At 32.5% G+C, this 60,948-nt stretch overlaps 4 protein-coding genes and 1 long non-coding RNA gene across 8 annotated transcripts; 2 read left to right on the plus strand and 3 right to left on the minus strand.

The window, feature by feature from the left end:
• Nucleotides 1-12,014: 12,014 nt before the first annotated feature.
• Nucleotides 12,015-13,897, plus strand: LOC101219554 (probable xyloglucan endotransglucosylase/hydrolase protein 7). Its single transcript, XM_011656796.2, has 4 exons — nt 12,015-12,291; nt 12,736-12,836; nt 12,921-13,117; nt 13,206-13,897. Exons 1-4 carry the CDS (start codon nt 12,105-12,107, stop codon nt 13,594-13,596), a joined length of 876 nt encoding a protein of 291 aa, XP_011655098.1. The 5' UTR covers nt 12,015-12,104; the 3' UTR covers nt 13,597-13,897.
• Nucleotides 13,898-16,542: 2,645 nt separating this feature from the next.
• LOC116403552 (ABC transporter G family member 33-like) lies at nt 16,543-20,121 on the minus strand. Of its 2 annotated transcripts, none has more exons than XM_031884844.1 (5): nt 19,782-20,121; nt 19,214-19,394; nt 18,672-18,709; nt 17,570-17,652; nt 16,543-16,798 (listed from the first exon to the last, which is right to left on the minus strand). In XM_031884844.1, the coding sequence occupies exons 2-5, from the start codon at nt 19,384-19,386 to the stop codon at nt 16,667-16,669; spliced, it is 426 nt and encodes a 141-aa protein (XP_031740704.1). In that variant the 5' UTR covers nt 19,387-19,394; nt 19,782-20,121; the 3' UTR covers nt 16,543-16,666. The 2 variants fall into 2 exon arrangements, with proteins under 2 accessions (XP_031740704.1, XP_031740736.1); XM_031884876.1 differs by lacking the exon at nt 16,543-16,798 and adding an exon at nt 17,208-17,395.
• Nucleotides 20,122-30,904: 10,783 nt separating this feature from the next.
• Nucleotides 30,905-31,716, plus strand: LOC101219796 (agamous-like MADS-box protein AGL80). The gene has a single exon (XM_004139571.2). The coding sequence runs from the start codon at nt 30,916-30,918 to the stop codon at nt 31,573-31,575; it is 660 nt and encodes a 219-aa protein (XP_004139619.1). The 5' UTR covers nt 30,905-30,915; the 3' UTR covers nt 31,576-31,716.
• A 988-nt stretch (nt 31,717-32,704) lies between these two features.
• On the minus strand, nt 32,705-33,682 carry LOC105435481. The gene is made up of 2 exons (XM_011656809.2): nt 33,434-33,682; nt 32,705-33,327 (listed from the first exon to the last, which is right to left on the minus strand). The coding sequence occupies exons 1-2, from the start codon at nt 33,489-33,491 to the stop codon at nt 32,885-32,887; spliced, it is 501 nt and encodes a 166-aa protein (XP_011655111.1). The 5' UTR covers nt 33,492-33,682; the 3' UTR covers nt 32,705-32,884.
• Nucleotides 33,683-43,190: 9,508 nt separating this feature from the next.
• Nucleotides 43,191-48,771, minus strand: LOC105435483. Of its 3 annotated transcripts, none has more exons than XR_004214162.1 (4): nt 48,389-48,771; nt 48,213-48,288; nt 45,627-47,919; nt 43,191-43,532 (listed from the first exon to the last, which is right to left on the minus strand). It is a non-coding gene; the product is annotated as an uncharacterized LOC105435483 (long non-coding RNA). The 3 variants fall into 3 exon arrangements; XR_969510.2 differs by having other exon boundaries at nt 45,627-45,765; nt 47,588-48,288; XR_004214161.1 differs by having other exon boundaries at nt 45,627-48,288.
• Between the last annotated feature and the right edge of the window lie 12,177 nt (nt 48,772-60,948).

Genomic DNA, 60,948 nt, shown 5'->3' on the forward strand with positions numbered 1-60,948 from the left:
CCATTTGTTTTAAAAATTGATATATCCTTAATTAATTCTTCTAAACTCCTATTTATTCCGGTTATTCTATTATTTAATATATAAAAGGAAAAATATTTTTTTCAGAAGTGATTAAATGAATAAGTTATATAAAAATATATTAAATAATAATAAATTTAATTTATAACTACATTAACTATTCTCTAATAACATTTAATTAACTAATTATTTAGTATTCATTCATATATAGAAAATTGGTAAATCAAATGCAAATATTAACTTAGACATTAATATATCCAAATAGTTTTCAAGTAAATTCTTGAAAGGTAAAAACAAAAAGAAATTAATGATTGTACAAAATTGGTAAATCAAATATAAGAAAGGGGCAGATAATATTGCTTTTTCATTTTTTAGTTCACTCTATAAAATATATAAACAAAATTTCATATTTTATCAATAATAAACAATACAATTTTAATATATTTTGTAATATTTCCAACCGTTTACCACCTATAATAATTTTCTTAGAAAAAACTTATAAAGAAAAAATTACTTATAACTTAAAATCTAGTAAAAAAGTGAAATGGTTATCGTGAAGAATTTAGAGGAATTAAGAAAAGTGAGGGGAGGAATGGAAATAAAACAGAAAATATTTAGAGAAAATTTTAAAAATAATAAATTTTACAAAATATTTACAAGCTATAGCAAATTATATTACTGATAGTGATTGATATGTTAGAGTGATATGATAGAATCTAAAATTTTGGTATAGCGTGTAAATATTTTATTTTATTTTGTTATTTTTGAAAAGGTTTGAAATGATTAAGAGGAAGAAGATGAAAAAGAGTAGAAATTAAAATAAATAAAAAAAGAATGGAAAATGAAAAAAAAGAAGGGTAAATGAAATAGGTAGACAAAAGCAGATGTTTAAACAACCGAATTAAATGGAAGGGTATAAATATGGGGAATAAGGACAAGAAAATAAACATAGAATTGGACCAATGTGTACTTGACGTCGTTCACAAATAAAATGGTCGATAAGCTTTCTTTTCCATGCATTCATAACAACAGCAAATGAATTTGGACTTTAGAATGATTAATTAAGTCATACTCCTACATATCATCTTCTCTTAATTTCACATCCATAAACAATCCCACGTGCATTGGCCACTCTCCTCATTAACACCAACAACAACGACGTCTCAAATCTATCTAAAGAGGATAACTAAACCTAACCATTTATGCTTCATGTCCGTCGTTAATATATAAATATTCATCCATATATTTGTAAATAATGATATTCTAGTCCTTGTTATGTATTCATATATCAACACATACACAACAAATCTTACCTCTACCCTACAAAAGAATAAGATTTTTGCATATCTACTTAATTCATACGCTGCATGCATGCTTAAATACACATTTAAAGAGTTGCAGCAACCGAAAGTTTGATGTTAGAGAATACATCATTTTTACTTTTCATGAAGTTATAGAGAGACCTGTGTGTATATATAAAAAATTGATCTAAGTTGTCCAAAACAAGCTTGAACAAGCTGTTCTACTGGGGTCGGGCATGCGTGGGGTATTGTACATCTCACTGAGCTATACTATGCTCGATCAGTTTTGCAAGGCCAAGGCCAAGTATATAATTTTAGATTTTATACACTAAAAATAATTTCTACAAAAATGATAAGGCACCTACAAAATTTCCCGGATTCTCTGATTAGCAATTAATTAGCTATTAACATTAATTAGCAGTTATATAATAGATTCTAGTGATAGTGATTACATGAAAGTTACATTTACTTATTTGTGGACAAAATATCTTTGCTTTGACTCTTTGATTTATTGGAGATAACTAAACAAAAATACAACTATTAATACACCACTCAATTGTCATATCTTGTTTGAAGGAAAAGTTGCTGCATCTTTTTTCTCATAGGTCACTCAATTGTCCACCTACACTTTTTCAACAAATTCTCAATTATATCTTTACCCTTGAAAAATAGTTATGAGTTTATGTTACTACAACTTAGATGCATGCAAATACATTTTTTTTTTTAAATTAGGAAAGTTTAGTATTTTGTTGTCTTTCACATTTGATAAAGTCATTTTTCAGAACAAAACATGAATCAATTTCCTTTTTGGTCCCATATAGTGATTATCTATGTGCTTCACTACAAATGTTTAAGTTCGTTCGAGTGGACACGACTGGATTTCATCTATGTTTGTGTATTTTGATCTAATTTGATATCTGATTATATATAATAAACTCTTTTTCTGTTTTTCTTTTTTAATTTTTTTCTTTTTGGCTTTTTTTAAATGTGGCTGTACAAAGATGACTCCATGAGCACCCCCAAGGATCCTAAAGAAAAGGTACCACAATTTTGAGATTGTGAAATTAAAGTTATTTAGCTACCACAATATAAAATTGTTATTTCTTCCAACATTTCAATAAACAAATAGAGAAAATAAAAAGATGAACTTAAGAACAACATAACATTTGTTAACCCTAGTTGGATGATACCTATGGATTGGGGTAATGTGCCTAGAAAAGAAAACTTTTACTAGGCTGAAATGTGTTAGTATAAGTGATCACTTTAGGCTCGTCCTAAACGTGAGAGACTTCCTCTCAAAGATTGAGATCTTTTCCAAGCAATGATATCTGAAACTCCCTCATGACTAGGACAACCTCTGTAACTTCTCAAGCTCTTCAAATTGATTTTGGACAAGTTTCAAGTTCTACAAAGAACACAATCTGAAAGATTGACATACGACCAGGTTGTTTGACCACCACACAAATAAAAAGAATTTGAACGAAGAAAATACTTAAGTGGCCAACCCCAGCCAGCATAGAACTTGTCCTTAAATAAACACACTGGAAAAAAGAAACAAGCACAGTCTCATTCATATTCTATAGAGTTAATAAGGAATAAATTGAGCAAATAATTCTGCGTAATATTCTAGATAAGAAAATAATATCCCGCAGAAACAACATTTCAAGAGACTACATGTAGAGCAAATTTTTGAGACAGCAAAGCCAAACTCCGTTAATTCACACACACACTCAGCCAAATACCAGAACTGAAGTCAAGTTTATCTAACAATATAACCACGAAAGTAACTAAACTTGTCAATGAGAGTATTTGGAAAAGGAAATAAATTATTTTTAGGATTTAGAAAGTAAATGCTCATAACTGTGAAGTGCATTTTCGTTCATGCATTTCCACCGAAAATTTCCATCAATGATTATGTTTATGAAATAGTGTAGCATTCAAATCTATTAACACATGATTGTTTGGATTGAATGTGTTTATTCGTGAAGCCAAATCATCCAGCTGGTGGTAGGCAGAGCCTGGGTGATGTTGACTGAATACCCAGCTCTCATATTTATGATCATTTTTAGTCTTTTAAATTTAATATTCACATGAGAATGATCTTGCTTGTTAATTTGGATGTGTTGTTTACTTTATCAATACTTTTAATGAATTTTGTGACATTAATTGACAAAGTTAAAAGTTTAAGGGAAAAGGTTTTATTAATATAAAAAAAATACATACTCAAATTTTAAATAGTATTTATTATGTATAATAAATATTTGAGGTAAAATTTCACTACAAAAATGAGTATTCCCTCTCTCTTAATACAAATAACCAACATTTTGTTTGAGTTAGCTCAACCTTTTAGTGCAAAGTGGTTTGATTTATAGAACGTTTCGATTGGGTTGTTGTATCCAGGAAGAGATTGACTTTAGAAATATTTGTTGCACCGATAGTTTGAAATAAAGAGATACAATGCACATCACAAATTGAGATTAGGAGAACAAGAAAGGAAAATTAAGGAGGTTAGAAAAAAAATGTTTGGTTTTTGTGAGTGACACTTTCAAAGAAAAGAAGAGAGATTTCTAAAGCTTTTGTTTCAAAGTCATGTTATGTTATGTTCAGTTAAATGCATGAATAATCTTGTTTATGCTTATAAGAAAAACATGACTATTTAAAAGTATGTTTTCAAGTTAAAGTATTTCATTTTATGCTAGTTGTATGAAATGCATGTATGTGAATAAACTATTAGCTTTATTTTCATCACGATCTAGCTATTGTGTGCACATAAGATGTCACATCCTACCAGTGACGGATCCAGAAAATTTATTGACGAGGGGCTTTGAGTTTAACTTAAAGAAAAATAAAAATATGGAAAAAAAATAAATAAGTAAGACTTGAACTCAAGTTTAAAGAGATTGACAAACATAAATACCATTAAACTATATACAAATACTAAGTAATAATTGGTTTTTTTTTATACATATTATATAAAGACAATAAATTTGAAAGGGGGCTCCTGGGCCTATACTAAATCCGTCGGTGTGTCCTACCCCACACGCGTCCTTAAACTTGCTATGCGGTACACGACGCGACTAGAACCTTTAAACTTTAAAGAATTAAGCAATTTAAAACCTAACTTAAGCAGCAAACCACATTAATTTTAGTATCATAAACCACTTCCTCTCTTATTAACTTAAAACCACGCGTTCTACAAAAAAAAAAAAAAACTCCTTACCAACATCTTTAAAACATGAATTATATCAAATAAACTAAAATGTCTTGCTTAACTTCCTCTCCTAACAATTTGTCTCATCCTTCCTTACTTGGCCTAAAGATCTGATCACTTGAAGAGGAAAAACTTAAAATGTAAGTAGATGACTTAGTATGAGTGATGCTTTGAAAACCTTTTTTGGGAAATACAATGCATATCACATAAATTCATTTTCAATTTCATAAATAGGCTATCAACACTTCATTTTACATAAAACAAATAAATCACACATCAGCCTTTACTTATTTCTTTCTACCAAGAAAATGAACAATTTTCTCACATAAACCTGAGATTCCTTTCACCAGCGCCAAGCCGTATAGACTCAAGATTCTCTCTTCACCAACATCTAGAGCTTATACTTGAGACTCCTTTCACCAGCATTTTTTGGGGAATTTCCTTGGTTCATTTTCCGTTGCTTAGGTCTATGTCGTTGTGGCTCTGATACCAAGGACAAAAATAAAGGACTTTTCAATTTGATAATAAGGGCATTTGCAAAAAAGGTAAAACAAGTTAAAGAAATTAAGTCCATAACACAAAGTTTATTGTTTGCAAAAATAGCAAAAACAAAGTCCAACTCACATATACAAGATGTAAAATGTCATAAATGCCATTGTTACTAATATATATTTGATACACATCTGATACACCTAATTTTTCTTGATACAACCGTTGCACTTGATACTTCTTGATAACCTTTGAATCTTGATACACTTGATGCACCATGATACACTTGATACCATTTGATACACCTAAAAGACCTTGATACACCTAATACTATTTGTTACACTTAGGGGCCATTTGGGGGAAGGAAAGGAATAAGGGGGAAAAAGGGGATTAAGTGGAGGAAAAAATTATTATAATCCTTATTTGGGGGAAGGATTAAGTGGAAAGATTGTGGGGGATTATTGTAATCATTGTTTGGGGGAATGATTAATTATGTGGGAAATATTATGACAAAAAATGTATTTTTTTTCCTTTGTGTAAAAAAAAAATTATTTGTACATTAACCCTAATATGAGAAAAAATATAGAATTATTTTTTTCGTGGGAATACAATTCTTGCTTTTTTCGTAAACCCAATACAAAATGAAAAATGTGCTAATATTTTTTGAATTTGTGTAAGTTGTTCGTGTCGTAAAACCTCTACAACAAAAAAAATGTATTCAAATTCATTTTTTTACCATAATCCAAGCATTCACAACAAAAATTGTATTAACTTTTTTTTTTGTTGATTTTGTATAAATATTTTTGTATACTTGTAACATACACCTAATACACTTTCAAAAGTGAATTTTTTCATTTGTACAGTGCTTTTTTTTTTTAACATTAAATCCAGTACACAAAATAAAGTGTATTAATTTTTTGTTGTGTAAAATATTTTTATAAAATTTATACCGTAAATTCAATTCACAAAGAAATTGTATTATTTAATTTTTCATTTTTTTTTCAATTTGTAGTTCAATTTAATCCGTAAATCCAATAGATTAAAAAATATGTTGTTTTTTAAAAAATTAATGGTAAACATTTGTTTTTTCTACGACAACCCCATATGAGAAAGAAATTGAATTACATTTTTTTCTATGGGTAAGAAATGCTTATGAAATATTTTTCGTAAACCAAATACAAATAAAATTAGTTGTATTAATTTTTTTTATGCGTTTGTCTAAACTTATTTAGTTTGTTCTTACTGTTTTCCAAAACGTCAAAAAATTGTATTAAAATAATGTTTATATTTCATTTCTATTGTTACCCCAATACACAACAAATATGTATTAATTTATAAGTTGATTTTGTATAAAAAAAAGTTTGGACCGTACACAATACACAATACAAACAAATTCTATTATTATTTTTTATTTATGTAAAATATGTTTCTTCAAGTTGTACCGTAAATAGAATACAAAAAGAAATTTGTATTTTAAGTTTGTATTGTCAATCTTATACAATAAAAAATTGGATTCCGTTGTTTTTATTTTTATTTTCATTTTCAATTATTTATTTATTTATTAATTTGGTTTTCTTCACGAGAACAATAAACAACATACTAGAGAGGAGAATTATTTTGTTTGGGAAAGAGAAGAAATGATAGGATTAATTTGGGGAGAAGAAGAAATAAATGAGGAAAGAGAAGAAAGAAAATGATTATAATGGAAAATGGGAAGATTATATTGGAAAATGGAAGGATTAAGTGGGGAACATGGGGTAATAAATGAGGAAAGAGAAGGAATAAGGGAGATTAAGTGTAGTCCTTTCGCTCCCCTCACTACAAGAAATCGAGAGTTTCTCGATGCAGGAAAAATCGTCGGAAAACATAACGTCGATAGTAGCCGGTGTTTCTCAATGCATCTTGGTGCACATCGGGGGAAGATATTTCCCTCGACGCAGACACATTAGCATCTAAACTCGCCGTAATGGTTTAAGGTTCCTCTAACGAGGTGCGAGGTAGGTAAGGAAATGGAACCCTATTCTTGACATGGAAAGTGTAGCGTCAGAAGAGGGTGGACAATTAATTGTACTGTTTGGCCTTCCTCTGATGTGGTGCCAGGTGCGTCGGAAAATGTGCACCTATTCCCGACGTCTACAGTGTTGCGTCGGAGGAATGGCAGATCATTAATTGTACATTACGCCTTCTTTCCACGTGGTGTCAGCACCGTCGGGAATAAGGTTTAGGGATTCTCGATGTGTCGCTAATCGCGTCAGGAATAAGGGTCCATTTTCCGACGTTTTCGTTGTGCGTCGGAAGTTCACCATCTTTTTTAAATCCATTATTTACAAAATGGAAACAGAAAAGAGAAAGAAAATTGAGAGAGGGAGAGGGAGATCGAGGAGAAGAGGACATTCGTCGTCGTCTCCACCGTCACTCTTCATTCCGATAAGTGGTTTAGTTTAGTTATTGTTTGGTTTTAGTTAATTAGTTTTAGTATTTAGATTTCAAATTAGTTTTAGGTTTTAGATTTCAAATTAGTTATAGTATTTAGATTTTGAATTAGTTGTAGGTTTTAATATTGTATTTGAATTTGAAGTGTTAGGATTTTTAAATTAGTTTGTAGGTTTTAGGAATTTGAATTTGAATTTGAATTTGAATTGTTGAAGTTGAGATTGAAGTTGAGCTTGAAGTGTTGAACTTGAGATGAAAGGTTTTTTTTTTTAAAAAAAAAAAATAGGGAAACTCCCTACACGCGTCGGGAGTTCCTACACATTTGCATTGGGAGTTCCTAGGAACTCCCTATGCTATAATAGCATCTTTGACATTCATACAACGTCGGGAGATGTTTAGGAATTTCCGACGTACAACTAAAGTTCCTCTCCCGATGATTTTGTTATATCTCCTGATGCTTTTGTTATATTACCCGATGATTTTGTGCGTCGAAAAAGTCCATTTTCTTGTAGTGCCTTAATCCGTTGGTCAAACAAAAAATGACTAAATTCTACTAGTCCTTTCCTTTCCCTCCCTCAAACGGCCCCTTAGGGTGTGTTGGGGAGAGGGAAAGGATTATACGGAAAGAGTTATATAACCCTTTCCTTGTTTGGATAGCCCTTCCTCAACCCCTAAATCGTACATCAATCTTACCTCAACTCTTCCTCAATCTTACCTTAACACTTCCACGATCATTCCTTAAACCCTTTCTTATTTGTTATTAGCCCATTTAAGTTTAAATATTATTTAATCTATTTTTTTTCATTTATAACTTCTACACTTATGAATTTTTGTTAATTTTAATGTTTTTATTGAAAAACATAACTTGTTTTGAAGTTATGGATTTGGTACAATTACTTGAATTTAAATTTTTCATTTTTTCTTTTACAATTACTTGAATATATTCGTACAATTACTTTTGACCCGTATTTTCTTTTTGCTACTACATAACAAAAACTAAGACGATTTGGTAAATTAAATATATGAAATTTGTGTATTGAATTTAGAATATGATTTTTTTTATAAAAAAAGTTAATAATTTAATCGCACTTAAAGATTACGTAAAAAATGTTGAAAATAGATGTTGTATTTTAAAAAATTACTGAAAACTATTTTACAAAAACTAGAACGATTTGGTAAATTAAATATACGAAATTTGTGTATTGGAGTTAGAATATGATTTTTTTTTAAAAAAAATAATAATTTACTCGCATGTAACGATTACATAAAAAATATTGAAAATGGACGTCGTATTTAAATAAGCTATTACAAATTGTTTTATGAAAATTATGACGATTTGGTAAATTAAATATACAAAATTTGTGTAATTAGAGTTATAATATGAATTTTTAAAAGTAGTAATAATTTTTGCTCCTGCATTGTGTCCCATGTAATTGACTTCAGTTTATAACTCCATTTCTAGAAACTTTTTTGTTCTTCCTATATCGTTTCATTTGAATGAAATTATGGTGTGTTAGTCATTGGTTTAAATCAATTGTTAAATATCCGCAATTTGGATATTGCGTTTAGAATATCAATTAAAAAATAAATATATAATTTATTCACATGTAACGATCCAACATTGAAAATGGAGGTCGTATTTGAAAAAAATTACTAGAAATTGTTTTAGAAAAACTAGAATGATTTGGTAAATTAAATATATATAATTTGTATATTAGAGTTAGAATACGATTTTTTTAAAAAAAACAATAATTTATTAGCACGAAAAGCTGATATAAAAAACGTTGAAAATGAACATTGTATTTAAGAAAACTAATAGAACTTGTATTACAAAAATATAACAATTTGTTAAATTAAATATACGAATATATTTGTGTATTGGATTTAGATTATGAATTTTAAAAAATAATAATTTTCATAATCTTTCTCACATAATCCTTTTCCCAAACAAATATCATCATAACACTACTTATTATAATCATTCTCCCAAATACATATTACTATAACACTGTCATTCATAATACTTTCTCCAAACACATATTATCATAACACTGCCAATAATAAATCATCCCCAAACACATTATCATAACATAGGATTATCATAATTTTTTTCTTCATAACTGTTTTCCTCCCCCAAACGCACCCTTAGGTTCTTCTTGATACAGTTGGTACTCTTTAGGCCTTGATACACTTAAAGGTTTTACTGATAAGTTTGATACACTTGATGCACCGCTTCATTGGTACACTCAACAAATTTGATACGCTTGATGCATGTGATGTTTGATACACCTGATGTACTACGTATACACTTAGTATACTTCACTTATACACTTGATATGCTTGAAGTCCTACTTATACACTATTGATATACACTTATAAACTTGATTCATATACTTGATAATGATTTACTTTACTTATATGATAATATGCTTTAATAATATATTGTTGATATACTTGATAATGATGCACTGAGATATATCATCCATATACTTAATAATATTATATAATGACTGCATAAAGTTTGGAAGAAATGAACATCACGTAGTAAGTATATCAACTAACTAATATATATAATATACGTACATAACAATATTGATATACAAAACTGATACAAAGTAAAACAAAAACAAAGTCAATGTAAAAAATAAAAATAAAAAAAACATTTGAAATCAAATTCAACTCAAAATACACAACGAAGAAAGTACCTAAAGAAAAATCCCTAAAGAAATTAAATTACTTCGATAAACAACTATTATATTTCATATTGCAATTAATGTAATATTGATATCATAAAATCAAGAATAAGATAAGAGGAACAAATTGTTTTTTCTCCATAAGAAATGTTGATTAGGGCCTTAACAAGTGGGGGAAGAAATAAGAGACGATTAAGACAACAAAAAGAGAAGAAATAAGTTATTGAAGGGAAGAGAAAGAAGAAATAAGTTATTGAATGGTAGTTTGGAAATAATAAAAAATTTAAGATCGAAAATATTTGAAAAAGTGAGAATTTTGTCATATTTACAAAATTATAAGATAATACCTTATATTTGCTATATCATATTCTAAACAAACTAGCCACTGCAATTATCCTTAATAACTAACATTCTTGAAATAAATTGTTACAAATATCACAGGATACGAGGGTGAAATGAAGATTTTGTTTAGTAAATACTAGGGTAATTGCAATAGATAGCCAGTTGAGGAATAAAATTTAAGGATATAACAATATTTTAAAAAAATTACAAATATAGCAAAACTATCATTGATTGTATCGTTGATAGACTCGTATGATCTGTTAGTGATAGACCAATATTTACAACATAGTTTATCGGTGATAGATTTATATCATTGATAGAATTTGACAAATTTTGCTATATTTACAAAATTTTTAAAAAGTTGCTATATAATTAATTATTTTAAATCTAATAGATAAGTTTGGAATGAGTTATTACTAATAATTTTGTATTAAGTGAAAGGGCAACTCGTGTGGGCTGAGAGAAGTAAAGATCTTCAACAAGGAGCAATTCAGACTTTTCACAAAATGTTATTTGGGTTGGGCTAACGCTTTTACTATAGGATAATTATAATGAATGGATATTTGATGAATAATAATTAAGCATATAACAACATTTAAAAAAAATTGTAAATATAGCAAAATTATCACTGATAGACTTGTATCACTGATAGACTCGTATGATCTATCAGTGATAGACCAATTTTTACAACATGGTCTATCAGTGATAGACTCTATCATTGATAGGATTTGACAAATTTTGCTATATTTGCAATTTTTTTAAAATGTTGCTATATACTTAATTATTTTAAATTTAATTGCTAAATTTGCAACTATCCATTTACTATGCCTTGAAATGAGAGAACATAGATAACACACCAAAGCTAATTATAGTCTCCACGGTCTCATTGGACTGCCAACAATTTGATGCTCAATTACTCTCTTGACCAACCAGTTTTTGTCACATATTTGACAAAATTATCCGTTAAGATTGATACAACACAACTGTTTAAATGTGGGTTCCAAATTTTCTAATCTCTTAATACAACTATCTTTTATACATCTAATAGTGAAAATCTGTTAACAGATTGAGATTGGAGTCATATATTGAATAATTTCTCCACATATCCATTGACTTATAATTACTATTCCTATAACTAATTTGAGTTGAGGGGAGGAGTTATTAAACATTCCACGCATTGCAATTGTTAGCTTTTTAGATGTCGTTTTCTGAAGAATTATTATTATTATTACTACTACTACTAGAGGAAAATGAATAATAGAAACCCATGTTCAAGATAAGGCCAAAGAATGCAAAAAGAAAAGTATAAATATTGGAAAACAACAGCAGTTAGTATTAGTGAAGAAGTAGGGCCTCATTACGGCTTGTGATTAGCTGTATCGAAAGGGTAAGGTTTGATGCATGGCATTGATGGTGATTTCCCTTTTCAATTACTTCTCATAATTAATCCATCTGGCCCATATATATTTCCCTTCCTTCTTTTTGCGTATCTATAAAAAAGGTTCCATCTACCTTTTTCTTGTATGCCCATTTCACATTCTAAGTCTCTTATCTCTTACATATCTGCATTTATAAATTTAAACTTATACATTTATAGCCATATATATATATATACACATGGCTTGGAGAAGTTACAATAATGGCGGCATTGGTTTTCTGTGTGTATGTGTTGTTGTAATATCCGTTGTTGTTTCAGGTCGACCAACGACTTTTCTTGAGGATTTTAGGGTGACATGGGCGGATAGCCATGTCAAGGAACTCGATGGTGGGAGGGGAATTCAACTTCTTCTCGATCGAAGTTCTGGTAAAATGGTTTTGTTCATATTTCGAATTTTGGCACTTGCTTTACATTTCTATGTTTTTCTTTTCTTTTTTCTTTTTTCTTCAAATTTTGAATCCAATAAATTTTGTTAATTCTCTTATAATTTATTTTGGAAAATCTCATGTCAACAATTACTTCCTTCCTTCCTTCCCCATGTTTCTATTTTTATTTTTCACATATGTCTAACTTATAAAAATGTTTTCAAAATCAAATTAAAGCTTCCTGGTCGGAAACTTACTCTTCTGTTTTCAAATTTTTCTAATGACATAAATGTTTCCTAAATCAATCTTATCAAAGGGAACCTTTGAAAGTTCTTAAATAACTTTCCTAATGTAGATTAACCAAAAAGAAACTATATTATATTAAAAAGAAAAATTGTTAATTACGTGACTTTGAGCGTAAATGTTCGTGGATTTTACTGTTTAGGATGTGGATTTGCTTCAAGAAGGCAGTATTTGTTTGGAAAAGTGAGCATGAAGATAAAACTAGTTCCTGGCGACTCAGCAGGAACAGTTACTGCATTTTATGTAAGTTAGTAATAAAATAAATTATTAATTAAAGATACTAAAATTAATAATAAATGTAATTTTAATAATAAATAAATGATGCAGATGAACTCAGACACAGACACAATACGCGATGAATTAGATTTTGAGTTCTTGGGAAATAGGAGTGGACAACCATACACAGTTCAAACTAATATATATGCTCATGGAAAGGGTGATAGAGAGCAAAGGGTGAACTTGTGGTTCGACCCTGCAGCTGATTTCCATACTTATTCAATCATGTGGACTCGTTGGCTAATCATGTAAGTGTTAATTAACAAGTTATCTATATACATATATATATAGATAAGATGATGAGATGATGAGATGAATGTTATATGAGGAGTGCAGATTTGGTGTGGATGATATCCCAATAAGGGTATATAAGAACCACGAAGCGAAAGGGATCCCATATCCAAAACTACAACCAATGGGAATATATTCAACACTATGGGAAGCGGATGACTGGGCCACAAGAGGTGGTTTGGAGAAGATTGATTGGAAGAAAGCCCCATTCTATGCATATTACAAGGACTTTGACATTGAGGGTTGCCCTGTCCCAGGGCCTGCAAACTGCCCTTCAAACCCCAACAATTGGTGGGAAGCCCCATCCTACCAGTCCCTCTCTCCTTTGCAAGCCAGAAACTATAGATGGGTTCGTATGAACCACATGATATATGACTATTGCACCGACAAATCCCGCTACCCTGTCACTCCACCTGAATGCGTAGCTGGAATATGAAGTTTTCAAGAATGATGCTGACTCACACCTCAGTGTGATCTCCCTACAAATATTTACGTCCTTTGAAAGAAAAAAGAAACTATTCTTCTCTATTTCAAAATGTATAATGGTGGTCAATACGAAATACCTTGGACAAGTAGGTATTATTTAGACTTGAAGCTGCATGGCCATCCAAAGCCAGTATATATTCTATTTAATTCTGGTTGATACTTATAAAATATGTTTATGTGGTAAGCATTTTCTCTCATTATGTACTTGTATTGTTTGCTTAAATCAAATAATGAAAAAAATAGTTAATCTCTATGGCTTTTCTCAAATTTTGGAATACAATCATATTTGAGAACCAAATAATTTTTAGTTAGTAATTCTTAGAAATAGTTGCAAATTTAACCATTACATTCAAAATAATTAACTATATACCAATATTTTAAATTTTTTACAAATATAGCAAAATTTGTCAAATTCTATTTTTGTTTATCACTGATAGATCATACAAGTCTATCAGCGATAGTTTTGTTATACTTGCAATATTTTTTAGATATTCACTACTACAAAAACAGGCTCTCTTGACATTTTTAAACTGTCAAGAATCACTATTCTTGACGATTTTAAAACTGTCCTTGAAGCCAGTGTCAAGAAAGCGAAAGTTCTTGACGGTTGATAAAAACGTCAAGAATATTGAACGTTGACGTTTTATAAACATCAAGTATACAAATGTTCATGACAGTTAAAAACCGTCAAGAGTATGAATGTTTATGACATCTTAAAACCGTCAAGAGTATAAGTGTTCATTTGTTTATGACATTGAAAAACTGTCAAGGATATACTTGTTTATGACATTTTAAAACCGTCAAGTATGTTATAAATTCTTTTTTTAAAAAATTGTAATTCAATTATATTTTTGTTCCTGTGATTCAATGATTATATTTTAACACAAAACTAATACACATATAAATAAGAACTTTCATATATAACAATAACATATATAACATTTTTACAAAAAAACTTAGTATACGAAATCTATCGAATTTTCCCAAAGGAATAAATACAAGTAAAATAGAAACTAAACCTTGGTAATATACTTTTACAAAGAAACCAAATACAATGTATTTTTGTAGATAACTAAATTACATCAAGTCTTGTCATGAATCTGTTAGAACTAAGTCATGCACGGCGGAAAAAGAATCGAATTTCTACCCTAATCGCCACAATCAACATGTAACCATAAACTAATCAAATTAGGGTTTTAGGAAATATTACCTTTGAAGCTTTCAAAAAGTTTGATATCTTCTTACCAATTCAAGCCGAGACCACCACTAGTACTCAACTGCTATCCTCACAAAGAACCGGGTTGTGAGACCCAATTTTGGTGTAGAAAGTAATGGAGATAAAATGGGATTGGAAGGTTTCTTTTTTTTTCTTTTGTTGAGATGATGAAAATGATAAAAGAGGCAAAAGTCCTTCAACATTTGAAAACACCTCTATTTATAACCTAATTACATGCAATTCATTTGCCAAATCTCAACACCTAATGTTCCACTAACAATTAGTGGAACTTAGTGGGTTAAGTGTCTATATCTCATATAGCCACATATCCCACTAAGAGTTAGTGGGATTATCCAACAAAATGTTGGATTTTCCCACTAACTTAGTCCAAGGGTAAAATGGTCATTAGATATTTCTAGTCAAAAGTCAATATTTTGACTTTTTACCATTTTGTCCATCTTGACTAATTCCAACCTCCCGAGCATGAATCCGCATTCATTTTTCCAAAATTCAAATCACATTTGAATATAAGGCCGGTCAAAGTTTGACTTTTCAAAGTCAAAAGTCAACATTTTGACTTTTTACTATTTTTGACCAATTTCGAGCTTCTTAGTATGAATCCGCATTCATACTTATAGTATGTAAAACATAAAGCTATATTTCTAATTAGAAGACCGACGACTATATTACTGTATATGTCGGTTTCCCTTTCTTCTCCCAATTCGAACAATTCGACTTATTTCATCACACTGTTCTAAGTTTAATCCATATGAGCTAGCAGAGGAACCTAATGGACCTATAGATCATGGGCTCCAACAATTCAAGATTAACTAGCTAAACTCTTTTAAACCGAGTTAATCAACATTCGTTAACTAACGGGTCATTCCACTAAAGTCCCGTAGTTGCACTCCCCTCACTATAGATATATTTGTGTCCATTTGATAAAACCATAATCAGTAAGTTAATCTTTCACAGGTTGCTCATAACCTTGGCTGGGTCAAAATACCGTTTTACCCCAAGATTACATCTTGCTCCTTAAGTCCCACTAATCCACTATTGAACAATTGGTTTAAGGTTCAACCTATAAACTTAATCCCTCTCGGGCCAATGAGAGGGTGGGGCCCCTTGTTCAAGACTTGGATTCAGTGCTTAAGAGAGCAACCTATCTACTAACCCTAAAGCGGGTAGGAGTGAATTCCATCTTGTACCTATGTTCCCAGCTATCCACCCGATCTTACCCCTGAAATGGGAGGCTTATTGGGCCAACGCTGATGAGCTGCCCTCACCTATGCAGATCTAAGGATAATCTCGTGTGAACAGGAGTTCATAGTTAACTCAGGATTAAGACTAAGTTACCTAAGTCATCAATAATTGAGATAGTCAGTTTTAAACCGTAAACGGTGTTATAACGTAAAAAAGACTAATTCATGGTTCAGTCTTATGTAAACATTTTACATAGGATGCCCCCACTTTCATGTCTCTACATGAACGATTAGGATCACCTCGTTTGTACTACAAAGTGGGCCGCATCCATAATTTCTCTAAATAAGGCGCCCAATCTTTATTTCATATACTATAGACTATTTAGGCTATATACTCAAACTTCATCCACCTTTATGTTTACACAGTTTATTCAAAAATAGCCTTAAAACTTGATTTATTGGATTTAAGATTATAATATTTAATTTCTCAATAACAACTTTATTGAACAGAATATGATTTACAAACTATGAGTTTTAGGACAAAAAATTTCAACAGAATCAAACATCAATCACTTGCTTGGTAGCTTCATCGCTATAGTAAATCAATCGAATATTAGTGCAAAACCTTGGTAATCTGAAATGTGTAGATGTTCCACTTCTACATCATCAGTGTCCTCCATTTCATCTTCTTCACCGTCAGAATTGGCATCTCCTTCAAGTCCTATTTCAATAAACTACATATTGTACCAATATAACCATGTGGTCAAAATCATTCTAAATCTCAAAAAAAAAAAAAAAAAAAAAAAACGAATAGATTTATCATAATGATACACTAGAAAAAAGATGTTTAAAGGTAATTCACATCATAAAGTTAACCTTGTTTCTTTGCTTCTCAGCCTAGCTCAAAGTGTTTGTATGAGTTTGATATCAAACCAAGGCAGCAAATATAACCGTTCTAAATGCAAGAACTTTAAATACAACACATAATACTTTTAAAAAAAACTAAAGGCAATTCACATCATAAAGTAACCTATAGTTTAGTTGAGAAAAGGACTTTACCTACAGATAGTTACATAACACATATTCAAAGGAATTTGCTTGTATGCTTTCTTGACGTGTTAGATAAACAAATGACTCCCAAGAGCACACAAGAGATCAAATTTTATAAATGAGAATATGCTTTCAAGAGAGAAATATTAGAAGCAAGCTATGAAAAGTTCTCATGATAGTTACCAAGACTTCCCAACTATACAAATACTTCATAGCTAATGTCATTAAACATTGTTCAACAATATTAACTTGAAGCCTAATCACCAAGTGATGAGTTCATCCTACAAAGAATACAAAACGAGATACAAACCTATTCAGAAAATAGAAAAATCAATAGTGGATATATTTCTAATTAGTCACAAATCTCGTCTCATATAGCACATAGACAGAAAATAGAACATCGTTCTTAATCATAAAACATGAGTATATGTAATAATAAGAAATAGAGTCATCACCCTCCTCCAAGAACCACAACACTCTTGGGATAACTCCAAACTGATCAAAATTTCACTAATTGTTATCTTCAACTCCTTGAAATCTACAAACAAAATAAGAATAGCATTAAAACTAAGAACTTTAACTTCTAATTCAAAGACTAAAGAAACTACATATAGAAAAGCAATGGCATAAGAAAAATAAAACTAAAGAAACTACAAATGAAGGTAAACATAACATAGAAGAATATACCTTGGTACCTAGAGAAGAAGCAATAATACATTTTATAAGGGATGAGTCAAAAAAGATGTAATTTCTCAAACTATGTCACAAAAAATGCAGAATTTCCACAAGTGCAATCATGATATCTAAAAGAATTATATAAAACAAGTTACAAAACTTCCACAACACTCAACACTTATTTATTTGGGACATATATGCACATGTATTGTGAAGTAAATTTCAGATCAAGAGTACTAAATTATGCTAATCCACATTGAAATTTTTCGAAAAACGTTTCCAACCATTTCTAAACGAGTCTCTCTCTTCTGCATGGGAGAAAATAGAAATCAAAGTTGTAGTGGTACGTACAAAGATATTGTTCCAATCCATAGATCTTATGGACACTTTTTGACTTCACTAAAGATGAAACATATTCCAAGCATCGAAGGCGATGTAAGAATGCAATTTCTACAGTATTTTTGTGTACCTATTGAGAATTCATCCTAGATTTATAAACACAAATTCATGAATCCTATGTTCATTTTTCTGCTATAACCTTTTTGTTGGTTTTGTTTTCAGGGTAAACAAATTCTTAAGAGAAAGATGATGCTTATGAATGCCAAGGCAGAAAAAAGCACATGAAATGTGTCATTTATAAGGGAAATAAGAGGGAGGCCCTAGCTGAAGGAAATAAATAAAACCATAATGCAATGCAACTTTGTCACTAAAACTGTTTGATTGAAACAAAGGTGTTTACAACCAAATTACAAGAAACCTACAAAGGCTTTCTAAATTTTATAAATGCCCCTATCATGTCAGGATTTGGTTTAACAAGATGGTCAATAAATAAAAGACAACAGATATTAGTTCAATATGATCAAGAGAGGAAAGAGTTCTTACCCATCCATCTGCGATTGGCAAGTGGTGTAAGTAATAAACTGCACATAAACAATTTAATTCATTAAGAGAAATGCCAATTTCTCCATAACTTATTGGTGAAACCCAAAAACCCCAATTCAACCAAGCTAGCATGGATGTTGCATAATTCAAAAAATTGAAAATCAAACTCTCTCTATGATGCTTTAATATCATACTGCGGGAGAAATGAAACGTACGTAGTTTTAAATAATGAAATCGTAATCTAACAAAGACCTTAGTTATTAAGAAAACTTATGATGTGAGATGATGAAGCCACCAAATAACAAGGCAAATAATATTACAAAATTGCCTACTGTAAAGGAAGCACCATTGCTTTGGAAGATTGAAGCTAAGCTATCATTCTAAACAGGGACAATGCTGATAAATGCACCCCAAACAGAATAATAAATTATAACCTATAACCAAAAATTTAAAAAGAAAAAAGAAAAGAAGTTCTAAGCGTTTAATCCAAATTATGGCATTTTGAGAATGGTTACAAAACTAAAGAGTTCATGAAAACTAACCTGATAGGTTGAGGGGTGAAGCCAATGACGTAGTGAGTAAGAGAAGTCCAAACTAAGGATTCGCCGAGGGAAAGTGGGATCTTGATTAAGCTGGAATAGCATAGATAGGCCCAGGCTGGGTAGAAATAGAACTGTTTTTGTTTATAGAAAACTTCAACTCTTTGAATAGCCATAACCAATTCTGGAAACCCATCAACAAGAAGTAAAATGAGAGCAAAAAAAAGGGCTACCATGAAGTAATTGTCATCTTCAACATCAATGTCCATTCTAGTTAATCAAAACAAGAATCAGCCAGTTGATTTCATTGGAGAGAACATCAACTTCAAGATTTGCATCGTCGGTTTAAATACATTTCCTTCATTTGATGTGTTTAAATAGGTAAAACAACTAGAACATTCACACGGTAATCAAAACAAATTGCTTCCAGTGTCTAACCATAAGGAAATCTAACGACGACATTCCAACCGAAACATTAGCGTAATATAAACTGAAAACCCCAAAATGGAAGGGAACAAGATAGAACAATTTAATCATAGATAATCGACAAAGAGAAAAGAATACTACGTACCTTTTTCTTCGAGATCGAAACCGTGCGGAGCCTTCCACGGAGTCTTCCACTACGTACCTTTCATCAAAATCAAAAGGCTGAACATTAAGGTCTTCGCCCTTTAGGCAGTTCGCCCAGCACAGCAGTCGCAGCTCTTTCTCTTTTAAGAAGTTTGAGACCGAGATTCTGAACTGAGATTCTGAACGAGTAGGATGAAATAGAAGGGGAGAGGTAGTGGGTTGCCGCTGGTTGTCATCAGTTGTCGTCGGTTGCCGCAGGAGAGGGTTGAGAACTTGGGATTTGCCGTCGCTTGAAGAGAGGGTTATGGATTTGGTGTTTATTTTTATCGTGGAAGAGGAAGAGAAATTGGGGGTTATAAAAAAATTATATATATTTATTATTATTATTTTATAGAACTTTGACGTTTTTAAAACGTCAAGAAAAACATCTCACTTGACGTTTAAAAAATATCAAGAAATTAAAAAACTTACCTCCATTATGTCTTTTCATAAAAAATTTGACGTTTTAAAAACGTTAAGAATTTAATAGATATTACTTGACGTTTTTAAAACGTCAAGAAAAAATAAATATTACTTGACGTTTAAAAAACGTCAAGAAAGTTAAAGATTTGCCTATCTCCGCCTTTTCATAAATATTCTTGACGTTTTTTCTTTGAAATCATCCCTTTTTTGACGTTTTTTTAAAAAAAACGTCAAGTAATTAAAACTACAAACGTCAAGAAAGCCAATTTTTCTAGTAGTGATTGTTATATTATTAATTATTATTTCTCAAATCGTGGTGAATTACATTTACCATAATTTTCTATGGTTAAAAAAATATTAATGTTATTAGCTCAGGTGATTGTGCTTATAAATTATGGTCAATCATGGAAATAAGCAGTATGACTACTGCTGTGGTAAACAGTATTAGCTCACATGATTGTTCTTATAATTTTAGGTTTGAAAATTAGGATGAAGTTAGGAAGATCTTTCCAAAAATACAACTTTTTTTAATTTAGAAAAGCTAGCGCAGAGGCACTCACGTATAGAGGTTAGAGGTTGTTGTGTGTTACAGTCTCACTTCCTTTATTTAATTTCATTTTAAATTTGTTTCTCTGGATTGAGTTGTTGAGTTTCCGTCCTTGTTTTTCAATTCTGTTGGGCTACTAGTTTACATACTTATTCGCCCTTGAGTGCATGTGGAAGTGTGAGAGAAAAATGTTTGGAGAAGAAAAGAAACCAGAAACAAGTTTATGTATTCTTGGGGTGGGTGAAAAAGGAATATGAGATAATTTTTTTTAGATGATTAGAAGAGAGATTTGAGATTATCGGAGATCAACTGATGTCTGATTGATTGCATGGTGATGTCTGATTAAGGGGGAGTGTTTCCTTTGTTGCTTCTATATGACAAAAGCTAGCGAATGTTCTTATGATTCATTTATCAGTAAAATGTGTCACTAAGTACACCATGTTGAAAATGTGTATAGATGTATGTACTGTTGGACTTAAGTATGTAATCATGAATTATATCACAAATTGGCAGCATATAATCTCTTATCATATAGGTCAAGGTCCTCCCAAATGTAGATATTGCATGATTGAACTGGATTAATAATGTTCGTTGTTTTGATAGTTATTTCTACTTATTGCTCTTTTCAATGTTACCCCAGTTATTAACTAAAGTGTGTCCTAAAAGCACCTTCTTAATTGAATTCTTTTTTCAGAGGTTTTTTTTGGAAGCATCGTGTTGTGTCTTCACAGGCTGCTGTGGTGTTTGCCTGGCGTTGCAACACTCTAGCATCGGCTTTTGCTTGCCTTGCACAAATAATAGCTACAGTCTCTTAGGAAAATGTGCTGGGTTGTTGGTGCAGACCTATGCATCATTACGCCTATTTTTAACTAAGGTTGCTTCTCTTTTCTCTTTTTTTTTTTTGGTTGGTTTGATCTGAAAATGCCTTGAAAACAGTAGCAAAGCTAGTAAAACAATCCTTAAATTACTAAAGGCCACACATATATTTTAGATGCGTATCACATAGGCATCCCAAATTTTAATTAAGAAATTTTGAATTTTGTATTGGTTTGGTGTGGGTTACTATATTGGTCAGATCAATGTTTCACCACAAACATGGAACTTTAGTATGATGTAGCATCAAGTTAAGATGCAAAACAAACTTGACTATGAAAGTTGAGCATGTAGTTGCTTGTGAAGGAGCCAATTAAAGAACACTAGAAGAAATCTGACCTTTAATGTTGGCTTAAAACCGACATTAATGATCTTTAGTGTCGGTTGACAACCGACATCTATGCTACGTTATTAAAGGCCTTTGATGTCGTTTTTGCTTTGATGTCGGTTTAAAAACAATATTAAAGGCTTCATTAACGTCGGTTTAAAAACGATATTAAAGGCCTTTAATATCATTTTTAAACCAACATTTTTTATGATGTTATTGAAGATCTTTAGTGTGGGTTGGCCTTTGATGACATTTTAAAACCGACATTAAAATCTTGTTTTTTTAATCTATTTTTATTTAATTGTTGCATTTTTGTCCATTTTTTATAAATCGACATTGGGTCCATGTAATAAATATTTTTTTTTTCACGTCAATAAATCAATAAAATTAATATTATTTTAGAAACTATAATATTTGTCTTTTACATTTGTATACACCAAACTATAATAGTTTGGCTCATAAAGTTCTTAAATGATTTGAATGTTGTTTCAAACATGAACTTACCCATCACTTTATACCGTGACAACTATCACATCCTACCGCCAACATCTGCTTGCTTGTCCGAGATGTGGCGTGATGTTAGGTGAAGTCGTTCACCTTCAAAACAAATTCAACTGACCCATGACTTGAAAACGTGAAACATTTAAAACAGTGAAAGTCTTTAAACTTGAAATACTTAAAACCGTAGTGTGACCTATTCAATATTCATTTTATAAATACCAAGTAAAAATATACCAAACATTTCAGATTCTATCGATAACAAACATTTGATAGTCAGTGATATTTTTTTATTAGTGACATTGATAGATAGTGATAGAAAGATATCAGTAACGTATCACTGACTATCATAAATAAACTTTAAAAATTTTGCTATAGATCGTAAATATTTTAATTTATTTTTCTATTTTTAAAAATGTCAATTTTTAATACTAAACTAAAAGATACTACATATTTTTTTTTTTTTTGTTTTTGTATATCCATGAGAATTTTAATGTAAATGCAACTAATTCTCACACATTTCATGTATTTATGAGATTTTAGCAAAATCATAAAATGAAGACTACTCCACCTTAAAACCAAATACTAATTTAGTTCAATTTTAAAACCAAATACTAATTTAGTTCAATTTTAAAACCAAATACTAATTTAGTTCAATTTTAAAACCAAATACTAATTTAGTTCAATTTTAAAGATGGAAAGATTTTGCAAATCTCCCTCTTTTTTTTTCTTTTTTGTCTAAAGTTTTGAGCTAAACATGAAATTATAATATAACACAGGTAGAGTAAAATGTATTTTTGATCTCTAAGATTTGAAGTTTACGTCTTTTTAGATCTTAAAAGTGTGTTTGGGTCTCATGTTGTCACCGTGGATTTGGGTTATCATAACCCTAACCCTTGTTTGGAGCCCAAGTTATGAAAACCCAAGTTTTAGAGTTTCCATAACCTTAAATCCTTTTCACACTACTCCCTCGACACCCCGCAGTACCCCTGAAATTGTGTGATCCTTCTTGATTTTACGCATCTTTTCCTTCTCCGTCCAATATCGTCTCTTCCTCTTTCACTCTTCGTTTTCCCCTCCAAATCTTACTGTTTTACTCTTCAATTCGGTACCTTCTCCGACACTAAAGCCATTTCGTTTTCCTCTACCAACCTCAGAAGAAGATCTACTTCTCCTAATAAATCTTCCCTTGTGCCGGCACTGTCGTCACCGCTTAGGTTTTAAAAGGAACTCATAGGAACAACAAAAAAACAAAAATAGGGAAGAAGAAGAAAAATAAGAGATGGGGTTTGAGAATCTGCAAAAGGGGAAAAGATTCATGAGGTTGATGTGTTTTTTGTTTCCTTTTTTGGGTTTTTTTTTTTTGTTTTTGAGTTTGGAAAACTGAAATCACTCTTTAATTATACATATGGAGTTTTAGGGCGAAGAGAGTGATTAAATTTGTATCTAAACTATGCATTTTGCCTCCTGTTCTTGCCTTTTGGGATTTAATTTTGAGATATTAGATAAATAACGTTGAGATTTTACTTAATTTCATCAATTAGTGGTTCATTTACACTAATCTACTTCAAAATATCTTTCGTAACAATTTGTTTATACCATAAGTAAGTTTTTATTTAATAAAATTTCTAATGGTCATTTTCACCTGTTTTTTTGGCATTTTTTTGTTCATTTTTTTTATAAAATTGTTTGAAAAGGTTGTTATAAGTATAACCAGAGATCAAACCTAAATATTTTCAAATGATATTGAGAATTTAATGAAAATTTTAGATTAAAAATGTGAATGGGAGATTATTAAAACAAAATACAAACACCAGTTCAATAATGATACGGTAACATTTTGAAATTTATGAACTAACAAATACATTTCTCTTGAATTAACAGTGCGACCGAATATACATTCCTTTCAAATTAACAGAGCAATCGAATATACACTCCTCTTAAATTAACCGAGCTTACAACGTCAAATAAGATTATATAATCAAATAAATTTATGAAATTTGTGTATTGGATCTTTTAAAAAATATATCATAAAACTACTATCATAATTCTTACTTCAAACACATCATATCATATATAACATACCTACATAACTTTTCCTCTAAACACATCTTATCATAAAACTATAGTAACATTACCTACATAACCCTTCTTTCAAACACATATTATCGTAACACTACTTACCATAATCCTTCTCCCAAACATATACTATCATAATACTAGTTTTACCACAATATTAACCCTTTCCATAACCCAACCCTTCCCCAAACACCTCCTAAAGTTTCAAACAAAGACATTTTGGACCCCAAATGTTGACCTGGATATTAGTTATATTTAATGATATGTGAATTATATTGAATTAGTTGGAAAATAAATTAAAATAAAAGCTTTAAAAGTTTAACAACTTTAAAATATACCTATATAACTTTAAAATCTTTTGTCTTTTTTATTTAACTTGTTGCTAGAAAAGAAAATACATTTTTTAGTTTTGGTACTCTGATTTAGTTATTGTTGAGTTAAATGGGTTGATTTTATAGTTTTCTATGATGAATCTCAGGGAAATTTCCGGACATTCTTGGCCAAGATTCATCACAAAAATGCGAAGTTGAGAAGTATTATTTTTTATAAATCAGGGCATGCATCTCGAGACAACGTGCCCTGAGAAATGACTTTTGTGAGTTCCTTATTTAAAATTAAGGAAATCTCGAGACAATGATGCCCCAAGTTATATACTCTGAAGCAATAAATAATAGATCTCAGTGGATCTTAGGCTAGCTACCACTGCACCGAGATATGCATTATGAGATTATGTACAAGGCATTTTAAGTCCTTGTGAATTTAAAAATCAATCAAAATTGTTCAAGTCCAACGACTGTAAAATATTGAGGGAAAATTACATCACTAAAATAATCTAATATCATATTCTATCAAAAGTCATAGGCTAAAGTCCAAGGCAAGGAAGAAGATGAAGAACAACATTAAAACAGCATGCCAAGCTCAACAAGATTATAGCTCAATGACAAAGAAACTTAACACTAAATGACATTGTTGAAACCATCAAACCCAACAATACCATAAAAGAAAATTTCCTGTTCAATTAACCTCCGAAATACAAAATTTCATGGATCTAGTTTTCCAAATTGAATCATATTGTTAAAATTCAAATTTGAACACACAAGTTTTTTTCCAGAAATGAACCTACTGGTAAGACGCTTTTCAAGCACATTGGTAAGCATAACCTTTGAAGTAAAAAAATCGAAACACAACATAGAGAATTCCAAAGAAAGCCTAAGGAGTAGCAGCCATATTCCGAGGGAAGAAAGGAGTAGAAGCCATGACCAGTATTCACGAGTCTCGTAAGAGTGGGTCACCATCAGACGTTCTGGTGGAGCCATTATGTGTCATCAAATGATTAATTGATTTTTTAACTAATTAAATATAATTAACATTTCATCAAATGCATATATATTAGCTTCCACATCATCACATAACAGTCTAGTTAGCATTTGTTAACTAAAAGTTTGACTTAGTGACAAGTAAACCTCAGGATCCAAAAGTGCCTTTTGTCCATACTTTTATATAAATATATTTACAAAATAACAACAATAATACGACGATGGTGTAAATTTATGTCTTGAATTTTCTACTAGTGAAATTTGATTTTCTCCTCGTCTCCAAATACTGAGTTACTTGTAAAATAACTACTAGAGAATTGAAGGGAGAGATTTCCACATTCATTTTGGTGCTATTCCCATTGAAAAATCTTTAATTTTCCTCCATCAAAGAATTTTTATCCCTGATGTAAACTGAAGTAAGGAGAGAATTGAAGGGGGACATTTCCAAATCATTTTGGGTTTCATTTCCATGGAGAATTTTAATACTCTTCTGGAAGAATTTCTCCCCTCCCTCCCCCTTTGAGTTTCATCTTCTTTAGGAGAAAAAAAAAATGCTTCTTCTCTCCTTGTGCTCCCCTCCAGAGTCCCAAAAAAATATTTCTTTATGGAGGTAAGGGTGGAGATCGTGAAAAAGAGATTGTGGAGAGAATAAAGTCGGAATCAGGAGATAGTAGTGGAGAGAAGTTGAGAGAAGTTGAGAGATGGAGAGGTTGAAGAACAGAACAAGGGAGGGGAGAACGTGAGAGTTTTGCAATAAACTAATCCATATTTTAAGTTCGGCTTACAAATCATCAAATTGCAATGCTGAAAAAAGAATCAGAAGATTTACATATGATGAACAATTGACTGATATATGATGTACATATGATTGAAAATTGATTGTCTTATAAGTTGCGTAAAAGAACATGAAATGTTTAGTAATTAACATACTAAACTAACGTTGTTTAACTCAATCAATGAGTGTTGACTTCATTTCTACGTGATGTCCAACATGATTCCTACAATACCATTCAAATAGGTTGATTTCTACGTGTTCTTCAATTATGACCAATACATTTGCGGTGAGTATTTTGTAATTCAACTTTTGAACACTGAGTTTACTAATACTTTGCGTTATTAAATTTTCTGTTCAATCAACGAATCCATATTTTAAATTCTACCTATTAGTCATTAAATTGCAATACTCAAAACAGAATAAGAAGATATCACACTAGAAAACAAGACAAATTGCAACAAAAATTGACATATGATGTACATGTAATTGACATTTGATTCTCATATGACTTACTTGTGATTGTCTTATAATATAGTGTGTCTTAACATTCTCACAACACTATTCAAACTGGTTGATTTTTACATGTTCTTCTACTATGACCAATACCCCTACAACGGTACACCTATTGCACTTGATGTTGTGTTTCCCCAATTCACGCCAATTGAAGGGATCCTTTGCTTTCAGGGTCTTTCTTCTAGATGTTTAACAATTGGAGACAAAATAGTATCGTTCATTGCTACAATACTTCATTCATTATGGTTACCAACAGAATGAACAACAACAATATAAGTTAATGCTAATGTGCTAGCAAAATAATACTTAGATGCAAAATAATAAGGATCTAAACCAAGAGTACGAATAACAGTAAGTGCATGACTACATGAAATTTCTTCCAAATCCCAAATACGACAAGTGCAACTTCTATGATTCAACTTAACCAAAAAAGTTTTATCTTAATTAAGTACGCGATATTCAAACTCACTGATAGGACAAACCTAGACTAAGAACAAGAAAATAATTAATTCATAGACTTAAGTACTACTCAACGTAATAATAGCAACATATAAAATCAAAGTGTGATATTCTAATAGTAACCTTATAGAAATCTAATGATAATATTATAGTAATCACAAAAACAGATAGCAATCTCTTATAGAATTCTAATATAAATCTAATAGCAATCGCAACAACAGATAGCAATCGAAAAGTAGAAAAAAAAAACTTACAGTGAAGCTTCGTGATATCTCAACTAACTTTCTCATCTCTCCTTCAGCCCATTTAGTCAAAATACAATTAAAAAAGGCCGATGATTTACTTCTTTCATAAAACCACTGTTGGAGTAACTGTCGAATTGCATCTAACAATGATGTAACTTGTAAATTTCTATCATTTTTCAACACTAAATTCAAAGAGTCAGAAATATTTATTGTCGTCATTTGATATCTTCTTTGCTTAGAGTATGCACGAGTCCATCTCAAAACCAACATTCCTAATATATTCTCTAATAGATGGGTATATTGCCTCCATCCATCTCATATTCAATTCAAAATCATCTATTGTATAAGACTTTGCACATTGGCGAAAAAGTTTGTCTATCATAGAATCTTTGAATGAAAGCTTTAAATTGTTTAGAAGATGTTCAATACAAACACGACATTTAGCCGATGGAAACACATTCAAAAAAGATTTTGCAATTCTTATATGCCTATAAAAAAAACAAGTACAAATCATTATTAGCAATAAGATATTATATAACCAATATGATAGCGATGAGAAAACAATCATATTATCAAATAGAAATCAAATTGCAATCAATATTATTTACGGTCACAATCGTACAACAATCAACATCATTTTTAACTGTTATTACTAAATAGTAATCAGTCAACGATGAATGTCATACATTTCAAATTTAGATAGTAAATCAGATAACAATCAATATCATTGGTAACTAATTTTATATATTAATCAAATAATAATCAGATAGCAGTAAGTATTGTTGTCAATTAGTATAAAAAATAATCAAACAACAATTTGATAATAATTAGTATTATTGATAAACAGTGTCTAATATAGTAATTAGAAAGCAATTAGAAAACAATTGGTATTGTAGGCATTAATCATTTTACAATGAAACAACATCAAATAATAATCAAACAACAATTATTATCATTAGAATCAACATTTACATAGGAATTGTGATTATTGATAATTATATGGCAATCAAATGATACAATCACCCAAACTTTTAAGGATGAGTGGCATTGTGGTCATCTATGTATTTTAATGAGATAGAATTAAGGATTTTTTTCATTTTTGAAAAATCATAAAACATTGTATATGAGTCTATTCTTAACCAATCAATTTGACATTTTTGCAATTTTCCCAAATATAAAAGTAGAAGCAAGTATATATCAATAGTTACATTGCTTGAATAGACCATAACCTATATCTTTGCCAAACATAATTCAATAGCTGAAATATCTCATTTCCTTTATGACCATAATTGTTTCTTCAAGAGAGTTACATAAAATATAGTGCTCTTTGATTTGCTCATGAAGAATGGTAATTAAGAGTGTGAAATTCTTTTCATATTAAGCAATCTCACTAATATTAAATTTTTTGATATTTGTAACATCACATCTTGTAAGGCTAAAGATCAAAACATACTATATAAAACTTTGCAGAGTAATTAATTTAATTAATTAAATAAATATGAGTAAATATACTATCAAACCCCAAAAAATTGTATGTCTTGTGTCATTGCCAAAAATCTATAATTCATAATTAATATGGAAAGTAAAATACAACCAAGGGTGATGAGATTTCATCTTTGATATGTATACCTACCAAATAATTATAATTAAGTGATGATAAGTTGTCAAATGAAAACCAAACTTTTCCTAATATACCATTTTAATAACTTTATTACTATAAAATATCATCTCTCCAAGATATCATTTTGTGTATATCCTTTAGTTATTCAATTGAATAATTTCTTTTACTGCACAATAAAGTTTTCTCTAAATTGTTTACACAAAAATACATATGATATGAAATATTTTAGTGAAAATAATAATTAACGTCTAAATTTAAATTTAAGATTAGCTTAATAAATATCTGCATCTTAATTGTTTATTTTAAAAAAACAAGTGCGTAATATATTCATTTTGAAACTCAAACTCATAAACACAACTTTTACCTATGATTTATTTTTTAAGTTTTTGCTATCAATTTTTCACTAACATTTTAAAGCAGACAAGTCAATTTTGAAAATTAAAAAAAAAAATCATAAACGATTATTTTACTTTTAAATTTACTTAAAATTCAAGTGTTTTAAAAAAGTAAACATAAAATTCAAAATTACTAGATGAGAAAGAAGTTATCTGTTTAAATTTGGCAAGTTATTAGTTTTTATTTGTGTAAATATTTAAAAAATAAAATTTGAGTAAAATTTCGTAATTATTATAGGTTTTTTTTTTCGCTTGTTTGAGAATTTTAATGAGTAACTTTTGCTGAAGAATTATGAAAGAAGTTTATTTAATTTAAATAACAAAGTTTTAGGGTTTTAATTTGGCCAATGATTTTCTGTATAAAGTTGCAAAAATATATCTGATCGAGTAGACAATAATTTTTTTTTTTAAAAAAAAATTGAGTATCTAGAACAGAATGTATAGCGTAATGGTATGATTGTGCAAGTGTTTTAGGCCATTATGTTACATTATTTATAGGTATCAATTTTTGTCCAACGTTCTAATTTTGTTTTCTATCTTATAGTCAATTTGAAATGTTAAAAAAAAATGAAAGATAATATCTCTTGAAATAATAAAGTTAATTTTTAAATAAACGATAAAGTTAAAGGTAATTAATTGCTTTTAATATAATTTAGTCTCGTTTAATTCGTTAACTTTTGTCTAAGTTGGCAAGCATATGTTTATTAATTTCTTTCTTTTTTTAATATGATATCTAAAATCCCGAACTTAAAAGAGTTCTCAAATGCATTTTTTCGTTAACTTTAAAACTAGTAAAACTAATCGAATTTATATCTTCTACGAAAAGGCTAGAGATTGGAACTGAAAGCTCTAAAGGTCATAAAAGTCTTTTAAACATAGTATAAAATAAGAAATTAATTAAAATGATGGGATTACTAGACTTTTTTTTTACCTATTATCTAAACTTTTGGGGAGTCTTAATTTAGTATAAATAGCAACACACACTTAGGGACAACAAAAAGAAAACACAAAGCAGTTGCATGCGATGACAAGAAAGAAGGTGAAACTTGCATACATTACAAATGATGCATCAAGAAAAGCCACATTCAAGAAAAGGAAAAAGGGTTTACTGAAGAAGCTGGCTGAGCTTACCACTCTATGTGGCATTGAGGCATGTGCTATAATCTTCAATCCCTCCAATTCACAACCTGACCTTTGGCCCTCCACTCTAGGCCTCCAAAAGGTTCTCTCTAAGTTCAAAAGCCTACCAGAGATGGAGCAATGTAAGAAGATGGTCAACCAAGAGACCTTCCTTCGTGATCGTATTGCAAAGGCTGCTGACCAACTCAAGAAGCTACAAAGGGAGAATCGTGAGAAGGAGATCACTCGAGTCATGTTTCAAAGCCTCGTTGCTGGAGCAACTCCGCCGCTAGATCTCAATGTCATCGATTTGAATGACCTTGGTTGGTTGGTTGATCAAAAGATGGCTGATATTGGTAAGAGAATGGAGTTGCTTACAGTAAATCGATCGTCACGTGTGGCGACAAATGAGCCGTCGTGGTTTATGGAGATGGTGAATCAAGGAGCTAATGATGAAGATCATATGGGATTCAATATTGGAGATGATGTGATTCAACTTCCTAGCTTTGGGGAGGATGATAATCATGGTACTTTTTGGTCAAATAATAATGTCATTTTCCCTTGAAAGGTTTGGGATGGTTTGTCATTAATTTCTCAAACTAGATTCCTCAATTAATGTTTAGTATTGTTTGAACTTCAAAATGCCAAAAGGCTATGTTTTCTAATTTATGTTTTTTCTTGTTCAATAAATAATGTACATTTCATCTATATGATGTTGAATTGTATAGTTGGGTTTTATTTTTTATAATATGTCGTAATCGGTATGCCTTGTGGAGTTCCAATGAAAACTAGAAAATTATCAAGGAAAAGGCTATGGTATAACACAATAAAGTAAATAAATTGCAAAGTAAGATATTTAGAATCAATAATCTAATAATTTTTACCCAATGCTCGATTTATTTTATGGAAAATTGTAAAAAATAACCAAATATCTTGAGTGGATTTTTGTTTTTAATATATTTTTAATGAAATTAAATATTTTGTTTTTTGAAAAAAAAATCCTCATCTAAATAGTTTTTTTCTAAGGTGTGATTATAGAAAAATTTTAATTTTATTTCAAGTTGATTTTTAGGAGGTGTCTTTCTTTTTTAAAAAGAACAAAACATATTCAGAAAAAGAAAAAAAAAACTCATAAGTCCATAGCAAGAAATAACAAAAATGCACTGCAATTATTCCATCACGCACACAAAAAAACTTCTAATTTAAACGATAGTATTCTATAGTCTAAAACATTATTTAAATATTAGTTCACGACTGTTTAGATCTTGGTAAACAATCGTTTGAATCTATCATTTTATCTATTTGAGTACTATATGAATTATATGAGATAGAGAGTGGTAGTTATTTATCTTCGTCTATTTGTGAGACATCGGTACAAGATATTAGTTCAAGATAGTGTACCAATATCTAAACTATCTTGTACCAAATTGAAATGCTCATGCTACACAATCTCTTGTACAAAATCTAAATGATCCTGCTCCACAATCTTGTATCTAAGTTGTTTAGATATTGGAAGATGTGATATATTTGGAAAACACTTATCATTTAGATTTTCGTACTCGTGTAATAAAAAAAAGAAGAAAAAAAATGAGAGAAAATGAATAAAGATGAAATTTTAAAGGAAGAGACTAAGAAATGATCAGAAACAGCAAGAAGTGAGAATATAAGAAAGGAGAAGTAGTAATAGAAAGATGTTTACAAATTCAATATTCATACGAAAAATTCAAAACCAATAATGACAAATTGAACGTGATGAAATTCTTTTGTGTTACATGGAGTAAATATTTTTTCATTTTGTTCTTAATCTTTTTAAGAGTTGTTTCAAATTTAACTACAAAGTTTAGAGGGTATGTTCATAGTTTCCCAACTATAAACTAGGAATCAACATTCCGCTCATCGGCTATCACATCATCCTCCAGCGAGGGAATAACAATAACATCCGACACCTCCGGCAGCCTAAAACTCACTTTCTTCTTCAACTTCCCACTTTGGCTTCCACAAATCGGAAAACCGCCATGAGAAGAATACTCATCCTCTGCAACCGATTTACCAACAAAACCCGATCTCTCATCACAAGCCGAAGAACACTCCAGAATCCTCGCCGGATGAACTTTTCTCTTGAATCCCCCATGTCTTGAAACATTAAACTCTCCGTCATTTCCAAACCCTCGCTCCGACGGCACTCCTGGAGAAGCCAACAGCAACTCCTCAAGAGACATGAATTCCTTCTTCTCAATCGACGCCTCTAACTCTCTCTTCACGTCGTTCCTCTCTCTTCTCCACCAATGTCGCCTTCTCCACCCGCAGATTTCATAGCCTGCAAATCCGAGCCCTATTTTTTCAAAAAAAAAAAAAAAAAGAAAAACAGAGAGAATCGCAGTGGACATAATTTCCGAAATCAGACTAGGGTTTTTTGGGCTTACCGTCACCGGAGGCGTCGGCCGTCCCCGGGCATCTAATGGTGCAGAGATTAGCTCCCATGGGAGATGGGCAAAGAGCAAGTGAAGTTTGTTCGAGAGGGAAAATGGCGATAAGTAAAGGAATTTTGGACGGAGAGGTCTAAGAGGCTAGAGAGTATAGAGATTCATGTTAGTTGCAAGGAATCACTTAGTTTTTTTTATTCTTGATTTGTATTGGTTGTAATTTAGTGGAGGATTTTGTTTTTTACAATCACTTTTTTGTTCTTCTTTAGTTCTTTCTTGTTCTCTTTGGCTTTTCTTGCATATTATGTCCAGAGATTTCTTAGGGATTCACTTCAACAAAAATGATTAACTATGCTGTTGTTTTTTTATAGCCATTGGTCCAATCTATCATAATTTGGATTTGATTTTGCTGGATATCAAACATGGTTAATGGATGATTATTTGAATATGGTCATGGATGACAATTTTAGTATACTCCAATCCTGGTTAAGGATATAATTTGAGTATTATTTAACATCAGATGACAATCACTAAAAGACACTAATAATATAGTTTAATGTTATTAATAGACATCGATAGTATCAATGTCAATTTTAACATAGTTCCACTGTCAATGAGATGCTAACTTATTAGTATCTATCATTATTGTTCACACGAGATTTGGAAGAAATATATTTCGTGGAATTGAACTTTGTATATTGATGAATATTGTGGATATAATCTATAGTATTTACTCCCTTGATGATTTCTCTTGATACAAGTTAAAAACTTAGAATTTCTTGATCTTCGATTTTCAAGATGTTGTGGTTGTAAGTCGATTTGAACTTTGATCTTCTGGAATCCAAGGAAAGTTTAATCTTCAAAGTCTTCAATTTTTCAGAAGTTGTTGATCTCGAGGTTGATACGAACTTGCACGTCTTGAGAGCTTGTAATTATTATTATTTCTTATATATTTAAATCCTTATTCCCTATCATTTTCCAACAAATCCTAAAATACAATAACACTCCAAAAACTTAAAATCTTTAAATATCCATGATTTGATATAAATAAAATAAGATAAAAATACATTACCTTAAAATTTCAGGGTGTTACATGATTGTTGAGAGATGCAATCTCATTATCCCATTCTTCAACGACTTTCATGAGCATGTTGATCTTCTTTTCAAGTTCAACCATTCTGTCTTCACTTGTATCTACGACAGTAATCATAACTGACATTATATTTGGATGAGGCATGTCTCCTCATTTGAGTGTTCAGAGGAAAAAATTTGTTCATCAATCACAGGATTTTCTTTGATTATAATTCCACCTTTTGGTGGTTTGGACAGTTGTTCCCAAATGTTCTTTGAGATCTCAAAGCATGATATTTCCACAAATGATCGAGTCTCCCTTGAGCGGCTACGAGTATTTCGTTGCTTGTCAATGTTACTTGGAACTTTAGAAGTGTTGCCTTGGGATGTCATGATTTCTTTAGATGTTCTTCAAAAGAAAAAGAGATGAAAAGTAGAGATTGTTCTACTGGGCGTGCCAAACTGTTCACATGAGATTTTGAAGAAATGTATTTCGTGGAATTGAACTTTGTATATTGATAAATATTGTGGATATAATCTCTAGTATTTACTCATTTGATGTTTTCTCTATAATACAAGTTAGAATTTCTTGATCTTTGGTCTTTAGGATGTTGTGATTGCAAGTCGATTTGAACTTCAATATTTTGGAATCCAAGAAAAGTTTAATCTTCCAAGTCTTCAATCTTTCAGAAGTTGTTGATCTCAAGGTTGATACGAACTTGCACGTCTTGATAGCTTGTAGAAGTTTGAATCTGCAATTCTTCAGAGCTTCAGTACTTCAGAGTTTGAGTTCTTGCTTCAACCAAAGATCTCCCAAAATGAATGGGAAGGTCTCTAATTATAGAGAATTCCATGGCCTTGGACCCGTTTTGCTTGGTGGACTTGGCTTGGGTCCATTTGTCTATTGGGTTTGTGTTTGAACCCATTTAGTTGTTGGATTCGGGCTTAGGCTTGGGTCCATTTGCTCGGCGGGCTTGGGTCCATTATTTCTTTGGCCCAGTTTTTACATCGGGGGTGCTTGAATTAGGTTGGATATGAGAAAACTTGACTATCAGAATCCAATTAAATTATGAATATCATTATTTTGCCGTGATGATGTAACATGATGTAATTGGCCAAAATTTCATGTTCAACAATTATCATTGAAATTTTTTAAATTTTTTATTATATTTTATAAATATTTTCAGAATTTTATCATTTACAATATTTTTTTTTAATTTTAGTGAGAAATTGTTTCTATCAATTCTAGTTATTCTAAATTTAAGTTTATGTTATGAAATAAAGAATAAATGAGCTAAATGAGGAAAATGAAACAACACAAAAGAGAGAATGAAAAAGAGAGGAAGTAGAGAACAATTGAACTCAATTGTGGTGTGTCTTACAAATGCACCACATACCTCTATTTATAGGACATGTCATGGTATGAGTTACACTATAGAATTCAATGGGATGAATGTTACAACATGGAATTGAGGGAGAGTTATAAGAAGAGTGGTAACCTATTGTAGGTTATGGATATCTACATAATTATATTTATAATACTGTCCCTTAGACATTCATATTATATAAAATAAACGACTCCTTAAAACCATACTAGGAAAATCTCAATGGCAAAAAAATTCTAGTAAAGGAAAAAAAGTACATCATTTTTAAATATTAATAGAGAAATTGCAATGGATGACTATTTTAGCAATAATAATTAAGGATATAGCAACATTTTAAAAATATTGTAAATATAGCAATACTATCACTGATAGACTTGTATCGCTGATAGACTTCATATGATATATCAGTGATAGACCAATATTTGTAACATGATCTATCAGTGATAGACTTATATCATTGATAGAATTTGACAAATTTTGCTATATTTGCAAATTTTTTTAAAATTGTGCTATATACTTAATTAATTTGAATTTCATTGCTAAATTTGCAACTATCTCATATTAATAACTGTCTCATTAAAAGCCTTGCTAGGAAAACCCAATGAGAAAAACCATAGTTAAGGGAAAAAGAGTCCAGTATATCTATTCCTTAAAGGTAATATTTCTACTCCCCCTTATGAATACACCACTTGAGCTCTTTGAGTCGTCACATTCCAATGTTGTGCATTAACTTTTCAAATGTTGATGTGAGTAATGCCTTTGTGAATAAGTCCACCAAGTTGTCCTTTGAAGAAATTTGTTGAACACTGATGCACCATTTTCTTCAAGGTCATGTGGATAGAAGAGTTTTGGTGAGATATGCTTTGTTCTATCTCCTTTTATATACACTCCTTTAATTTGTGCTATACATGCAGTATTGTCCTCAAATATTAATGTTGGTAGATTTTTATTGAAAGACAAACCACATGTTTCTTGAATATGATGAGTCATTGACCTCAACCATACACATTCTCTACTAGCTTCATGAATTGCAAGAATTTCTGGATGATTCAATGAAGTGGCCGTAATGGTTTGCTTTACGGATCACCAAGATATATTAGTTCCTCCATATGAATAACCTATTTGAGATCTTTCTTTGTGTGGATCAAATAAATATCCAGCAACTGCATAACCAACTAGATCAAAGTTTGATTTGTATGAATAAAACAAATTCATATCAATCGTCCCTCGAAGATAATGAAGTACCTGCTTAGCTTCGATCCAATGTCTTTTTGTTGGAGAAGAATTATATCTTGCCAATAAATTTACTGAAAATGCTATATCTGGGCTCGTATTATTAGCAAGATACATTGTACCTATTGCACTAAGGTATGGTACTTCAAGACCAAGTAATTCTTCATTATCTTCTCAAGGTCGAAAGATATCATTTTTCACATCTAGTGACTGAACCACCATTGCAATGTTCAATGGGTGTGTTTTGTTCATGAAGAATATTTTTAAAATCTTTTCTATATATGTCGATTGATGAATAAAAGTTTCATCGGCTAAATGCTCGATTTGCAAGTCAAGGAAAAATTTTGTTTTGCCAAGATATTTCATCTATAATTCCTTTTTGAGATATTCTATTAACTTTGAAAGCTCTTCAGAAGTTCCAATTATATTTAAATCATCGACATATACAACTATAATAGCAAATATTGACTGTGATTTCTGAATAAAAACACGTGAAAAAATTGGATTATTTTGATAACCTTCTTTCAGTAAATATTCACTTAAGCGATTGTACCACATTTTTCCTGATTGTTTGAATCCATACAATGATCTTTGTAATTTGATTGAATATAATTCTCTAGAGTTTGATATATATGATTTAGGTATCTTAAATCCTTCAGGGATTTTCACATAGATTTCATTTTCCAAAAATCCATACAAATATGTTGTAACTGCATCCATAAAATGCATATCAAGCTTTTCACATACAGTTAGACTAATTAAATATCTTAATGTAATAGCATCCACTACAGAAGAATATGTTTTCTCACAATTGAGAAAGTCCTTGTGCAATAAGTCGTGCTTTATATCCAGTGACCTCATTATCTTCATTTCTTTTATGCACAAATACTCATTTAAATCCCACAGGTTTTACACCTTTAGGTGTATGAACTACAGGTCCAAAAACTTTACGTTTCAAAAGTGAGTTCAATTCTGCTTGGATGACTTCTTTCCACTTAGGCCAATCCTTTCTATTACAACATTCGTCAACACATTTAGGTTTAGAATCCTCATTTTCATAAATGATATTATGTGCAACATTATACACAAAAATATTGCCCACAACTACATTAATTTTATTCCATCTTTTTCTTGTCATGGTATAATTTATCAAGATTTCATTGTTATCTACTTGAGTCTCTTCATCATTTTTACCATTAGTTATGTCCAGGACTTCTTCTTGGATGTTCCTATTGTCAATTAAGTCATTTCAACTATTGATCACTTTTCTTTTGTGATGATTTTTATCCTTTAAACCTATTGGTTTACCATGCTTTTGCCGCAATGCTGATTCATTAATTGTAGCAACTTGCTGAATTGGAATTTCAATTTTAGATGGAGCATTTGCAATTGGAATATATGACTTGATCACTTTCTTAGTATCTGCAAATGCATCTGGCATTTGGTTTGCTACAATTATCTTTTGAACTTCTAGTACACATTGCTTTGTACGATGATCTAAATGAGACAATAACGATACATTTCAGACAATTTCATTTTCCAACTTCTTAATCCCTCCCCCTAGTATTGGAAAAGTTGTCTCATTAAAATGACATTTAGCAAATCGTGTAGTAAATATATCACTCGTTAAGTTCAAGATATTTAATAATTGATCATGGGGATTCAAATCCAACATATATTCCTAACCTTATTTGAGGTCCCATTTTAGTACGTTATGGTGGGAAAATTGGAACATATATTGCACAACAAAATATTCTCAAATGAGAAATATTTGGTTTCTAGCCATAAGCTAATTGCACCTAGGAGTACTTATGATAAAATGTCGGTCTTATGCGTACAAGTGACATTGCATGCAAAATAGCATGACCCCATACAGATAATGAAAGTTTTGCTTTCATAAGTAATGGTCTGACAATCAATTGTAAACACTTGATAAATGATTCAGCCAAACCATTCTGTGTATGAACATGAGCTACAAGATGTTCAATATTTATCCCAATTGACATGCAATAATTATTAAATGCTTGAGATGTAAACTCACCATCATTATCAAGTCGAATGTTTTTTATTGTATAATCAGGAAACTTCGTTCTTAATTTGATTATTTGAGCAAGTAATCTTTCAAATGCAAAGGTTTTGACTTGATATTAAACACATATGTGACCATCTACTTGATGCGTCAATTAAAACCATGAAGTATCTAAATGGTGTTGGTGGAGTAATGGGTTTGCATATGTCACCATGAATTCATTCTAAAAATGTAGGAGACTTAACTCCCACTTTGGTAGATGGCCTAATAATCAATTTTCCTTGAGAGCAAGCAACACATGATAATTCATTAGATTAAAGAATCTTCTTGTTCTTTAGCAGATGTCCATGAGAATTTTCAATAATTCTTCTCATCATTATTGACCCCGGATGACCCAATCGATCATGCCAAACAATAAATATATTTTAATTTATGAACTTCGGGTTCATGGTTGCATATGTTTCAATTACTCATATATGAGTATAATATAACCCAGAAGAAAAACAGGTAGTGTTTCCAATATACGCTTTTCATGTGAAACAATAAATGCAATATAAAGATATTCTATATTATTTTTATTGTTAATTTCAACATGATAACCATTTTGACGTATATCTTTGAAACTCAATAAGTTTCTTTTTGACTTACTAGAGAACAAAGCATTATTAATTGTGAATTTTGTTCCTCTAGACAAAATAAGGTTTGTTTTTCCAAAACCTTCAATCAAGTTTGTAGAACCTGATATTGTATTGACATTTGCTTCAAGCATTGTCAAGGTAGAAAAATACTTTTTACTTTTAAGTATTGTGTGCGTAGTTGCACTATCTACCAAACATTAGACTTCATTATTCATATTTGACTCAGCCAAAATATGAGAAATGTTCATAACTCTTCATAAAAAAATGATTACAATAAGTGTCGTGGTAAAAAAAAAAACAAAAATAACGTTGAAATATAAATAATTAAATAAACTAGGAAATATTGAATAGAGAAAAGACCAAAACATAATGTAAATGTCAGTTTCATAATTATAGGAAGCACTTGTTACTCCTTCATTAACATCAATTTTCTCTTATAGAGACTAAAAAAAATCAGCAACATCCAAATGTTTCATATTGGAAGGGTCATAGACATCAACTTGATAGGCAAAATTTACTTCCACGTTCTTCCTTTTTTCCTTCAATGAGACTTGATAGAGGTTGACTAAGTGATTGGGCGTACGACAAGTACGAGTCCAATGACCATTCGTACCACAACAAAAGCATTGATTTTCACCACATTTTAATTTCTTATTTTGTGGAGTATTTCCTTTATTATCTTCATTTATGGTTTTCTTGAAATTTGAATGATTATTATCAAAGAAAGTATAATTACTTCCTCATTTACCAAGACCACGACCTCGACCACAACCATAACCTCGACCTCGATCATTATTGTTTGAAAATACAACATTCAATTTAGGGAATGATGTTGCTCCAGTTGGTCGAGAGTCATGATTTTTCATTAATAACTCATTACTTTATTTAGCCACAAGAAGGCATGATATGAGTTCAGAATACTTTTTAAACCCTCTTTCTCGATATTGCTGCTGCAGAAGCATATTCGAGACATGAAATGTGAAAAATGTTTTCTCTAATATATCTTCATCAATAATTTTTTCTCCGCATAACAATAATTTTCAACAAATTTTAAATAATGTGGAATTGTAATCACTTACTAATTTAAAATCTTGCAATGTTAAGTGCATCAAATCATATCGAGCTTTAGGAAGAATCACACTTTTTTATGATCATAACTTTCTTTTAAACTTTGTCATAGTTTGTAGGGATCTTTTACCGTAAGATATTCAATCTTTAATCCCTCATGAAGATGATGACGAAGGAAAATCATGGTTTTCGCCTTTTCTTGACTTGAAGTCGTGTTTCCTTCTTTAATTGTTTCTCCAAGATTCATGGCATCCAAATGAATTTCAACATCAAGCGCCCATGATAAATAATTATTACCATTGATATCAAGAGCTAGAAAATTTTAATTTGGTAAGGCTTGACATGGTAAAACTATAACAAAGAAATTTACTTGTATTAGAAATTTAATAAACATAAAAATTGTGCATTATAAAACAACTTAGATAAATATCACTTTTAATTAGATTTATATTTACATATTTAGAGTTTCTTCATTAATTTGAGAAGTGATGGGGCAATTTGCGATTAGTAAAAAAAACTTCTCATTCAACAACAATATTTAAAATTATGTAACAACCTAATTAAGTTAGATAAAATATATCGCAATAGTAATTTGGTTAATAATTTTCACTTTTTTTGTATCAATAGAAGGTGAAAGATTCAAGTCATAGACCTACGAGTGATAAAACTTACTTCTTTCTTGAGCTATGCTTGTTTCGATGGTTTTAGGACAACCATCAATAATTAGTTCATACAATCTTTTCTTTTTTGTTTTTTCCTTTCTTTCCTTTCTTTTTTTTTTTTTTTTTATTTTCAATAAAAGTTCGCAAAAATCTACTTTTTTACTTTTAAACTTGTTTTTAGTACAAATTGGAGAGGCGGAGGAATTGGACCATGGACTTCTTAGTTCCCAAAATGCACTGATATCGATTGACATAAACTGTTATAACTACCATCATTAACTAAGATTTCATTTTTTTTCAAGAAGGTTATTGTTGGAAGATTTATGGTAATACGAACATATAGATTTATTTTTTCATGGACAACTATTTTTTTTATTCTCATTTAATTTTTCTAAGTAGTAATTCAATTCTCTTAAGCACGATATTTGATGTTTTTAAATGAAAGTTAAGATTGTTGAGTTTTAGGCATTAAAATGGACAATACAAACTGTTTGCGTACCGATTATGATTAAACTATAATTTTTGTTTTGGCCAACAAAACCATCTTATATAAACCCTCCGTTCCTCCACCAATTCCACAAGATTAATCTTCTATTCTCCATTTTCTAGTGACCAATATGGAGAAAACACAAACAATTTATCTTCTCTTTCTATCGCTTTTGTCCATAGCCACAATGTCACATTGTCGTGGTACGTATTCAAGAATTTTACTTTCTGTTTGTATATATGTACGTATACATATATCACGTATGCATGTATTATAATTCTTTGTTTGTGTGTTTACAGTGTTGCTTCATGTTGACCCACAATCTGATGTTGGCGGACCTCAAATGGTCATTCCACCCCCTCCGCCACACCATCATCTTGAATCAGACGTTGGCGGACCACAGATGGTCATTCCACCACCTCCACCACACCGTTATCTTGATTTCGATGTTGGCAGCCCTCAAATGGTTATCCCTCCTCCTCCACCACACAAGCTTCCACAATATGATGTTGGTGGCCCTCAATTGGTCATTCCACCCCCCTCAACCACCCCATCATCTTGATTCTGATGTTGGCGGGCCTCAAATGGTCATCCCACCCCCTCCTCCACACCATCATCTTCATTCTGACGTTGGTGGCCCTCAAATCGTCATTTCACCCCCTCCACCACACCATCATCTTGATTCTGATGTTGGCGGCCCCCAAATGGTTATTCCCCCTCCTCCAGCACATCACATTTGCCTTTAAAATCGAACATCATCAACGACCCCAAAATGGTCATCCCACCGCCTCCCTCTCCACATGTTCCATCCACAAAGTAATGTTCACTGATATCATAACGATAATCCCCTACCTTCTTTATAAAGCAACTTTTATTGCATCCAATTCGATCACAACTTTCGATGTGTGATTCATTTCTTGTCACTTCCCTTGAGGTATTGAGCATAATAAGCTAAGAATAATAATAATAATACTTACTATTATAAACATTATATGTCCATGCATATATATAGTGTATTTAGAAACAAGCTTTCACTCCCCGTTCTAAAGTTTGCCTCTTCAAAAAGATGGTGGTCTGAGTCTACACTCCTTAAAACATTATTTTAAAACGTAAGATTTATAAAACACCCCTTTCAAGAGAAATGTATAATAATTTTGAGAGCACCTCCCCTAAAATATGAGGTAACCACACCTAAAAAAGTAGTCATTTCCACTTCTATAAAATTTTAAACGAGATTCAGATACTACATGCAACTAGTGTGTCGCACCACACACATCCAGACCGATTGAATACTTCAAGTAGAATTTAAGGGGCAAACTACGTATTACACACATAAGTATTCAAACTAATTAGGGATCTTCCAGAACACAAGTCCACTGTGTCTCTCTAGATGAGACTAACCACCCCGTGATGAATTACAAAAGTTTAAACTATACACACACAAAAAAAAAACAAAAAAAAAAAAAAAAAATTGAAGATCCATAAGAACGATTGGGCTGAAACAAAGTTTGGTCTTGGGTCGCTACCTGGGAAGAGGGAGAAAATATTGAAAACATAAGCTGAATGCTTAGTGAGTAGCAAGTAATTTGATATAAATACACGTAAAAATGTATTAAATAAAACATGTATTTAATATACAGCTAAGAGTAGCATGCACATGATCAAGGAATCATGCAACCACAACTAGGTCACACATATTTAGTACCCGCCACAATAGTAACATCCATCTAATCCAACCATGATAGCATACTAAACACACAACCCAAAATAGCTCACACGTGATCCATAACCACAAGGAAACATATTTTAATTTAGGCTAAAATTATACTTTTTGAACGCTTAGCTTCAAATTAAAGTGTTAACGCCATAAAAAACCAACATAAATCAATCTTAGTGGTCTTTAATTCCATATTTTCCCAAAAAGTTCCAACTTTAGAAGGTTAAATTCAACTACTCATAAATTCTTCAATACTTAATAGAAAATTATGTATTTTATATCAAACTCTTCATTTTGAAACCCTCTACAACTTAGTTCAAGAAATGGAAATGAGATTCCCTACAGATTAACACACAATTCGATCGAAACACGGTAAAGCAAACTCACATCTTCTGCTTACTTCCAATTTTGATCCTGAAATTTAACCTACTTTCCGGAATTCTTCATAAAAGTTCACTACAACAAAAATGGTACGACAATTATTTTCTGTCGCGAACAAAATCTGTGACAGTTATTTACAGTCATAGTATCACCTATTGTAGAAAGTCCTTTTATGATAGTTTGAAAAAACCTATCACAATAAGTTTTTTCGTAACAGAAAATAAATGTTATTAATTACTATTTTATGACAACAAATAACTGTCATATTTTATTTTATGACAACAAATAACTATTATCATGTGCATATTAACTACAGTTACAAAAATGTCTCGAATTCGTTTATTATGACATTTTTTATATGTCAAGGATATGTCAATCGTGATAGTTTTTATAAAAATAAATGTCAACTTTTTTATATGGACGACAGTTACAATAATGTAACGAATTCGTATATTAGGACATTTTTCCTTGTCAAAGATCGGCCAATCGTGACAGTTTTTATAAAATTAAATTGTCATTATTTTGATATTGACGACAGTTACAAAATGTCACAAATTCATATATTATGACATTCTTTCCTTGTCAAGAAACGTTGACAACAGTTAGATTAAGCTTATAAACACTACTTTCACTATGTGTAATTCACCAACTTTTTTAATAAAGAAAACGTTTTCAAAAGGACAAAAACCATGCCAAAAGTAAGAAAGCTAAATAGGTAGATTTTACAAACTTCATTTGTTTTTGTTTTTTTTTTAATATGGCTTAGGATTCAAAAGTATTTTCAAGGAAGGTGAAAAGTTCACCAAAAATTGTGAGAAAATAAGAACAAAAGGTTATCAAACAAATCTTAAATAAGGTACGTAATTTCCATATTAAATACCTCAGGTCTTCCTAGTCAATTTCAATGGTTGCACACCATAAACAAATTCACAATAATCCTAATTTTCACTTCACACAAACAACTTTATTTGGATACTGCTTAACAAAGCTGCAATGCAAGAACACTAACCAAAAGTGACGGATTCAAATTCCTATTTCAATGATGTCAAGTTTCCAATTTTTGAGCAATGTAAATACTGAGATCAAAATAGAAAACAACAGAGGTTGTCTTTTAATTCACACATGCCACTAAATGTCCTATTATACATACCATTTTCTTCCTTGAGTTGAAATTTGTGTCTTTAAATGCAACTGAAAAAAATTGGATTGCCACCACCACTTTACCAGTTCATGATTATGTTCTGGTATAGGTTTAGATTTTATGTATGGTTCTAATTCTCCATTCTACAGAAATGCAACTTAGTCACTAGAAAATCCTTGAAAAAAATGGCTTATGCTGACAATCCAACATGACTCACTAAAGTATTCATTATATCTTGGACTCTCTCAGCCATACCCACCCATTCCATGCGTTCAATAACCAAGGAAAGATTTGACACGTATTTATCATCTTATCTCATAAAATATGCAATTTATGTTCATTATCTTAGAAAATATTTAACTATTGAAGAGAAGAACTCACGTGAATATTTTCCATGACGCAATGTTGTAATCATTCTCAAGTCAAATGTTCAAGCCACCATTATCAGAATCATGTCTTCCGCAAAGATATAGAACAGTAACTGACCAGAGTAGTCCTTGCACAACAATAGAGAATAGAACTACACGATCGTTATAAACAAAAAACAAGAATTAAATCAATGATCAACATTTTTCAATTAACATACTTGAATGCTATTTCAACTTAATTGCTTGATATAAAAAAAATCAATATGGATAAAAAAAACAATAACAAAAACCAGAAACGAACTCTCTCTCTTTGAAATATGAGAAGGCAGCAAAGAGATGGAAACAGTCAAAACTTGGATTTTAGTGCAACACGTTCATTTCACCATTTCCCATTTTCTTCTTTACTATGTTTGCTCGTTTCCTTGAAATTTTGATGGCTTCCTTTCAAAGTACTCCACCATTTCTAAATCCTTAAAATCGTTGTCAAACTGTTGTAGGTCACACTACCAAACATTTTAGAGATTAATAAGTATACAGTTCAGTTCAAATTTGGGTTCTAGTATTTTCTTTCGCCTAAGCCCCAACATTGAAGTTACAAATCTAGGTTGATAGTCCAAATAGATCTGAAAATTCAACCATGAAAAGCTAGTGGGTAAATACCAAACTCAAGGCAGGAAGTTTGTAATAATTGACACTAGAATTGGACAGATAGGCTAATAATAATAACAATCCATTATTTAGATTGCATGAGTTGCATTCAAATCCTTTCACTAGCAATTTGTGCAATTAAAGCAAATGGGTTGGATTCTAAAAGTCCATTACCAGCAATACAATCAAAATATGCTTAGAAAACAAATTGTATAAAACAAAACCACAGTCCACATCTCTCAGGCATTTTCACAAACACTTTCCATACGCAAATTTTTTTCCACTACATTACTCTTGTTACATTTATGTATTACTCTTGCTAAAAAGTATTTTTAGTAAAATATAAAATAAAACATAAAATGTTTTACTTCTACATTTTTCTTCTCCCACATAGTGAAAGAAGCAAAAATAAAATAAAATAAAATAATAAATAAATAAATAACAGACCAAAATTTCAATGATAAAAAATGTAGAGAACGGTTTATGATCTTCTCAACGTTAATAGATAAATAAAGAATTTTCAAAAGAACTTGTAATTAAAAACCCAAATAAAATGGAAAAAGTTAAAATAAGAAAGAGTCTTGAGTAGATAAAAGTAAGTACTAACCTTTATATAGCGAAGACGTCGAAATGCCAAAAATTAATTAATTTAAGAGTGTAAAGACAAAAATAAAGAAAAATTAACATCAATGACCAAAAGTAAGTGTTCTAAAAATACTAAAATAGAAAGATTGAAGCAAAATTTGAAGTTAAAGAAATTCAATTAGACCCCACAATTTGATAAATAAAGGCCCACTGTCTACTGCCATCAACAAATACTTACCTTTAAGCTCCTCCTAAGTTAGAGTTAGAGAACTCTTTCTCAACTAAGGATGAAGTTATTAGGTTTCCCTAAACACACCAAAGAACAATCTTCTCATAAAAAAATGCACACCAGAAAAACCAACAAAACACATCACCAAATAGTATTATATAAAATTAAGACAATGGGAGGTGTCATATAATAAAAGAATATATACTAAATCGAAATTTCCTTAAATAAATATCTCATAAACCTAAACACATGAAGGACATTTTTAGGACCTTCTCCCTTTTTGTCTTGCTCTCCTCCAGATTCAAGTCTTAACATTTTTTGGTCTAATTTAAGTTAAAGATAAATCCAACATTTATTTCACATACATCACGTAGGGGTGTTTGTCCAAAAGAGGGAATTCAAACGAAATTGAAAATTTCAAACCTTACCGACGACTCATGGAGTTGAGGGAAATAGTAACAGGAGAACAACTTTGCGCAGAGAGAGAAAGAGAAAAGGAAATAATGATTTACCAGCAGAGGAGGTGACGGTCGTGGTTTGAATGTTGAAGAGATTGCGGCGGATTGGAGATGACAGGCATGAATTAAACAAGTTACCATAGAGGAGGTTTGTCGTTCGATAGAGGAGGTTGCCACAGTACTAGAGTGAGGAGACGGGAATGAGAGGGCAGTGGTGGTGACGGGAACGACATCGTCCAAAGATGGTCTTCTTCGCGTTTTGAGATGGCTTATTTGCGAGAGGAATGAGGGTTTTTAATTTGGGAAAAACCAGAGGCTTCTTGGAATTACGTGAAAAGTCTATGATCTATTTTCTACTTCAGAAATCATTCACTTAGCCTCACAATCTGCTCAAATTTTATTCATTAAACTTGTTAGAAATTGAGTTAACATTCAAACGAATCCAACTGTATATTTTAATTCTTCTTGTGTAGCTCAAACCACAATAAAAACCAAAGATGATTTATCGAAACTATTCCAAACGTTACCAAGAACTCAACATAGTACTCTTGATTTCAATGGGCAACATCCTGAGTACCTTCTTAGTTCAAATCAACCGTCCACCATCATCGGTTACTTAAAGATAGCACTAGAATCAAACAGGTATTTAAGATTGACTCCAAGAAGTTTAGAAATTTACCAAAGTTGTGTCAAAACACTCTATTTTGGGTTCTTAAACGGCTGGACAGCAGCTCCAACTCCTCTAATATTCAAATCTAACATCCAAAATGTTGTGGAAAAAGTTAAATTTATGTCTAAACTTAATGGGTATTCACAATCGCCTAAAGAAAACAACTCGAACCATAAAAAACTTACTCTAAGAATAGGATATGAAAGAAGAATGGAGATGGACAAAGATTTGCTTGGCCTCTAGTGAGCTACCACGCACGACGGCTATAGGAGAGGTGTTGAAGAACCGGCTTACGACTGTGTTGAGGGCGATGTGGTGGGGCTTTGCTCACCGGCGTGCACGTCATCGTCTGGTGAATCGAGCGGCACATCATTAGATGGAGACAAGGCTGCAACGCAACACCAAACGACGTGAAGGAGATGAGCGGCGCAGTTTGTGGTTGTCCTGAAGCGTGAGGAAGCGGCGGCGGGTGTGGCGGCCAACCAACGAAAGAGAACAAGGTGGGGGAGAGGGAACAACTCAAAGGAAGGGGAGGGGGTGCACTCAGAGACCTCTTGTAGACGTTCCCCTCTTCTTTTTCTTTTAATTGCTTCATATAAGAAAACTACTAATAATAGATATAGACAAAAATACCCCTCATTTCAAAATAAACTCACTTTTTGCCCCTATCTTGATCTTTTCAACACCTCAAAAAGTCGAAGCCTTAAATCAATCTAAATTTGTTCCAAACTTTCTTATTAATATCAATTTACCTTATTAAAACAATTCAACCTTTAGACATTGACTGTTAGATTTAAACTTGTTTTTCAAACTCAAAAATATTAATAAATAAAAGGAGAAAAGAACGAGGGCTTACAAGTTACTACCTCCTTTTTAAGAATTTCATCCTCGAAATTCGATCGTGGCGATGATGTAAAACGTTGTGGGTATTTAGCCTTCATTGCCTGCTCAGTCTCCCATGTTGCTTCTTCATAAATATGGTTCCCCCAAAGAACTTTAACTAACGGTATGACTTAGTTCCTTAGCACCTGCTCTTTCTTGTCAAGAATTTGTGTTGGTTCCTCTTCGTAAAACAAGTTCTCTTTCAAATGAACTGGTTGTGTTTCAAGAATATGAGATGGATCAGAAACGTACTTACGCTACATCGACACATGAAACACATCATGAATCCTGAAAAGTTCAATAGGCAATGCCAAACTGTACGCTGCAAGCCTCATACGTTCTAGTATCTCATAAGGTCCAATAAATCTTGCACTCAGCTTTCTTTTTTGCCAGAATGAAGCACACCCGTCCAAGGAGATAACTTTAGAAAGACTTTGTCACCAACCTCAAATTTCAAGTCTCTCTGCCACTTATCTGTATAACTCTTTTGACAATCTTGTGTTGTTTTCAACTTTTTTCTAATGATCACATTTTCTGAGGTGGTTTGTACTAATTATGGTCCTACTAACTTTCTTTCCCCAACTTCATCCCAGCATATGGGGGTTCTACAACGTCTACCATACAAAGCCTCATAAGGTGTCATTCCAATACTTGAATGGAAACTATTATTATATGCAAATTTCATTAATGACAAATGAGCATCCCAATTACCTTTGAACTGAAAAACACAAGCTTGAAGCATATCTTCCAAGGTATGATGGTTCTTTCTTATTGACAATTTGTCAGAGGATGAAATGTGGTACTGAAATGTAAATTGGTGCCCAATACTTGTTGCAAACTCGGCCAAAACTTTAGGGTAAACTTGGAACCTATATAAGACACAATAGATACGGGAGCTCCATACGCACTTACAATCTTATCAATGTATAATTTGGCCAACTTATCCAAGGTGAAAGTGACCTTCACTAGTAAAAATCTTGTTGTCTTTGTAAGTCAGTCAACTATCACCCAAATGCCATCAAACCCACTCAATGAGCGAGGAAGTCCAAATAAAAAGTCTATGGTAACATGTTTCCATTTCCATTCTAACACTAGAAGTGGGTTTAAAAATTATGCTACTCTATGTCATTTACGTTTCACTTGTTGATAGATTAAACACTTAACTACGTATTTTGCAGTTTCACGCTTCATTCCAGGCCACCAATAGTGCTTCTTTAAAGTTCTATACATTTTCGTACTGCCAAGATGTATTGCATATGCAGAACTATATGCTTCCTCTAAAATTTGATCTTTTATGCCTTGGTCTATAGGTACACACAACCTATCATATTTCATCAAGGCACTATCACCCCTCAAGCTATACTTCGTTCCTTGGTTCAATCTTACCTCTTTCGCTAACTTTCTTAGCATTAATATCTCTAGTCTAAGAAATGATGGGGCAATTTGCGATTAGTAAAAAACTTCTCATTCAACAACACCATTTAAAATTATATAACAACCTAATTAAGTTAGATAAAATATATCGCAATAGTAATTTGGTTAATAAATTTCATTTTTTCAATATCAATAGAAGAAGAGAGATTCAAGCCATAGACCTACGAGCGATAGAACTTGCTTCTTTGTTGAGTTATGCTTGTTTCGATGGTTTTAAGACAACCATCAATTAAAATCTACTTTTACTTTTAAAATTGTTTTTAGTACAAATTGGAGATGCGGATAAATTGGACCATGGACTTCTTAGTTCTCAAAATGCACTTATATCAATTGACATAAACGGTTATAACTACCATCATTAACTAAGATTTCGTTTTTTTTTTAAAGAAGGTTATTGTTGGAAGATTTATGATAATACGAGCATATGAAATTATATTTTCACGAACAACCATTTTTTGTTATTCTCATTTAATTACTCTAAGTAGTAATTAAATTCTCTTAAGCACGATATTGGATGTTTTTAGATGAAAGTTAAGATTGTTGAGTTTAGGCATTAAATGGACCATTAAAATTTTAGTATAACTTTATCAATTTCAATTTTATTAGTTGCGTACCAATTATGATTAAACTATAATTCTTGTTTGCCGATAAAACCATCTTATATAAACCCTCCGTTCCTCCATCCATTTCCACAAGATTAATCTTCTATTCTCCATTTTCTAGTGACCAATATGGAGAAAACACAAACAATTTATCTTCTCTTTCTATCGCTTTTGTCCATAGCCACAATGTCACATTGTCGTGGTACGTATGCAAGAATATTAGTTTCTGTTTGTATATGTATACGTATACATATATCACGTATGCATGTATTATAATTCTTTGTTTGTGTATTTAGAGTGTTGCTTCATGTTGTTATAATTCTTTGTTTGTGTATTTTGTGTATTTAGTTTCTATTATAATTCCTCAAATGATCATTCCACCCCCTCCTCCACACCATCATCAAATTTCGATGTTGATGGCCCTCAAATGGTCATCCCACCACCTCCTCCGCACAAACATCCACAATGTGATGTTGACGGGCCTCAAATGGTCATTCCACCCCGTCCTCCACACCATCATCTTGATTGTGACGTTGGTGGCCCTCAAATGGTCATCCCACCACCTCCGCCGCACAAACATCCGCAATTTGATGTTGGCGGGCCTCAAATGGTCATCCCACCCCCTCCACCTCACTATCATCTTGATTCTGACATAGGTGGCCCTCAAATGATCATTTCACCCCTCCACCACACCATGATTCCGATGTTGGCGACCCTCAACTGGTTATTCCCCCTCCTCCACCACATCACATTCACCTTTAAAATCGAACATCGTTAACGATCCCAAAATGGTCATCACACTGCCTCCCCCTCCATATGGTCCATCCACAAAGTAATGTTTAGTGATATCATAACGATAACCCCCTACCTCCTCTATAAAGCAACTTTTATTGCATCCAATTCGATCACAACTTTAGATGTGTGATTCATTTCTTGTCACTTCCCTTGAAATATTGAGCATAATAAGCTAATAATAGTAATACTTACTATTATAAATATTTTATGACCATGCATATATATAGTGTAGTTAGAAGCAAGCTAAGTGGTCTTCGCTCACTAATTCCATGGGTATATGTTGTCCATTTATTCTACAATCTTACACTCTTAGGAGGTGATTAAGGTGGATATTATTATAGGGCTCGACCAAAGGTGCAAAGCAGCGAGATCAGAGAGAGAAGAGGTGACGCCAATTAGACTTTTGGACGTTCTACATTTGTGGATGGGTTCTTTAACGTAGTTGGATTACAATAGTTTGTGTTTGAGTTTCAACTATTTTAGTTTTTGTTACAATAGTATGTGTTTCCGACTAACTATGTTAGTTTGAGAAGCAAATAGTAAACATCGTTGCAAAAATTTTAAAAAAACTAAAAAAATAAATTGTAAAAACAGTAGTAAAAAGTAAAAACTATAACAAATATGGGTTTAAAAAAAGTGTTGAATGTACCTAATTGAGCAACTTTTAAATAGTATTTACTATAATAAGATTAAGTGGTTGTTATAATCTTAAGATGGTGTAAAAATAATACATTAACAAAAGAATACAATTAGTGTGGAGATAGTGAAATTTTTTTTGGGGAATTTCGACAATCGCTATTACAAAATTAGTAATACTTGACGCTTGCAATTTTGATATTCACAGTTTTATTAAGTAGAAAAAAAGCGTAAAGAATAACCAATAGTAAAAAAATGCAGAATTTTTTATTTTTTATTTTAAATACTTACATATTAAAAGCGTGAAGATTAATTTTAATTACTAAACATTTTTTAAATGTGAAGTGATATTTTTTTTTTCTCATTTTCTAAAAAAACCGTTTCCTCTTTTTTCTATTCAAATTTTTCATTTTTCTCCGATTTGTAAAAAAAAGCTTTTGGCTCTTTTTTTCCCCAAAATTTTCTTTTATCCCTCCAAATTCTATAAAATCCCTAATTTCCACCTACATTTTCCATCTCTCTCCCATCCACGATTTCTATCTTCTTCACAAACTTCACCCAAACCACTACACTTCTTCCCCTTTCTCTCTACCTCTTTCCGATAACCCCTCTCAAAGAACCCATCCCCAATCTTCACCACTCCACCGGCCAGCCACAGGAAACCCATCCAAGTTTCTTGTATCGACCCATGACCACTACTATTTCGGCCGACGACGACGAACGAATCATTTGGCCGACCACCCACGCACGAACGGTATCGACGCGTCCCACCACCGACCGCATATCTCATCGATGAAATTTCCTCTCTCTACATCTTCACGAAATCCCAACCCCTCCAATCTCAATCCTCTCCATCTCCACCTCCAAAAGGCTGGCCACATATCTCATCAACGGCGAACAACGGAGCCCCAAATCTCACTTTGCTTCTAATTGACGGCGACCCACGTCGTTTCTCATCCCAAACTGCGTTTTTGTCTTCAGAGCCACACACCCCAAACTCCATTTCTCATCGACGGCGATGAACGTCGCCGACCTTTCCTACTCAGTTCCTCAATCACAACGCTATAATTTCTACTATCTGTTACAAGTTCAAACTTTGGATTTTCCCCTAGTCAAAACTTTTGATTTTTCATCTATTGCGTTATGTACTTTTGATGGGGTTGAATTTTTCTGTCTTTATTCTCAAATTCTCATATGATATTCAACTATTTAAACTTTCCCTTTCTGAGTTATACTTGCCTGGGACTCTAAAAATTTCCCCTTTTGTAGGTTGAAAATCTTACCCATAAAGCTCAACTCCAAGAAGTTGAGATGGAAAAACAACGAAATAGTTGATGGAAGCATTCCTTTTTTTTTTTATTATTTTTATAATATATCGAACTATTTAGCTTCAAAAGTAGCGTTGGTTACAAGTTTTCTTTCTAAAATCAAAATGGATAAACTTTGAATAGGAATCAAATTCTTAGATAAATTCCTTGGTGGACTTTAAAGTTCAAACGATAATTTAATTTGAAATATACGTATTCTTTAATCAAAGTTCATATGTTCCATCCTTAAAAGGAAAATAAAACAAAACAAAAATCATGTCATCCATTTATCCGCGTAATTCAAGGAAGAACAAAACAAACAATCAATTCCAAAGTTATTACGCACTTCACTTGCACGATTTCATACTTGTTATTATTGGCGTCAACTTTTTCTTCGCTTGACCATGAACTCTACTTTCAATTCGGGGAATTGACAAAAATAGGCCAAAAATGGGGTAGATAAAGACTTTTAGGATTGATAGTAAAAAAGTTGACATATAGGACAAATTGGAGCTGAAATGACGAAAATACCCTCATTTAATTTCAATTCACATTTGCTCTTCTCTTCTTTTCCAACCACTCTCTCTCTTCAATGTCATTCACCTTAAGGGAAAAAAAAAACAGAATTTCGAAGGCAGCCTTCTTCTCCTCTCCTCATAGATTACGTAAAGGGAAAAAAAAAATCCTTCTGTTGCAGTCTCATAGATTACGTAAAGAAAAAAGAAAATGCATTTGTTGCATTTCTCCTTGTCATAGATTATGTAAAAGGAAAAAGAAAAAAGAAAAACCCATTTGCGATTCTTCTCCTCTCTCAAAAGTTTGTCAACTTTCCGCTTTACTCCGGTGTCGTTCATCATCTACTCCGGCGAACATCTCATGCATTGTGGTTTGTTTTAATTTTTTTTTTGTTTTAATTTTTTTTTTAAATCCGAATCTGAATTGTGTTGTGTTTGTTGAATAAGAAATTTTGAGACCAATCACAAGTTGCCACATCATTTATTAAGTTAATGATGGAAAGTACAAATAATTAAATTTGGGACTAATTAAAATTGACACATGTTCCAAATTAAAGAGTTAAAATAAATAAATTGGTCATTCTAGTAATGCCACATGTTTTCATATTAATCGTTGAATTAAGTTAATCATTTTAGTTCAATTAAATATTATTTACTTAGACTAAGTTCAATTAAGCCAAAAAATAAGCTTAATTGAGCCCAAAGACTAAATATAACCTAAGTCCATATGGTTGAGCCCATGGGTCTGGTCCATGGACCAACCAGGTTCAAACCCATAAAGCCCACTAGTGAATTCTATAAATAGAGGAATTCTCCTCATTTGTAGAGGTAGGAAAATTTTGACTCTAGAAGATCCAGAGAGAATTCTTCCAAGAGCTAGAAGACTCCCTAACTCCTAAAGTCGACCATCCTCGAAGATTGAAGCTTCTTTAAAGATACAAGCTATACAAGCTTTCTTCCAAGGCTCCAACTTCAAGAACATCACGTGCTTCGCTTCCTCCAAATCAAGCTGAAGCATCAGTTGAGAGAGAATCAGAGGATCAAATTCTAGAGATTGAACCGCATCGCATCAAATCAACAAAAATACAACATCAACCCAAGTTCAAGTCCACGAATTAAATTTCTCCGGAAATCTCGTGCGAACAAATTGGCACGCCCAGTGGGACCATCTCTACCTCTCATCTCTCTCTCATCATCTAGATCTACAAGCAAATCAATGGCATCAAAGAAAGCTGCATCCAAATCTTCAGCTGCAAGCGACACCTACACGGGACCTATCACCCGTAGTCGTTCCAAGGGGATCATCCAAGGGCAAGACCAAGGTTCCGCCATCGCGCAGAGCATCCTGAAGCAATTGATGGAATCTCCTAAAGCTGGAATTGTCATCAAGGAAAATCCTCTATATAATGATTATGATTCTGCCTCTAGCAGGTCACTGAAAGAAGCACACCCAGATGTGATGTCCGTCATGATGGCTGATGTAGCAGTCGAGACTGCCATGGCGGAGATGGAGAGAAAAATTAATCTCCTGATGAAGGTTGTTGATGAACGAGACCACGAAATTGCAGCTTTAAAGGAGCAGATGCAGACTCGTGAAACTGCTGAATCGAGTCAAACTCCTGTCGTTAAAGTTGATGACAAAGGGAAGAACGTGGTACAAGAAAATCAGCCACAACAACAATCAACTTCTGTGGCTTCTCTCTCGGTTCAACAATTACAAGATATGATCACAAACTCCATCAGAGCACAATATGGAGGCCCATCTCAGACTTCTTTCATGTACTCTAAACCATACACCAAAAGAATCGACAACTTGAGAATGCCGCTTGGATATCAGCCTCCAAAATTCCAGCAGTTTGACGGAAAGGGCAATCCAAAACAGCACGTTGCTCACTTCGTCGAAACATGTGAGAATGCAGGATCAAGAGGAGATCAACTAGTCAGACAATTTGTTCGAAGCTTGAAAGGAAATGCTTTTGAATGGTATACTGATCTGGAGCCAGAAAGCATTGAGAGTTGGGAACAACTAGAAAAGGAGTTTCTCAATCGCTTCTACAGCACCAGGCGTACTGTAAGCATGATGGAGCTTACAAATACGAAACAAAGAAAGGGAGAACCAGTCATCGACTACATCAATAGATGGAGAGCTCTAAGTCTTGACTGTAAAGATCGGCTCACCGAACTGTCGGCTGTAGAAATGTGCACCCAAGGCATGCACTGGGGACTCCTCTACATTTTGCAGGGAATAAAGCCCCGCACATTTGAAGAACTGGCAACTCGAGCTCATGATATGGAGTTGAGCATCGCCAGTAGAGGAACTAAAGATTTTCTTGTTCCTGAAGTAAAGAAAGATAAGAAAGAGATGAAAGGTGCTGAAAAGATAGTGAAAAGCACCGAAAGAATCTATGGTCGTAAACACAACCCCGCTGAAATTCTCCAAAGGAAAGGAAGCGAGGGTTGAAAAGAAGGATGATGGAAGCGAAAGGCGACGTCTGACTTTAAAAGAAAGGCAGGAAAAAGTTTACCCATTTCCTGATTCAGATATCGCTGACATGCTAGAGCAACTACTAGAGAAGCAGCTGATCCAGCTGCCAGAATGTAAACGACCTGAGCAAGCAGGAAAGGTAGATGATCCCAATTACTGCAAGTATCATCGGGTCATCAGTCATCCAGTAGAGAAATGCTTCGTGCTGAAGGAGCTAATTCTAAGGTTGGCTCGTGAGAAAAGGATTGAGCTAGATTTGGAGGAAGTAGCTCAAACAAACCACGCTGAAGTGACGATAATGTCTGAGGCTTCTTCGTCGAGATTGATTTTTGAGCAAAGGAAAAGCTTGGTCCAGTTCGGGACCTTTGAGCCTATAGTTGTCCAATTCTTTCAGGAAATCTCATACGAGGATCCTCAAGGAGAGAAAAGACCAATCGAAGAAGACGATGAAGGGTGGATAGTGGTGACCCACCGAAAGAAAAGACAGTCGATCCCGACCCAAAGAGAGTCTCGCTCTTACCAAAACTATAGAAGAGGAAATAAGACTCAAAAGAATAAGAAAAAGAAGAAGACTCATAAGCTTAAGCTCGTACATAATGAAGACATGAATTTCTCTCGACCTCAACGCTTAGTGACCTTGGCAGACTTCCTTCCAAAAAGCTTCCTTTGTGATCATCAGGATGAAGACCCAGAAGTCGTTGCGTGTCATGCTATCAACACAACGGAGGAAGAAATAATCCCTCCAAGATCACTAGAAGGAGAGGGAGTATCAAAAGACCTTTCAAGGTTTAATGTAGAGGATCTATTATCACTTCCTCAAGAGACCAAAACCATCCTTATTGATGCATTGCTAAATTCAAGAGCATCAAGTTCGAGTACTCCGACTATGACATATGAGAGTGGTTCTTATTGTATGTCTATAGACTTCTCAGATGAGGATTTGTTGTTGGGATCTAAACTTCATAATAGACCTTTGTATGTTTCTGGATACGTTCGAGAACAGAGAGTCGATCGAATCCTCATTGATAATGGCTCAGCTGTCAACATAATGCCAAAGTCGACTATGTGGCAATTAGGCATCTTGATGGACGAGCTCTCAAATAGCAAGCTAGTAATTCAAGGTTTTAACCAAGGTAGCCAAAGAGCAATAGGCATGATACGGTTAGAACTCATAATTGGCGACCTAAAGGCCAGTGCATTGTTTCATGTCATAGACTCAAGGACTACTTACAAGTTGTTACTAGGGCGTCCTTGGATTCATGGAAACGGAGTAGTAACTTCAACACTGCATCAGTGCTTCAAATTTTATCAGGACGGTGTAAAGAAGGTTGAAGCCGACTCTAATCCATTCTCAGAAGCTGAGTCTCACTTCGCAGATGCAAAGTTTTATTCAAAGAATAATAATATTTTAGAAGTTTTGCCTGCAGAAACCCCTCTTACAAAAGGAGAAGATAATTCACAATGAAATCACTCGCAACCACAGAACCACATGAAAGTGCGAGAACCTTTAACTCTGGAAAGGGTGAAGCATACACTAGCAGCACAAAGGGTATGATCTTGAAGGATGAAAATGCTGCAAACACACCAGTTTTGCGTTATGTCCCTCTGTCAAGGCGCAAGAAAGGCGAATCACCATTCATGGAGTCTCCAAAAGGTTTGAAAGTTGGGACATCGAAATCATAAAAGAAAGCTTCACTACACCACTAACTAAGATAGCGAAGCAGGAGGTAAAGGTAGATCTGGTGGAAGCAAACTTGCCCCAAAGGCGAACGAAAGACGGATTCGACCCCAAGGCTTACAAATTGATGGCGAAAGCAGGTTATGACTTCACAGCTCACACCGAGTTTAAAAGCTTGGAAATTCATGACCGACCTGAGCTCTCCTCAACTCAAAAGAAGCTTCTACGGGAAGGACATTCTATACCCGTGTCGAGAAAAGGACTCGGATACAAGTCGCCAGAACCGATCCGTATAACTAAAAAGGGGAAGGAAAAAGTGGTTGACATCAATCATATAACTATAGAGGAGGATGACAATACTGACGTAAAAGAAGGTGATAATCAGAGAATCTCAGTATTTGATCGAATTAGACCATCTGTTGCACGTCCCGTAGTATTTGAAAGGCTAAGCATGACAGAGGCAGAAAGAGAAAGGCTCCAGTCAGTACCAAGCCTTGAGAGACATTCGGTCTTTCGAAGGCTAACTACGACTCCCATAAAGGAAGAAAGCACATGCCATGCCTTGACAACTACAAGACCATCAGCCTTTGAAAGGCTAGGTGTGTCTAAAAAGAAAAATGTACAAGCACCCCGTGCTCCGATTTTTAATCATCTCGGGATAAAGGATCACACGACAACATTGATTCCAACATAGATACAAAGAAGAAGGAACCAATGTCTCGTGTGAAAGTTTGGCGTCGAATTAAGCATACAGATGTCGAGAATTATCGTAGTAAGAAGTTTCCTTGCGAGACAAAGGAAAATGGAGAAATTCATAGCAACGTTCCTTCTCGCATGAAAAGAAAAACTTTTGTTACTCTCAATACAAGTCAAGGTTCGTTAAAGGTAAAAAGACATGATGTTATACTAACGAATCCTGAAAAAGAAGGGTCGGAACAAGGGGAAGGTGAAACTTCATGTCATCACATCACCATTATTGAGGAATCAGAGACTGGAACTCATGAAGAAGACGCAGAAAATGCCCCACAAAGTTTAGAGGATGGTGGTCAATCTACTGTAGACGAGCTAAAAGAGGTGAACCTTGGTACAATAGAGGAACCACGTCCGACTTTCATTAGTGCGTCCCTCTCTAACGAAGAGGTGGATAAATATATGAGTTTGCTCACCGAATACAGGGACATCTTTGCGTGGTCGTACAAGGAGATGCCAGGACTTGACCCAAAAGTAGCAGTCCATCATCTTGCAATTAAACCGGATATCGACCGATTAAACAAGCACAACGACGTTTTCGACCGGAGCTTATCCCTCAAATCGAGGTGGAAGTCAACAAGTTGATCGAAGCAGGATTCATTCGCGAGGTCAAATATCCAACGTGGATAGCAAACATTGTCCCTGTTAGAAAAAAAATGGACAACTTCGCGTTTGTGTAGACTTTCGCGATCTGAATAATGCATGCCCTAAAGATGATTTTCCCTTGCCCATCACCGAAATCATGGTTGATGCAACTACTGGACACGAGGCGTTGTCGTTTATGGATGGGTCGTCTGGATATAATCAAATACGGATGGCCCTCTCAGATGAAGAAATGACAGCTTTCAGAACTCCAAAGGGAATATACTGTTACAAGGTGATGCCCTTTGGATTGAAAAATGCGGCGCTACTTATCAACGTGCCATGCAGAAAGTGTTTGATGATATGTTGCACAGGTATGTTGAATGTTATGTTGATGATCTTGTAGTCAAAACAAAGAGACGACAAGACCATTTGAAGGATCTAAAAGTCGTGTTTGATCGCTTGCGAAAATATCAGCTAAGGATGAACCCTCTCAAGTGTGCGTTTGGTGTAACTTCAGGAAAATTTCTTGGCTTCATTGTAAGGCATCGAGGGATCGAAATAGACCAGTCCAAGATTGATGCCATTCAGAAGATGTCAAGACCTAAAAGTTTGCATGACCTAAGAAGTCTCCAAGGACGATTGGCTTACATCCGAAGGTTCATCTCTAACTTGGCCGGTCGGTGTCAACCTTTTCAAAAGTTGATGAGAAAAGGAGAAAATTTTGTGTGGGATGAAGCTTGTCAGAACGCTTTTGATAGCATAAAGAAATACTTGCTTACTCCCCCAGTGCTGGGAGCTCCAGTACCTGACAAACCACTAATATTGTACATTGCTGCACAAGAAAGGTCCTTAGGAGCATTACTGGCACAAGAAGAGGTAAAGGGAAAGGAGCGTTCTCTCTACTATCTAAGCAGAACATTAATTGGGGCTGAAGTTAACTATTCTCCTATCGAAAAGATGTGTCTTGCACTTTTCTTTGCCATTGATAAGTTGAGGCATTACATGCAGGCCTTCACGGTTCATCTAGTGGCAAAAGCAGACCCTATAAAGTATGTTCTATCCAGGCCAATCATCTC

Source organism: Cucumis sativus, chromosome 1 (assembly GCF_000004075.3).
Source record: "Cucumis sativus cultivar 9930 chromosome 1, Cucumber_9930_V3, whole genome shotgun sequence".
Classification (NCBI taxonomy): domain Eukaryota; kingdom Viridiplantae; phylum Streptophyta; class Magnoliopsida; order Cucurbitales; family Cucurbitaceae; genus Cucumis; species Cucumis sativus.

Coding starts and splice junctions, on each gene's coding strand:
- LOC116403552 (XM_031884844.1), bottom strand. CDS start 19,386: ATGGCTATTCAAAGAGTTGAAGTTTTCTATAAACAAAAACAGTTCTAT. Junction 18,710..19,213: donor TTCACCCCTCAACCTATCAG/GTTAGTTTTCAT, acceptor GTTTATGTGCAG/TTTATTACTTACACCACTTG. Junction 17,653..18,671: donor TGCCAATCGCAGATGGATGG/GTAAGAACTCTT, acceptor TTTTGTTTGTAG/ATTTCAAGGAGTTGAAGATA.
- LOC101219554 (XM_011656796.2), top strand. CDS start 12,105: ATGGCTTGGAGAAGTTACAATAATGGCGGCATTGGTTTTCTGTGTGTA. Junction 12,292..12,735: donor TCTTCTCGATCGAAGTTCTG/GTAAAATGGTTT, acceptor TTTACTGTTTAG/GATGTGGATTTGCTTCAAGA. Junction 13,118..13,205: donor TGGACTCGTTGGCTAATCAT/GTAAGTGTTAAT, acceptor TGAGGAGTGCAG/ATTTGGTGTGGATGATATCC.
- LOC105435481 (XM_011656809.2), bottom strand. CDS start 33,491: ATGGGAGCTAATCTCTGCACCATTAGATGCCCGGGGACGGCCGACGCC. Junction 33,328..33,433: donor GGCCGACGCCTCCGGTGACG/GTAAGCCCAAAA, acceptor TCGGATTTGCAG/GCTATGAAATCTGCGGGTGG.
- LOC101219796 (XM_004139571.2), top strand. CDS start 30,916: ATGACAAGAAAGAAGGTGAAACTTGCATACATTACAAATGATGCATCA.